General features: G+C 43.8%; 1 protein-coding gene and 1 long non-coding RNA gene across 2 annotated transcripts; one reads left to right on the top strand and one right to left on the bottom strand.

Moving 5' to 3' along the window:
• Window positions 1-15,081: 15,081 nt before the first annotated feature.
• Window positions 15,082-45,672, bottom strand: LOC140121505 (uncharacterized). Its single transcript, XR_011854115.1, has 4 exons — window positions 45,495-45,672; window positions 45,279-45,406; window positions 45,017-45,201; window positions 15,082-15,376 (listed from the first exon to the last, which is right to left on the bottom strand). It is a non-coding gene; the product is annotated as an uncharacterized lncRNA (long non-coding RNA).
• A 93-nt stretch (window positions 45,673-45,765) lies between these two features.
• On the top strand, window positions 45,766-71,590 carry SCCPDH (saccharopine dehydrogenase (putative)). The gene is made up of 12 exons (XM_072141185.1): window positions 45,766-45,964; window positions 47,458-47,564; window positions 49,776-49,856; window positions 55,141-55,270; window positions 58,426-58,475; window positions 62,101-62,231; window positions 62,662-62,779; window positions 67,192-67,311; window positions 69,711-69,767; window positions 70,118-70,229; window positions 70,409-70,490; window positions 71,274-71,590. Exons 1-12 carry the CDS (start codon window positions 45,766-45,768, stop codon window positions 71,377-71,379), a joined length of 1,293 nt encoding a protein of 430 aa, XP_071997286.1. The 3' UTR covers window positions 71,380-71,590.
• Window positions 71,591-72,089: the final 499 nt, after the last annotated feature.

The following is a 72,089-nucleotide window of genomic DNA, read 5'->3' as shown; positions in this document are numbered from 1 at the left end:
CATCTGCTTGTTTGAGAAAGGTGTTAGTATCTGAACAATTTCTTCTCAATCTGAGATATTGTCCTCGCGGTATCCCCCTCTTGAGTGGTACAGGATGGCTGCTCTCCCACCTCAAGAGAGAGTTTGTCGCTGTGGCCTTTCTAAAGACCTCCGTATGTACAATGCCGTCATGATCTTTAGAGAGCAAAACATCCAGAAAAGGTAACTTGTCGCAGCTAATGTCATATGTAAACTTCAACCCAAAGTCATTATGATTAAGACTCTCTACAAACTCTACAAAGAGAGACTTAGGTCCCTTCCAAACTACCAGTACATCATCAATATAGCGTAACCAGATCTCAATATACTGGAAGAAGGAGTTTTCTGGTGCAAAGATGACGGCATCCTCCCACCAGCCCAGGAGCAAGTTGGCATAGGTTGGCGCACACGGCCAACCCATAGCCGTGCCCCTGAGCTGGTGGTAGAATTTGCCGTCAAACAGGAAATAGTTGTGAGTCAAACAGAACAGAAGGGATCGAAGTATAAACTCATCATGCTGTCTGAATTGTGTACCTCGTGATTTTAGAAAATACGCAACTGCAGTGAGACCTTTCTCGTGGGGAATTGAGGAGTAAAGGGCTTCTACGTCAATTGACGCCAGAAGCCAATCCCTCTCCACTGATATTCCATCAAGTCTCCTCAAAAGATCTAGTGAGTCTCGAGTATATGATTGAAGAGATTCAACATGGGGTCTCAATACTCTATCTAGATAAATCCCCACATTCTGGGTGATGTTATTAATCCCAGAAACAATTGGCCTCCCCTTTAGGGGATCAAGTCCTTTATGGACTTTTGGCAGGCTGTAAAAGGTGGCCAGCATTGGGGTGACAGGTTCCATAAAGTGAAATTCTTTTTGATCAATCAGGTCTAACCTTAATGCATCATTAAGGATCATCATTAGCTCCTCTTTATATTTAGTAGTCGGATTTGTTTTCAGGACTTCATATGCCGATTTGTCCGACAACAAGTTAAGACACATCTCTTTATAGTTATCAGAATCCATTACCACAACGTTACCGCCCTTATCGGATGGTTTAATTATTAACCCTTTGTCTTTTTCTAGTTGTTCTAAGGCCTGTAGTTCTACTTTAGTACAGTTAAAGGGTACAAACGGTACTTTCATCTTTTTTATGTCGTTTGTCACATCTCTAAGAAACACGTCGATAGGGGAGATATCTGAAAGAGGCGGGAACCTCACACTTTTTCTATGTAGGTCCGTGAATGGGCCCTTGCCTACAGTCTGCGGGCTTGATTCCTCCAAACCGTATAATAATCTTACATCTTGCAAGAGATCGCAGGGAATCTGTAGTTCCCTACACATTTTTTTATCTCTCTTTGCAAACTGTTTTTTCCACCTAAGTTTCCTTGTAAATAGGTGTAGGTCTTTCACGGTCTCAAAAATGTCCGCCTTACTTGAGGGGACAAAATTCAAGCCCTTTTTCAAAAGTTGTATTTCTGCTTGAGAGAGTGTCCTTTTAGATAGATTTATGATTTGGGAGTCCCTGTCTGAGTTATCGATGGTCTGCTCCTTGCTCTGGTCTGATAGGGTTGATCTAAAAAATCAGTCCTTGCCCCTCTACCTCTTTGTGTGCCTCTTCCTCTCCCTCTACCTCTACGTGATTTAGAGTGCTTCCCCGAGGATTCAATATCAGAGTTATCAGTATCTGAGGAGGAGATGTCTGTCTCAATGTGCTTACGATTGTATATCAATGAGTATGCCTTGTTATCTCTAAAATCTTGCAAGTCACGTAAGAATTGATTATGTTTCCGCTCCTTCAAGTGGTATTGATATTTTTCAATCACCAGTTGAAGTTGGCTTTCCTTGGTTTTAAATTCAGGTTCAGATTCAAATTTCTTTGTAATTTTGATCTGTTCGTTCAATCTATTCTCCAGATTCTGGAGAATCCCCTTTTCCTCTTCCAATAAGATCTGCATTAGCCTTAAGGAACTATTTGTAGCCTCCTTTTCCCATCTCTTCATTAGACTTGGAGTTCTACATCTAGCTGCTGGTACAAGTGAGATTCTCAACCCTCTTGGAACAATAGAGTTTTTAATGTAGTTCTCAAGAGATGAGAGTTCCCACCAGGACGTGATTTTGTCTTTATATATTTTCGTTAATTCTCTGAATGCTGCATTAAAGGTTGGAGTGTATTTTTGCTGTGTGTATTCCCTATCTGAGAACACTTCCCTCGCCTCATCTAGCCAAGTCTGTGTATTTAATCCCGTTGTCAAAAAACCCGCCATATCACAAAGAGCAAGAATTATATAGGAAAAAGGCCCAATGCCCCAATTGCCGTATAGGCTATCTAGGGCTGTAGGCTGTACCTACCACCAATAGAGAATCAGTATCTTACAGTAAGGTGGGTAAAATATAACTTTTAATTAAACAATCTTAAAATGAGAAAAAATGTTCTATTACAGTATAGACGTACACTATCATTAGACGTATAAAAACACTATGTCATCAAAATTCATCAGAAGGGATACAGGACGTGAACTGGTTAATTGTCCTGAAATAATTGGGGAGCTATCTACACATCATAGGGTCACCAGGTCCAATAGGTACATACCATAGTGTTAATGACACACAAAATAGGGATACACTGCGGGTACAATGTTAGACATGGGCACATACAGTAAGGTGTATAATGATAAGTTCTTACCGTCCGCCAATCTGTATTTGCACAGGTGAAAAAAGGTATAGGGTAATCTTACCAGTTCTTGGTGATCACAGGTAGTCAGTTCCTACAATTCATGCAAAGAGCCTGTATAGCCCTAGCACTTAGATAACCCTCAAGGTGCCCAGACTCCCGTCCTAACAAGGACGGTCCACAGCTATCCCTTATCCAATACTTTGCCCTAACTAGATAGTCTCCAAAAGGTAACGGTCCCAACGCGTTTCCTCTGCAGTGATGCAGATTCATCAGGGGATAAAGATGAAGAATAAACTAATCCTTTTCTGAGAGAAGATACACTAATATAAACTAATTTTGGAGAGACAGAGCAGTGGCTCCATTCCAAATGCAAACCGGCATAGTGAATACCGGATACTCGGCTGGCGTGTGCAGAGTAAGTCTGCGCATGTCCTGCTGTTTATACAGCGTTTTACGCGCTCAAGCCGATTACTTCCGCCCTTGTCACGTGATCGCGTCACATGGCCGGTCAGCTGATCCGGTCACATGATCGGTCACCTGATTTCAAAGAGCGGAGACCTGCAATTAGGACGGGACGTCGGGAATCGTAAGTGTAAAACCCGTTGATGCTCCCCCGTCAGTAAAAACAGGACGAAGCCAAAACAGTGATTTCGCACGGAGGAGTGTTTAACCTCTCCAAAGCGACACTTGATTTTGGACTAAATAAGGTACAGAGCGTGATATTTCTGGCAGTACTCCAGCTTCCAAAAATACTTCATTTTAGGAGGCCGGGCCATTGATAATCTCTGATACAGAGCAAACCAAAGGAAATACACATTTCGAAAGAGAGGCTAACCTGCAGAACTTTATACAGAATAGTCACATACAGCAAAAAATTACAGTTCAAATTGGATTCTCAAAAAATATATATATACAAATACACTCCTCATTTAATTTACGAGGGTTAGTAGAGCAAGATGTTTAATACATTAGAAGCTATATTGTACGTTGTAGTCTTGAGGAGGACATATCATGTATCTATAAATGAGGCAAAGCTCAAAGTTTCATTAAGCCCTGCTGGGGCTACCGTCCCAAGCCTAAAAATCCACCTAGTTTCCATTTGGAGGATTTTTTTATCCCAGTTGCCTCCTCTTACGCTACGTGGTACCTGGGCAATACCATGAAACCTCAGCACAGTCGCATCACCCTGATGTTGGTCAATGACATGTTTAGCAACTGAGGTATCCCTGGAGTGTCTAATGTCGGCCAGATGTTTATATAAGGTTTATATAACCTATATGGGTGTCCAGCTCAGATGGATCATCCAATTAGCACCTCTGTACAATGTAACAATAACATTACATCTGATTAGTAAACATTCATACATTCCCTCTCAGACAGAGAATTACCAGCTGCATTACCATTTCCAGAAACTTGAGTAGTAGTAGCAGTAGTAAAGACTCATCCATCAGGGAAATCACAGCGACGGATGGGTTCACCTATCTCTACTATAAGGTCTTCTTAGAGGATCTTGCAGTGTGCATGCTTTCTTTATTCAATTCCTTCCTCAATGGGACCCACCCACATCGAGACATGTTATCCTCTCATATCTCGCTGATAGCCAAACCTGTTAAAGACCCAACTGACTATTGTAACTATCCGTCTATCGCGTTATTAAACTCTGATTTAAATATCTTTACCCACATCTTGGCGAACAGGCTTAATGCTTAGCTCCCATCGCTGATCAGTAAGGATCAGGTTGGATTCATTCCATGGCAACAGGAATGTGACAATACGAGAAAAGCGATCTTATCAATGTAGATAACATTAATCCCAATCCCATCCAGCGTTGTTTCTTAGCCTTGATGTGGAAAGGGCATTTGATAGTCTGGACTGGTCATTCATTTATTTGGGCTTAGAAACTTATGGTATAACTGATTGCTTCCCGACTGCCATCCGAGGGTTGTACAATGTTCCAGATTGGCCAATGACAGCGATCTGTGACGCTGGGGGGCTGATCTAGCTAGCCCAACACTCTCCAACAGCGCCATTTTGGTGTTGGAGTTCTTAGAGAGAGTTGTGCTAGTGATCTGTCCCTTTACTGTACCCCAAAACACTTGATTCACCCCCCCCCCATTGTACGTTTTCCCTATCCCCCACAACCGCACTTTTCAGTGCGATCTGTTAGGAGTTGGAGGAGTAGCGTATAGACAGGTACCACAACGGTAGAAACCATAAAATGTAAACCATGATAATTCATTTATTGTCTTTATTTTTCATTTTGATAGTAGGCGCTACTTTATTATTTAAATTTTGTGCTTTTGTGTATACAATAGGGGGTCTATCTGGGAGTAAATTACCTAACATCTTGACCTTTTTTATAAGGTTCCAATGTTTTTTTTAGTATTTTTTCAATATTCTGATAGATGGCACTAAAAGGTAATATAATGTTTGTTTCTGTTTTTGTAGTGACTGTTGTTTTTTTATCCTCATGACCTTTTCATAAGCTGTGACTAACAGTTCTTCCGGATAGTTTTTTATCTTAAAATCTTGTTTTAACTGTGCTAAAAAATCTTTGAATTTCAGTCAATTATCCCAAAAGGTTTAAATACAGAGATGGAGGTTTTTGGTTTTTTATGACCTTTGGTTTTCTATGATTCATGCTTTTGATGGAAGTTCTTTATGAATGCCGGAGGGGTTTGGGCTGAGTGTGGCTGTGCGTCAGGCTGTATTCCAGCACGCAGACCCCCCACTCTGCCCAACTCTCTCCGTTATTTGAAACTATGGCTCATTTGTTTGAAACTATGTCTCTTTTATTGAAAACAATACTCAAAACTACATCTAATTTCAAATATTGCATATATGACTATTTCGATGACTGTATGTTTTCAATTTTTGTCTAGTTTTGCCAGGACTCTGTACTTAGAGATATTTTATATTTGATGTTGTTTTATATATTTTTACTTTATATCATCGTAACTAATATTTAGGAAATACAAAGATGAATATCCCCATATATAAACAAAGAAATACAAGGATACATTGAAAGTAAAAAAATATATCAAAGAAAAAAATCCAATACAGGTTTTCAGTTTTGCTCAATATCCAGGTTTTTCTTCTTTCCGAAAGATAGTATAAAGTAACAAAGCAGTCATTAAGCATCAGCTATTGAGAAAGGAGCGAGAACCTCTGAAACGCATCTAGATTGGCGATTGCATTTGATTGCGATTGAATTTTATTGAGTCTTTATATAGGACACATATGTACAGACACCTAAGAACAAGTGTGTTTATTTGAACCTTACCAAGGCTAGGACGCTCCTTGTCCAACATATGTAAAGGAGATTGCTACACACGCAAAGGATATTGCTACAAACGCAAAGGAGATTGCTGCACCTGTCCAAACGAGGACAGCTTTGGTAGGAGTGGAGAACGCTCTCGGAGAGGTGTTATCATTAAAAGAAACCAACAGTTAAGGAGCCCAGGAACATTAAGCGCACATTGGTTCCCTCGCATGCGCAGTAAGTCTGATCAGAAGCTGAAGGAGACATATGCTTGCAAGCAGAGTGGAGAACTGAATGGTGCGTGAGTGTTAATGGATCTTATATTTCTCACAAACGTTCAGCGAACACCACTAAATCAAATATCATAATCTTACTTTCCTAAACTATTTGCAAGCCACATAAGAGATTACAAATATGTGTGTCATGCTGTATTCAACTAAGACGTTATAGTGGTGACAAATGTATGCTACATCTCATCCAACTACTGCGTTTAAATTGGGACACTACATATAAGAAAGTGAAAAAGAAAAGAACATTTATACTTTGATACATCTTCATTTTTGCAACAAAGAGATCATATCTTGTACTTACCTTACAACCAAGACTTTTCTGATAAATATTGCTGACCAAATAACGCAATATCTTAACAAATAACACAATACCTCAACAGTGTGAACATAACACACTTGTTTTGGGGGTTTATAAATAAACTATTTTATAAACAGTCACAGTCAGTAAGAGGCTCCCTGTAGTATGGTAAAACAAACTGTAATATGGGAGGATTTTATTGAAGATTGATGTGCAGCACAGTGCCTCAGTGGTTAGCACTACAGCTTTGCAGCACTGGTCAACATCTGCAAATCTGTATGTTCTCTCCAGGTTTGCGTGGGTTTCCTTAGGGTCCTCCGGTTTCCTCCCACAATCCAAAAACTTACTGGTAGGTGGAATAGATTGTAAGTGCCATGGGGACAGGGACTGATGTGACAAGGTCTGTGTAGCGCTGCATAATCTGTCCGCGCTATATAAAGGAATTATTATTATTATGATAGAAGATAAATATGAAAGATGATAGAGATTTCTAGATGCAGAACTAGAAAGTAGATTAAATACAGTAGATAGATATGAGAGATAAATACAGTAGAAGAGAAATAGAAGAGTGAATGAAAAATAGAGAAAAAGTGAGATAGATAACTATACAGATAGATATTTAGACAGATGATAAGAATCTTCACCCAGGAATTCAACCAAGGGGTATTTAGCCTTTCACTGCCAGACATTTCTGTATATTTTGTTGCGTTATTGGCCAGAGCAATTTTTACAATCTTGACATTTACAAACAAAATTGAAATTACACAAACAGAATTAAAGTAAATTGCAGCAAAGCACATGTTTTCTGCAAGCAGACAATTGCCCCATTTTCAAAATTGCATTAAAGAGTTTATAGACATAGACGCCTTCATGAAATTATGATTCAAACTGAAACATTTTATAAAAACTACTTAAAATTTGACTTTGATGGCCAAAAATGTGCTCCAAAACAGAAAATATTTACGTTCACATCTCCTAAATCTAATAAATGGACATGTGTAGGGTTCACAAATGCCTCATATTGATATGTTCACATAAATAAATCAACATAATATCACTAAAACTGAAATAACTAAATATCCGCTGTTCAGCTAGAAATGTTAAGACAGTCACAACCTGCCAAATATATCAATAAAACAGATTGAAAAGTAAAGGCACCCGTAAAACCTTTATAATTTTTAAAGCAGACAACCAGGTGATGCATTTCACAATTAACATTTGACCACCCGCATGTAACTTTGTGACAAACACAAATTATTAAACAAAAAGTGCACTGAAAATGCCATGATCACATCAAAGTGGAGGTTTATGCACAAATAGGGATTTAAAAATAAGAACACAAAGTGAGCAGATTTATATATACCCCAATACACAACATCAATAATTTACACTTCCAAAAATGCTAAAACAAAACCGTGACATATTTGGTTGCTGTCCACAAAAGTGTTTAAAAATATATCACACATAAAATAAAAACTCTTATTCTGTCAAAATAATTTTTTTCCAGAAATCACCATATAAACTAGAATAACTTTTCAATTCATACACACTACCACCTTCATGCAACTTTGCAGCAAACGGCAATAAAAAAATGCATGAAAATTCAATTTCCTCTAAAATATGTACAAATCCAGATACTTACAGAAAATATACTTTTCTAAAACAGCAAGATGAGAGGAGATCATACATACCCCCAGGGCCGCATCTGCCATGAGACGAGATGAAAATCTCGCTTCAGGCGGCAGAATGCGGGTCCCTGTAAAGGGCGGCGAAATTCGCCGCTCTAAAGTGGGCGATTCGGGCGTCCATTAACGCCCGAATCGCCCACCAGCTAAATAAATCGCGCCTGTCTCTTTAAGACACAGGCGCGATTTATATGCGGAGTGACGCAGCGCCTTTCCGGCAGCTGCGTCGCTCCGTTCTAAGCAGTGACACAGGCGTCAAGACGTCACGCGCCTGTGTCACTGTGCGGAGCCGCGCCGAGGGCGAGTATGATTTTTATTATTTTTCATGTATTTAATTAATTAAATGTGGCTAATAATTAATACTGGGGGGGGGCTCTATATAAATCATATGGGGCTATAATTATTTTATACTGGGGGGGGGGCGCTATATATACCGTATATACTCGTGTATAAGCCGAGTTTTTCAGCACAAAAAATGTGCTGAAAAACCTAATCTCGGCTTATACACGAGTTAATAAAAAAAAAAAAAATTAATACTCACCCTCCGGCTCCCGGTCCTCGGCGGCGGCTCCTGGTCCTCGGCGGCAGCTCCCGATCCTCTGCGGCGGCTTCTCTCTTCGATCTTCACGTGCCGGCAGTCGCGTCTATGCGACTTGCCAGCGGGCGCACAATATGATGTAGCGGTGTCGCCGCTGATGACGTCATCAGCGGCGACACCGCCACATCGCACTGTGCGCCCGCTGGCAAGTCGCATGGACGCGACTGCCGGCACGTGAAGATCGAAGAGAGAAGCCGCCACAATGGATCGGGAGCTGCCGACGAGGACCGGGAGCCCCCGCCCAGGACCAGGAGCCGCCGCCGAGGACCGGGAGGCGCCACTTCAAATCAAAGGCGAGTATCGTCGGCGGGTGAGTATTAAGTTTATTTTTTTATTATACTGAGGGCAGGCTGTATACTTTTTGGGGCAGGCTGTATACTTTTTGGGGGCAGGCTGTATACTTCATGGGGGCAGGCTGTATACTTCATGGGGGCAGGCTGTATACTTCATGGGGGCAGGCTGTATACTTCATGGGGGCAGGCTGTATACTTCATGGGGACAGGCTGTATACTTCATGGGGACAGGCTGTATACTTCATGGGGGCAGGCTGTATTCTTCATGGGGGCAGGCTGTATTCTTCATGGGGGCAGGCTGTATTCTTCATGGGGGCAGGCTGTATACTTCATGGGGGCAGGCTGATTGTATACTACTTGGGACAGGCTGTATACTACAGGGGGCTAGCTGGCTGTATACTACACCCTCGGCTTATACTCGAGTCAATAGGTTTTCCCATTTTTTTGTGGTAAAATTAGGGGCCTCGGCTTATACTCGGGTCAGCTTATACTCGAGTATATACGGTATCATATGGGGCCAGAATTATTTTATACTGGGGGGGGGGGATGATGGAATGCTATGTATTTTATTTGGGGCTATAATTATTTGATACTGGGGGGGATGCAATATATATTTATATTATTTGGGGCTATACCGTAATTATTTTATACTGGGGGGAATGCTATATATATATTATTTGGGGCTATGATTGTTATATTGTATATATTATATGGGGCCAGAATTATTTTATACTAGGGGGGGGGGGGTTCTGTATATTTTATTTGGGGATTTGGGGCTATAATTATTTTATACTGGGGGGGACGCTATATATATTATTTGGGGCTATAATTATTTTATACTGGGGGTTGCTATATATATATTATTTGGGGCTATAATTATTTTATACTGGGGTGGATGCTATATAGATATTATTTGGGGCTATAATTATTTTATACTGGGGGGACACTATAGATATTATATGGGGCTATAATTATTTTATACTGGGGGGGAATTCAGTATATATTATATGGGGCCAGAATCATTTTATACTGGGGGGTGCTGTATATATTATATATCACTATATTACTAAGCTGGGGGGCTGTATAAAGGGTACAGTATATTACTTAGCTGCAGGGGCTGTATATGGGATGCAGTATATTACTAAGCTGCAGGGGCTGTATATGGGATACAGTATATTACTAAGCTGGGGGGCTGTATATGGGATACAGTATATTACTAAGCTGGGGGGCTGTATATGGGATACAGTATATTACTAAGCTGGGGGGATGTATATGGGATACAGTATATTACTAAGCTGGGGGGCTGTATATGGGGTACAGTATATTACTAAGCTGGGGGCTGTATATGGGATACAGTATATTACTAAGCTTGGAGGGGACTGTATATGTGGGGCAAGATTTTATCGCTATATAATGAAGGGATGTGTTATATGTGGGGGCAGAGCATGGTCAGTTGTGCTGTGAGGGGTATATATTATTAAGGAGCACAGTGTTGTTTTCCAAGAGACTTCATACTGTAAGTGACTGTGGTATTTTTAGGGACGCCGGGTGGAGATGTGCTGCACGGAGCTGAAGCTATCTGCCCGTGAATTCAGCAGTGATACGTCATGGATTGGAGAACCCGGAATAAAGTCCTCCTGATGGAAGAGATTGTCATCTATAAGGTACTAGATGCCTCTTATGCCTCTCAGATCCTGTAGTCAGTCACACAGTGTCAGGGAGCTGTCTGTGGGGATGTTAATTGTTAGTAAAGTTTAAGGATTTACTTAACAGGGAGTGGGGGGGGGCAGCATTTTAATATTCGCCTCAGGCAGCAAATATGCTAGAATCGGCCCTGCATACCGCACATGTGTATATTCATCAAAATATGGAGCAAAAGGAACGTTAAATCCACGGGGGACACCAAACTATTTTTGTAGAAAATTGCACCGAGCTTCACACAGATCTATCATTGTTTGCTCCCTTACACAATGGTAACCCAAATAATAACTCTATATCCATAAACCAAGCTAATGAGATAATAAAAGTCACTTTTAGATGTGCACCATTGTATCAGCAGCACAATAACAGAACCCTCCGCGCTTCATGAGAATTTGAGTGAGAATGTCATAACATAGGTGTAAATCATAGCGCCGGCCCTGCTAGTTAGAGATCTGTATTAAACAACCCCAACATCCATTCCCAGCATTGGAGTGCCACGGTGATCACGGCACCGTGAGAGATTTACCTCAGAACGCACCAAGCTGCATACAGTCCATGCCAGGAGGGCGTCCTCATCTATACAGGCGGTCCCCTAATTAAGAACACCCGACTTACAGACAACCCCTAGTTACAAACGAACCCCTGGAATTTGGTAATTTACTGTACTTTAGTCCTAGGCTAAAATAAACAGCTGTAACAGTTATAAATGATGTCTGCAATGAAGCTTTATTGTTAATCCTGATGCTTATGGCAGTCCAACATTTTTAAAATTCAATTGTCACAGAGACCCAAAAAATATTGGCTGGGTTTACAATTATAAAGTATACAGTTCCGACTTACATACAAATTCAACTTAAGAACAAACCTACAGACCCTATCTTGTATGTAACCCGGGGACTGCCTGTAACCTCATATCCAGAAGAGAGAGTGCTGTACAAGGCTTTTCTGCTCCACTCAACACCTGTAATGGTTAAGCCAGCTTGAGTGCCATACGCCTAAGAAAACATACATCTATCACTGTACACCTTGCAATAGCGAACCCTGCCAGTAACCTCCAAGAGTACAAATATCCTAAAATTATTACCCACAGTGAGCCAAACTGTGTAGGCCCATCCATGGCAGAGTAATATAGTATTGGACTGTACCCAATGCCAGTAGCAACCTGCTATAAAATACCCCAATAAGTTTTGTCCCCATATCCAATATTAAAGAAGGTGAAGATTATATGAAAAGGGAATGTGGCCAACACTCTTAACATTTCTCTTGCAAGTCTGTACCATGAAAGGTGAAATGAATTATAGTCTTTTATCTTACAGTAAAGATCCTAGTTTATTCCAGTTATAAACAGTGTCTGAGTTGGTCATTACGACCTTGCATCACCCAAAGACGTTGTATGGGCTCATTGTGAGGGCCACAGGGCTAGCACACCACAACACCACTGGTGAAACATGTACTATAAGCTCCAGCAAGCCCTTGTACCATAAACCAAGTCCCCCTCTGGGCACCACATGTAAATCTATTACAATATAGAAAATTTATTTTTTCACTATAATTATCATACAAATGTCCATTATATACATAAAACCATAAATATAATAAAAACTATTATTGCATACAATAAAACAATTTAAAAGCGCAATTTTAATTTTTGAATAAGCTCCTCTCTGCATGGCTTCTCCACTGGAGCAATACTTACAGGAAGAATTCCCCTTGATGATTCCAGTACATCATTGCGGATGGGTTATAAAAATTAATTCAATTTTGACTCATATAATTTTTGCACAACCCATGATTACCTGGCTTTTCAATACTCCACCCTATATTTCCCTTGTTCTTCTCTGTCAATTCCTCTTGCTGTGGCTTGCCTCAGTTCTACATTGTAGTTGTGATCTAATGCTGATAGATTAGTTCGGGCAACCATTGAATCATGATTATAATGGATTCTTTTAGGCCTGTATTTTAATGTTGTACTATGAAATACTTCTAAACTTCCTGTGTGGCAGAAAAATGTAAGATTATGAATATCACACATGAGGGTTAGATTATCTACAGTACTCTTTAATCTATCATGTGGGAGTTTATTTTTAACCATTTGGGAAGTTGATCATGGTGACATTTGGGGTACAATGCATTATTAGGCCACTCATGAACATTAACCACATGGTACTTTACAGACTGCCACTGTGCAACAAGCATATTAGCATCTTTATTGCAATGTTTAACACACCAACTCTGATGATTCTTGACAAGTGCAACCCAATTTGCCAGTCGGTGGCAAAACTTTTTGACCAACAGATTTGGCAATGTGCCATATGTCGAACTGGTGCAAAATATGTAGTCTTTTCTTATTCATTTTCTTATGCCCATGTGACGATCAGTAGCCACAATCCTCACATTCACATTTTTTGATGGTAAATTCTCTAAAGTTTTTTGGAAGACAATTTTTTCATTCCACAATGTAATTGGAGGAATGATTTGTTGCACATTAAATCCAACTATTTTGTTGGATTTTGCCTCTATCGTCGTCATAGTGCAGTACTATCTTCCTGGCCATCACCCACTAGACAGATGTGACAATAGATAGGTGTATTTCTCCAGCCTTCTATTATTTTAGTTTTTTCTGTGAGCCAATGATGGTGTATGGCTGGGAAGAGAGATCTTCTTTGATATGTATAATATGTTGAATGAGATATCATCCAAATATTTATAATATTAAAAAATGGCTCACTTTTAAAAAACTTGACCCGCTTAAAAGCCAGGACAACATTGTCAATAGGAAAGCACAGTCCAGGAGAGTGAAAACGGGGAACACTTTCGCTATCTCTCCTTTACATGTTCTATCAGGGTAGACTTTACAAGGTAACCGTGACAAACACAGAAACATACAGTGGTGCACAAGACTTACCAGCATGAGGTGCTCAGTGCAACTAGACAATAAGAAGAAAAAAAGGTGTGGCACTCACCATTAAAAGCAGTTCCTTTATTTCATATTGGCAATAAATATCATCGGGCAGGACAAGGGTACAGCAGGGGGTTTTCAGCGACAGCTGTTTCACGCCGTCTGGCACTTTCTCTAGCCGGATGGCATGAAACAGCTGTCGCTGAAAACCCCCTGCTGTATCCTTGTCCTGCCCGATGATATTTATTGCCGAAATAAAATAATAGAATGACTTCTAATGGGAGTGTGCCACACCTTTTTTCTTCTTGTTGTCTAGTTGCCAATAGGAAAGCGGTTGGAACTCGGCTGGCTATGCCACAACGTCGATATATGTCCACTTGTGCAGTGAGCATCAATAATAAGCACTGAACCAACTCTTTAAAAAGCACATATGTGAGAATAGAATCCCACGATTTTGTGTACTGGCATGGAATCAGTGATAACAATTTGTGTAAACTGCTTTTAAATATAATACATTTGAGTGAGTCATAAATGATTTCCTCAAACTTGCCATCATCCTTCAAATCTTCATTATTGGATGAAAATTTTTGGGAATCTTCATCTTCTAGCTCAGAGTGTTCTAAATATGATGTATTATCTGCTTCCTCTCTGCTCTCATCAATGCCGCTGCATGAATCTGTGTCTTCGGATATGGGTGAATAATTTGAAATTTTGTGGTGACTTCTTTTTTAACTTGTAATAATGCATCTGATTTTTGTAAATTACACATGCAAGCCTTTGAAATGCCTTTCTGAGGCATTGGGGGTCATTTATTAAGGGCCCGATTCGCGTTTTCCCGACGTGTTACCCGAATATTTCCGTTTTGCGCCGCTTGTACTTAAATTGCCCCGGGATTTTGGCGCACGCGATCGGATTGTGGCGCATCGGCGCTGGCATGCGCGCGACGGAAATCGGGGGGCGTGGCCGAACGAAAACCCGACGTATTCGGAAAAACCGCCGCATTTAAAAACCGAAAATGTGTCGCATAAGGACCGCTTACCTTCACCTGGTCCAGCTCGGTGCATTCCGGCGCGATGAGTTTACTTTCAGCGCAGCAGCGCCACCTGGTGGACGGCGGAAGAACTACCTTATTAAATCCCGGCCGGACCCGAATCCAGAGCGGAGAAGCCGCCGCTGGAACGCGAATGGACCGGGTAAGTAAATTTGCCCCATTGTCTGGGTTGATGCATCCTTAACCATAAAAAGGATCTGTCCCAACATCACGGAATATTTTGTGGTGGAAAACATCCGCTTTTTAACTTTTAGAGGAGCGCTTGCGTTTTAATGGTTTTTTTTTTTTAAATTGAAAACAGCTTCATCTAATTCAGGTGACTTTTTTATTGGGAATATTGATGGCACAGCATTTGGACGCAGTCGACGTTTGGTATTTTCATGAAAATATTGGGCACCTGAAAAATGCTTCAAACAGTGCCGATATACATCATTTTCCTTATTGGCGTGGATTCTGTCAACTAGTTCTTCAAGATTATGAAATGCTCTGGTCCTTGAGAGAAAGCCAAAGTCTAATAGTGGTCTCCTCTTTGCATTTTTTATTTTCCATGTATGCCGACAGCCTTTGATTATACAGGAAGGCATTTTTGTAGACAAGTTTTAATACCTAGAATAATAATAAATCGATTGGAATTTTTAAATATAAAATGTAATCGTATTGCTAATATTGACATAGTTCAGAAATGTTAAATAAACCTTGAAAAGTGCATAATGGGACTCATTTATCAAACGTGTCTAAACGCAAAACCATCGCCATAGACAGGGATTCTTTACTGTAACAGCAGTGAAATGCAACTCTCTGCGAAAGGAGGTTGTTATGGTGGCCTTATATACTATGACACTATGAAATCTGTTCAAAGCAACCAATCAGAGCTCAGCTTTAATTTTATAAACTGATGCAAGAAAATGAAAGGTGCCTGATTGGTGCCATGGACAATGGGAATAATTTTGCTCACCGACACTTTTAACAAATCTGCGCAAAAGGGTCTGATGGTTATGATGACCTACATTTATAGAGAATATGTAAAGAGGAGAAAATAAGCACCGTATGTACTCGAGTATAAGCCGAGTTTTTCAGCACAATTTTTGTGCTGAAAATTCCCCACTCGGCTTATACTCACGTATTAAAATAACCAACCCCCAAAAAAACTCGGTACTCACCATTCCGACGGCCCGAGCAGCGGCAGGTCCGCGGCAGCTCCGTCTGCAGTGCCTCTTCTTACTTCATGCCGGCGCCAGGTCCGCGATGGCTCCTTGCACGCGACCTGACCGGCACACAACTATGCAGTGCCTCTACTTACTTCATGCCGGCGCCAGGTCCGCGACGGCTCCGTGCCCGCGACCCGACTGGCACACAACTATGATGTCTTCACGTGGCTGAAGGCAGCCGGACCCAGAATACAGAAGTGGCTGGCTTATCATAGTATATAAGGCTGGAAGGAGACGCAAGTCCATCAAGTCCAACCTTCAAGAATTAAATAAAATGTTTTATCCCCATAACCCGTGATATTTTTTCTCTCCAAAAAGTCATCCAGGCCTCTCTTGAACATGTACATAGAGTCGGCCATAACAACCTCCTGCGGCAGAGAGTTCCACAGTCTCACTGCTCTTACAGTAAAGAACCTTTGTCTATGGTGATGGTAGAATCGTCTCTCCTCTAGGCGTAGAGGATGCCCCCTTGTCCTGGTCACAGGCCTAGGTATAAAAAGATCTTTGGAGAGATCCTTGTACTGTCCGTGCAGGTATTTGTACATTGTAATGAGGTCTCCCCTCAGTCGTCTTTTTTCTAAACTGAATAATCCCAAATTTTGTAATCTGTCAGTGTACTCTAATCCCCCCATTCCCCTAATAATCCTGGTTGCTCTCCTCTGCACCCGTTCCAGCTCTATTATATCCTTTTTATACACTGGTGCCCAAAACTGTACACAATATTCCATGTGTGGTCTGACCAGGGATTTGTATAAGGGCAAAACTATGTCTTTATCATGAGAATCTATTCCTCTCTTGATACATCCCATTATTTTATTTGCTTTAGCAGCAGCCGCCTGGCTCTGGTCACTAAAATTAAGTTTACCATCCACCAATACGCCCAAGTCCTTTTCAGCTTCAGTTTTACTAAGTAATTGACCGTTTAGAACATAATTATACTTTTTGTTTCCATGGCCCAAGTGCATAACTTTACATTTATCTACATTAAACCTCATCAACCATTTCTCTGCCCATCCCTCAAGCTTCCACAAATCCCTCTGTAATGCTAAACTATCGACCTCAGTATTTATTACTTTACACAGCTTAGTATCATCTGCAAATATTGAAACTTGACTGTGTAAACCCACTACAAGGTCATTAATAAAAATATTAAAAAGAAGTGGCCCCAATACTGACCCCTGTGGCACTCCACTGGTAACATCAACCCAATCTGAGAATGTGCCATTAATGACCACCCTCTGTTTTCTATCACTAAGCCAATTACTTACCCAGATACACAGATTTTCTCCTATTCCCAGCAGTCTCATTTTATATACCAACCTTTTATGTGGCACGGTGTCAAATGCCTTTGAGAAGTCCAGATATACAACATCCACAGCGTCCCCCAGATCCAGTCTTGAACTTACCTCCTCGTAGAAACCAATCAGATTAGTCTGACAGGACCGATCTCTCAAAAACCCATGCTGACGCTGGGTTATAAGGTTGTGCACAGTGAGATACTCCAGGATAGCATCTCTAATAAACCCCTCAAATATTTTCCCCACCACAGCAGTTAGACTTACGGATCTGTAGTTTCCAGGATCGCTATTTGATCCTTTTTTGTATATTGGTACCACATTTGCTATGCGCCATTCCTGTGGAACATAACCAGTCCTCAGTGAATCTTCAAATATTAAAAATAACGGTCTGTCTATCACGGTACATAATTCATGCAGAACCCGGGGGTGTATGCCATCTGGCCCAGGTGATTTATCTATCTTAGTGGTTGCGAGGCGGCGCCGTACCTCTTCCTGGGTTAAACTGTTGACATTATGAAAAGAATTAACATTATTCCTCATTGTGTCTTCCACCAGGGGATTTTCCTGGGTAAAGACAGTTGAGAAGGCGACATTCAGTAGATTGGCCCTTTCCTCATCTCCTTCCACCATGACCCCCATGTTATTTCTAAGGGGACCCACGCTCTCTGTTTTTAGTTTCTTATCATTTATATACTTGAAAAATAATTTGGGATTATTTTTGCTCTCCCTGGCAATATTTCTCTCAGTCTCTATTTTTGCGGCCTTTATCTGCTTTTTACAGGATTTATTTTTCTCTCTATAATCCTGTAATGCCTCATCGCTACCTTCACGTTTTAGCACCTTAAACGCTTTATCTTTCTCGCTTATTGCTTTCCTTACAAGACTAGTTAGCCACATAGGGTTTTTCTTGTTCCTTTTATGCTTTTTCCCATAAGGTATGTGTTTCTCACAGGACTTTTTCAGAATATATGAGGAAAAAGTCCCATTTTTGGAGGGGGCTTTTGTCCTTGAGAGAATTATCCCAGTCTATGCCTTTAAGGTCTTCCCTTAGTTGCTGAAAATTTGCCCTCCTGAAGTTTAGAGTGTTGGCTGCCCCTTCACTAACGCTCTTAGTAAAGCGTAATACAAAATCAATGATATTATGATCACTATTCCCCAGGTTCCCCCCAACCTGTAGTTTTGATACCCTATCAGGTCTGTTGGTAAGGATAAGGTCCAGCAGTGCCCCCCTTCTTGTTGGCTCCAGGACTAGTTGCGACAGGTAATTGTCTTTTGTTGTTGACAAGAACCTGCTACCTTTGAAGGACCTGCAGGTTTCTGCCCCCCAGTCAATATCTGGGTAATTGAAGTCCCCCATGATAAGTACTTCACCATGCTTTGAAGCCGCATCCATTTCACTTATCAGCATTTCCTCTGCTGCCTCCATTATATTTGGAGCCTTATAACAAACCCCTAGTAATATTTTATTATTCTTTTTCCCTCCTCTTATCTCCACCCATAGGGACTCCACATTTGCGTTACTGATGTCATCTCGCAGGACGGGCTTGAGGCAAGAATTCACATATAAACAAACCCCTCCCCCTTTTTTATTTATACGATCCTTTCTAAAAAGACTATAACCATCTATAGTAACAGCCCAGTCATAGCTACTGTCCAGCCATGTCTCGCTGATACCCACTATATCATATTTCCGTTCCAACATCAAGAGTTCCAGTTCCTCCATTTTGTTTGTGAGGCTTCTGGCATTTGTGTACATACACTTTATATGGTTTTCCCTGTCCGTATTCCTTTTGTCCTTATTCCCCAATCTCATTCCAGCCCCCCTTCCTCCCCCATGGACTATGACTCTTCCCAGCTCTCTATGTACACTGTCTATTTGCCCTGCACAAGTGTAGTTGCCATCCCCCCAGGTCTCTAGTTTAAACACTCCTCCAACCTTCTAGCCATTTTTTCCCCTAAAACAGCGGCCCCCTCCCCATTGAGGTGCAGCCCATCCCTACTGTAGAGCCTGTAGCCCACAGAAAAGTCAGCCCAGTTCTCCATGAACCCAAACCCCTCCTTCCTACACCAACTTTTGAGCCACTTATTTACCTCCTTGATCTCCCGCTGCCTTTCTGGTGTGGCACGTGGTACAGGCAGTATTTCGGAGAAAATTACCTTTGAGGTCCTTGCCCTGAGCTTATGGCCTAAATCTCTGAAATCATTTTTAAGGACCTTCCACCTACCTGTTACTTTGTCATTAGTGCCAATGTGGACCATGACCGCTGGTTCCTCACCAGCCCCTCCCAGTAATCCGTCAACCCGATCCGCAACATGCCGAACCCGAGCACCCGGCAAACAACACACTGTTCGGTATGCACGGTCTTTGTGACAGATTGCCCTGTGTGTTCCCCTAATAATGGAATCTCCCACTACCAGCACCTGTCTGATCTTGCCTGTGCTCCCATTACCCTTCTTACTGGAGCAGACATTCCCCTGGTTGCTAGCGGCCACGTCTTTCTGCAGCATTGCTACCCCAGAGCTGATATCCCCCTCATCCACCAGCCTGGCAAACTTATTGGGGTGCACCAGATCAGGACTAGACTCTCTACAACTCTTCCCTCTACCCCGCCTTCTACATGTTACCCAACTAGCTGCCCCCTCATTCTGCACCTCCATACTTCCCTCCCCACAACCATCTTCCCCAGAGAGTTTGTGCTCCAGGAGCAGCAAACTTCGTTCCATATTATCAATTGCCCGCAGCCTTGAAACTTGCTCATTTAGATCCAGAATCTGGGCTTCCAGATGAGCAATTTTCACACACCCCACACAGCAGTATTCCCCCTCGAACGGCTGTTCAAGGAAAGCATACATGGCACAGGATGTACACCGTGTAGCAATGCCACTTATGGAGTCCATTATTCTAATGGGGATTACAATATAAATATGCACAGAAAGAAGAATTTACAGTCAAAGTAACACAAAACACAGAAGTTACCTGCTAAAGCCCTTCAAACTTAAGTCCCTTAAACCTAAGTCACACTTAAGACACTGCACACACTTGGGATCAGTGCACACTCGCCGCCAAGCTCACACACTCGCTTTGCTAATGCTTTTTTTAAAGTTATCGGCCACAGAAATCTGCAGAGCTCACTGCACAAGATCTGGCTGCAAAACACGGCCTTATGCGGCCTTGAGCACGCTATGGTCACGGTGCTTGCTATTAGGACCGGAGGACGGGCCTACAGCATGGCAGGTCTTCTGCAGGTGGTGTGTGCAAGAAAAGTGAAGGGAAAGGCTGATGGAATAAGTTTATCCGTGGAGCCACTCCTGAGGAGTATATAGGGATCCCTGGTTGATGAAGGATGGAGGGGCCCATGATGGTGAACAGCCATGATCCAGGAATCACACAGAGGCACGTTGTACAAATGAACTCACAGTTCTCTATTGGAACTACAATAGCAGGCAACGGCCTTACATCAGCAGTAGGTCCATAATAAGGGTTGCTCACAGCCTGGTAAGTTCAGGCTGGGCTGGTTAAGATGGAGCCGAGTCCAGACAGTGGACCTCTGCTCTAGCCTAGTCTCCTGACTGGCTACAGGTGTCAGGCAGATGGCTTGACACACCTCTGCTTCCTCTGCAGGAGCTGAACACTGGACCTTGTTTCTCACTCTGCTGACTAACCAGACTCTGACGCTGAACATGTGCTCCCAAGGGGTTTTTATACTCCCTTAGTGAGGTAGCACTCTCCAATCAGCTTGCTTTACAGTAAAGAACACAACGCTTATCATCGGCTAAAGACTAGATATGTTAGCTGTTGCCCTTCCAGGAAGTGGTTCCAGCTACAATTATAGAGTATTCCATTTTTGGAAACCCCCTAGAGAAGTGCTCAGTCTCCTTAGACAGCTCCTAGCATGGGGAGGACGTTATTCGCAACAACTACCCACCCTATGCATTGGGTTGTTGCACATGTTGCACAGAGACGGTTACTGATGGTCCTGGAGGCATCAGATATGGAAAATGAGATAGTCTGAGGAACAGGTAGCGTGATTTCACTGCTAAACTGTCAGCCTCTTTGACAGCCTCCTTTGAATTGCACTTCAAATTTTATTTTCCGCATGATGACAGATGGCATAAACCCCCGGGTTCTGCATGAACTACATTCACATATTCCAATATACAAAAAAGGATCAAAAAGCGATCCTGGAAACTACAGACCTGTGAGTCTAACTTCTGTGGTGGGGAAAATATTTGAGGGGTTTGTTAGAGATGCTATCCTGGAGTATCTCACTGTGCACAACCTTATAACCCAGCGTCAGCATGGGTTTATGAGAGATCGGTCCTGTCAGACTAATCTGATTGGTTTCTACGAGGAGGTAAGTTCAAGACTGTACCTGGGGTACGCTGTGGATGTTGTATATCTGGACTTTTCAAAGGTATTTGACACCGTGCCACATAAAAGGTTGGTATATAAAATGAGACTGCTGGGAATAGGGGAAAATCTGTGTAATTAGGTAAGTAATTGGCTTAGAGATAGAAAACAGAGGGTCGTCATTAATGGCACATTCTCAGATTGGGTTGAAGTTACCAGTGGAGTCCCACAGGGGTCAGTATTGGGGGCACTTCTTTTTAATATTTTTATTAATGACCTTGTAGTGGGTTTACACAGTCAAGTTTCAATATTTGCAGATGATACTAAGCTGTGTAAAGTAATAAATACTGAGGCCAATAGTTTAGCATTACAGAGGGATTTGTGGAAGCTTGAGGAGTGGGCATAGGAATGGTTGATGAGATTTAATGTAGATAAATGTTAAGTTATGCACTTGGGCAATGGAAACAAAAAGTATAATTATGTTCTAAACGGTCAATTACTTAGTAAAACTGGAGCTGAAAAGGACTTGGGGGTATTGGTGGATGGTAAACTTAATTTTAGTGACCAGAGCCAGGCGGCTGCTGCCAAAGCAAATAAAATTATGGGATGTATCAAGAGAGGAATAGATTCTCATGATAAAGACATAGTTTTGCCCTTATACAAATCCCTGGTCAGACCACACATGGAATATTGTGTACAGTTTTGGGCACCAGTGTATAAAAAGGATATAGTAGAGCTGGAACAGGTGCAGAGGATTCTACCATCAACATAGACATAGGTTCTTTACTGTAATAGTGAGACTATGATACTATGATATCTGGACCATGAAAGAAATGTAATCTATAAGGTGTTAGCGGCTTCTGAACATACTGGTGGAGGTTTATGATAATCAATTTCTGCTGACAGGTTACTTTTCGGTACAGAAGCCTATGTTTGGAATAAGAGAGGTTAGACATTCCCTGTAGTTCTTATAGCCGGGATTTTGACCAATGCCTCCCTACAAATCTTCTCCAGATGTTTCTGAGCAACATTGGCTCACATTTAACTTTGCACATTCTTTTCAATGCCAACTGCTACTGGTATTTAAGAAGCGTTTGCATTAAGGCTTTACTATACCTAACGCAACACATATATGATAGGGGGCGTTCCTGTACATCGGACTGTGCAGCACATTTATCATGCATTGACTGGCAGAATTGTGTTGCGCATTCTTTTTTAAAGGTGAACCAAAAAAAAATTGGTGCTCTATTTCAGAGAAGTGCAGGGGGCAGCAGATTTATGAAGAACGTGTGCCACAATTCATGAATCTGGCACACCCTAGGATTATACTCAAGTCAATAGTGTCACAGTTACACCCGCAAGCCTCGGTACGGATCACAGATGCACCCGTGTCCTCCTGTGTGGCGCGGTGACCCTGCTCCCCCAGCCTGTACTCACCTCTGCTGGCTCCTGATTTGACTTGGTCCCCGTCCAGGCTGCACGCCGGCTTCCACACTAGGCCGCGCACCAACTTGTCCTGATTTAAAGGGACAGTGTCCTCTTAACTGTCGCTAGCTAATCTGGCTCGCCCTTATAATCCGCCACCTACCTTCAATCACTGCCGGATCTTTAAGTCATTTGAAGTGAAAGCCCTCCTGTGTTTCCTAGTGTTCCAGCGTTCCCAGGTTTCCTCCGTGTGTCTGTGCTCCAGTGTTCCTTCAAGTTCCTGTATTCCCGTGTTCCTGTGGCTGTCCTGTGCTCCTGTGGCGGTCCTGTAATCCTGAGGTCCTGCCTTCCAGCCGAGGTCCTGGCATTCAGCCTAGGTCCTGCCATCCTGCCGTCTGTTCCTCTGTCCAGCTCCGGTGATCCGTCCCTGTGGTTCCCGTGCCATCCTGTGGTTCCTGTTGCCTGCTTCCCTACCTTGGCTGCCACCACAGGCCTAGTCGCACCCGTGGAACGACCTGGTGGCACCCCGCCGCAGCAAGACCATCCTGCTTTGCAGCGCGCTCTGGCAAAGACCAGGGGCCACTTAGACTCCAGTCCCAGGTTGCGGCTAGTACCATCATTCCCCGCGATGGTCCAGAGGGTCCACAGACTCTTTCGCCTCTTTTACCGTGACAAATAGGTTTTTCTAGTTCTTTTGTGGTAAAATAAGGTACTTCGGCTTATACTCAGGTTGGCTTAAATTCGAGTATTCGATCATTATTATGACCTATTTATGTTTGTATGTGTAATGTATGACTATACACTTGTGCATATTCTCTTTTATATAGATTTCTAATGTTAATTTTAGTGTGAAATATGGATATGAAATGGAGTATCCCTAACAGTCCCTTTCTCCCCTCCCTTTTCCCCCACTATGTGTTTCTATTAACATGTAGGATCTGAAGTATCCCTTTGTTCAAGAAATAAAAAAATTCATGCATTTCTCTACTCATTGGCACCTATCTGATTTTTTGCAGGGGGAACTTACATTCCCTGTATAATTTGAATCCATGACGGCATAGTGTGTTACTAATGTTAATCTTTCAGAGTGTGGTCATAGCTTGATGCAGGTAATTGATCATGACCTCTGAAGCAGTCAAAGGTCACATTAACGCCTCACCACGCGCCATTACCCCCCAAAATAATTGGCATGCGTAAAGTTACGCTTGGCAATTATTCCCTGTAGCGCGCAGGCTGAGTGGCCCGGCGCGCGCTGCAAAAGAGGTAAATGTCTGTAGCGCGATTACAGCGCGTGCCGGGCCGCTCAGCGGAACACGTGACACAGTGATCTGTGTCAGCAGCACTCCGGAGCGAGAGCGCAGGCCCCGGGAGACCTGTGGACAGCGGGGCTGCTGCTCTCTGTCCTGCTCCATCTCGCTACCTGCCCGCGGTTATGTGATCCCGACGGGACTTAAGAGCAAGGCCGGGTGAGTGTGCTGTGTGAGTGTAGTGTGTGCTGTGTGTGCTGTGTGAGTGTAGTCTGCCGTGTGTGCTGTGTGAGTGTAGTCTGCCGTGTGTGCTGTGTGAGTGTAGTCTGCCGTGTGTGCTGTGTGAGTGTAGTCTGCCGTGTGTGCTGTGTGAGTGTAGTGTAGTGTGTGCTGTGTGAGTGTAGTGTAGTGTGTGCTGTGTGAGTGTAGTGTAGTGTGTGCTGTGTGAGTGTAGTGTAGTGTGTGCTGTGTGAGTGTAGTGTAGTGTGTGCTGTGTGAGTGTAGTGTAGTGTGTGCTGTGTGAGTGTAGTGTAGTGTGTGCTGTGTGAGTGTAGTGTAGTGTGTGCTGTGTGAGTGTAGTGTAGTGTGTGCTGTGTGAGTGTAGTGTAGTGTGTGCTGTGTGAGTGTAGTGTATGCTGTGTGAGTGTAGTGTAGTGTAGTATGTGCTGTGTGAGTGTAGTGTAGTGTGCGCTGTGTGAGTGTAGTGTAGTGTGTGCTGTGTGAGTGTAGTGTAGTGTGTGCTGTGTGAGTGTAGTGGAGTGTGTGCTGTGTGAGTGTAGTGTAGTGTAGTGTGTGCTGTGTGAGTGTAGTGTAGTGTGTGCTGTGTGAGTGTAGTGTAGTGTGTGCTGTGTGAGTGTAGTGGAGTTTGTGCTGTTTGAGTGTAGTGGAGTGTAGTGGAGTGTGTGCTGTGTGAGTGTAGTATAGTCTGTGCTGTGTGAGTGTAGTGGAGTGTGTGCAGTGTAGTGTGTAGTGGAGTGTGTGTAGTGTAGTGGAGTGTGTGCAGTGTAGTATGTAGTGTAGTGTGTGCTGCGTGAGTGTAGTGTAGTGTGCAGTGTGTGCTGCGTGAGTGTAGTGTAGTGTGGAGTGTGTGCTGCGTGAGTGTAGTGTAGTGGAGTGTGTGCTGCGTGAGTGTAGTGGAGTGTGTGCTGTGTGAGTGTAGTGTAGTGGAGTGTGTGCTGTGTGAGTGTAGTGGAGTGTGTGCTGCGTGAGTGTAGTGGAGTGTGTGCTGTGTGAGTGTAGTGGTGTGTGCTGCGTGAGTGTAGTGTAGTGGAGTGTGTGCTGCGTGAGTGTAGTGTAGTGGAGTGTGTGCTGCGTGAGTGTAGTGTAGTGGAGTGTGTGCTGCGTGAGTGTAGTGTAGTGGAGTGTGTGCTGCGTGAGTGTAGTGTAGTAGAGTGTGTGCTGCGTGAGTGTAGTGTAGTAGAGTGTGTGCTGCGTGAGTGTAGTGTAGTAGAGTGTGTGCTGCGTGAATGTAGTGTAGTAGAGTGTGTGCTGCGTGAGTGTAGTGTAGTAGAGTGTGTGCTGCGTGAGTGTAGTGTAGTGGAGTGTGTGCTGTGTGAGTGTAGTGGAGTGGAGTGTGTGCTGTGTGAGTGTAGTGGAGTGTGTGCTGCGTGAGTGTAGTGGAGTGTGTGCTGTGTGAGTGTAGTGGTGTGTGCTGCGTGAGTGTAGTGTAGTGGAGTGTGTGCTGCGTGAGTGTAGTGTAGTGGAGTGTGTGCTGCGTGAGTGTAGTGTAGTGGAGTGTGTGCTGCGTGAGTGTAGTGTAGTGGAGTGTGTGCTGCGTGAGTGTAGTGTAGTGTAGTGTGTGCTGCGTGAGTGTAGTGTAGTAGAGTGTGTGCTGCGTGAGTGTAGTGTAGTAGAGTGTGTGCTGCGTGAGTGTAGTGTAGTAGAGTGTGTGCTGCGTGAATGTAGTGTAGTAGAGTGTGTGCTGCGTGAGTGTAGTGTAGTAGAGTGTGTGCTGCGTGAGTGTAGTGTAGTAGAGTGTGTGCTGCGTGAGTGTAGTGTAGTAGAGTGTGTGCTGCGTGAGTGTAGTGTAGTAGAGTGTGTGCTGCGTGAGTGTAGTGGAGTGTGTGCTGTGTGAGTGTAGTGTAGTGTGTGCTGTGTGAGTGTAGTGTAGTGTGTGCTGTGTGAGTGTAGTGTAGTGTAGTGTAGTGTGTGCTGTGTGAGTGTAGTGTAGTGTGTGCTGTGTGAGTGTAGTGTAGTGTTTGCTGTGTGAGTGTAGTGTATGCTGTGTGAGTGTAGTGTAGTGTAGTATGTGCTGTGTGAGTGTAGTGTAGTGTGTGCTGTGTGAGTGTAGTGTAGTGTAGTGTGTGCTGTGTGAGTGTAGTGGAGTGTGTGCTGTGTGAGTGTAGTGTAGTGTGTGCTGTGTGAGTGTAGTGTAGTGTGTGCTGTGTGAGTGTAGTGTAGTGTGTGCTGTGTGAGTGTAGTGGAGTTTGTGCTGTTTGAGTGTAGTGGAGTGTAGTGGAGTGTGTGCTGTGTGAGTGTGTGCTGTGTGAGTGTAGTATGGTCTGTGCTGTGTGAGTGTAGTGGAGTGTGTGCAGTGTAGTGTGCAGTGGAGTGTGTGTAGTGTAGTGGAGTGTGTGCAGTGTAGTATGTAGTGTAGTGTGTGCTGCGTGAGTGTAGTTTAGTGGAGTGTGTGCTGCGTGAGTGTAGTGTAGTGGAGTGTGTGCTGCGTGAGTGTAGTGGAGTGTGTGCTGTGTGAGTGTAGTGGAGTGTGTGCTGTGTGAGTGTAGTGTAGTGGAGTGTGTGCTGTGTGAGTGTAGTGGAGTGTGTGCTGTGTGAGTGTAGTGTAGTGGAGTGTGTGCTGTGTGAGTGTAGTGGAGTGTGTGCTGCGTGAGTGTAGTGTAGTAGAGTGTGTGCTGCGTGAGTGTAGTGTAGTAGAGTGTGTGCTGCGTGAGTGTAGTGTAGTAGAGTGTGTGCTGCGTGAGTGTAGTGTAGTGTGTGCTGTGTGAGTGTAGTGTAGTGTGTGCTGTGTGAGTGTAGTGTAGTGTGTGCTGTGTGAGTGTAGTGTAGTGTGTGCTGTGTGAGTGTAGTGTAGTGTTTGCTGTGTGAGTGTAGTGTAGTGTAGTATGTGCTGTGTGAGTGTATTGTAGTGTGTGCTGTGTGAGTGTAGTGGAGTTTGTGCTGTTTGAGTGTAGTGGAGTGTAGTGGAGTGTGTGCTGTGTGAGTGTGTGCTGTGTGAGTGTAGTATGGTCTGTGCTGTGTGAGTGTAGTGGAGTGTGTGCAGTGTAGTGTGCAGTGGAGTGTGTGTAGTGTAGTGGAGTGTGTGCAGTGTAGTATGTAGTGTAGTGTGTGCTGCGTGAGTGTAGTGTAGTGTGGAGTGTGTGCTGCGTGAGTGTAGTGTAGTGGAGTGTGTGCTGCGTGAGTGTAGTGTAGTGGAGTGTGTGCTGCGTGAGTGTAGTGGAGTGTGTGCTGTGTGAGTGTAGTGGAGTGTGTGCTGTGTGAGTGTAGTGGAGTGGAGTGTGTGCTGTGTGAGTGTAGTGGAGTGTGTGCTGTGTGAGTGTAGTGGAGTGTGTGCTGCGTGAGTGTAGTGGAGTGTGTGCTGTGTGAGTGTAGTATGGTCTGTGCTGTGTGAGTGTAGTGGAGTGTGTGCAGTGTAGTGTGCAGTGGAGTGTGTGTAGTGTAGTGGAGTGTGTGCAGTGTAGTATGTAGTGTAGTGTGTGCTGCGTGAGTGTAGTGTAGTGTGGAGTGTGTGCTGCGTGAGTGTAGTGTAGTGGAGTGTGTGCTGCGTGAGTGTAGTGTAGTGGAGTGTGTGCTGCGTGAGTGTAGTGGAGTGTGTGCTGTGTGAGTGTAGTGGAGTGGAGTGTGTGCTGTGTGAGTGTAGTGGAGTGTGTGCTGCGTGAGTGTAGTGGAGTGTGTGCTGCGTGAGTGTAGTGGAGTGTGTGCTGCGTGAGTGTAGTGTAGTAGAGTGTGTGCTGCGTGAGTGTAGTGTAGTAGAGTGTGTGCTGCGTGAGTGTAGTGTAGTGTGTGCTGTGTGAGTGTAGTGTAGTGTGTGCTGTGTGAGTGTAGTGTAGTAGAGTGTGTGCTGCGTGAGTGTAGTGTAGTGTGTGCTGTGTGAGTGTAGTGTAGTGTGTGCTGTGTGAGTGTAGTGTAGTGTGTGCTGTGTGAGTGTAGTGTAGTGTGTGCTGTGTGAGTGTAGTGTAGTGTGTGCTGTGTGAGTGTAGTGTAGTGTTTGCTGTGTGAGTGTAGTGTAGTGTAGTATGTGCTGTGTGAGTGTAGTGTAGTGTGTGCTGTGTGAGTGTAGTGTAGTGTGTGCTGTGTGAGTGTAGTGGAGTTTGTGCTGTTTGAGTGTAGTGGAGTGTAGTGGAGTGTGTGCTGTGTGAGTGTGTGCTGTGTGAGTGTAGTATGGTCTGTGCTGTGTGAGTGTAGTGGAGTGTGTGCAGTGTAGTGTGCAGTGGAGTGTGTGTAGTGTAGTGGAGTGTGTGCAGTGTAGTATGTAGTGTAGTGTGTGCTGCGTGAGTGTAGTGTAGTGGAGTGTGTGCTGCGTGAGTGTAGTGTAGTGGAGTGTGTGCTGCGTGAGTGTAGTGGAGTGTGTGCTGTGTGAGTGTAGTGGAGTGTGTGCTGTGTGAGTGTAGTGTAGTGGAGTGTGTGCTGTGTGAGTGTAGTGGAGTGTGTGCTGTGTGAGTGTAGTGTAGTGGAGTGTGTGCTGTGTGAGTGTAGTGGAGTGTGTGCTGCGTGAGTGTAGTGTAGTAGAGTGTGTGCTGCGTGAGTGTAGTGTAGTAGAGTGTGTGCTGCGTGAGTGTAGTGTAGTAGAGTGTGTGCTGCGTGAGTGTAGTGTAGTAGAGTGTGTGCTGCGTGAGTGTAGTGTAGTGTGTGCTGTGTGAGTGTAGTGTAGTGTGTGCTGTGTGAGTGTAGTGTAGTAGAGTGTGTGCTGCGTGAGTGTAGTGTAGTGTGTGCTGTGTGAGTGTAGTGTAGTGTGTGCTGTGTGAGTGTAGTGTAGTGTGTGCTGTGTGAGTGTAGTGTAGTGTGTGCTGTGTGAGTGTAGTGTAGTGTAGTATGTGCTGTGTGAGTGTATTGTAGTGTGTGCTGTGTGAGTGTAGTGTAGTGTGTGCTGCGTGAGTGTAGTGTAGTGTGGAGTGTGTGCTGCGTTAGTGTAGTGTAATGGAGTGTGTGCTGCGTGAGTGTAGTGTAGTGGAGTGTGTGCTGCGTGAGTGTAGTGGAGTGTGTGCTGTGTGAGTGTAGTGGAGTGGAGTGTGTGCTGTGTGAGTGTAGTGGAGTGTGTGCTGCGTGAGTGTAGTGGAGTGTGTGCTGCGTGAGTGTAGTGGAGTGTGTGCTGCGTGAGTGTAGTGTAGTAGAGTGTGTGCTGCGTGAATGTAGTGTAGTAGAGTGTGTGCTGCGTGAGTGTAGTGTAGTAGAGTGTGTGCTGCGTGAGTGTAGTGTAGTAGAGTGTGTGCTGCGTGAGTGTAGTGTAGTAGAGTGTGTGCTGCGTGAGTGTAGTGTAGTAGAGTGTGTGCTGCGTGAGTGTAGTGTAGTAGAGTGTGTGCTGCGTGAGTGTAGTGTAGTAGAGTGTGTGCTGCGTGAGTGTAGTGTAGTGTGTGCTGCGTGAGTATAGTGGAGTGTGTGCTGCATGAGTGTAGTGGAGTGTGTGCTGCGTGAGTGTAGTGGAGTGTGTGCTGCGTGAGTGTAGTGGAGTGTGTGCTGCGTGAGTGTAGTGTAGTGTGTGCTGCGTGAGTGTAGTGGAGTGTGTGCTGCGTGAGTGTAGTGGAGTGTGTGCTGCGTGAGTGTAGTGGAGTGTGTGCTGTGTGAGTGTAGTGTAGTGTGTGCTGTGTGAGTGTAGTGTAGTGTGTGCTGTGTGAGTGTAGTGTAGTGTAGTGTGTGCTGTGTGAGTGTAGTGTAGTGTGTGCTGTGTGAGTGTAGTGTAGTGTTTGCTGTGTGAGTGTAGTGTATGCTGTGTGAGTGTAGTGTAGTGTGTGCTGTGTGAGTGTAGTGTAGTGTAGTGTAGTGTGTGCTGCGTGAGTGTAGTGGAGTGTGTGCTGCGTGAGTGTAGTGGAGTGTGTGCTGCGTGAGTGTAGTAGAGTGTGTGCTGCGTGAGTGTAGTAGAGTGTGTGCTGCGTGAGTGTAGTGGAGTGGAGTGTGTGCTGCGTGAGTGTAGTGTAGTAGAGTGTGTGCAGGGGCGGACTGGGAATTTAAAATGGCCCTGGAAAAAACTATAAAAGCGGCCCCATTTTATGGGCGGAGTCAAGACAAGTGGGTGTGGTCAGACAATATGGGTGGGGTCATAACCGACAAATTGTTGGTATATATAGAATAACACATTTAATCCTGCCTACTAAAATACGTTTTCCCATATACAAGCTAACTATCTATAATCCTGCCCCCTATGTACAAATATAGAACTACCGTACTATAATACTGCCCCCTATGTACAAAAATAGAACTACCGTACTATAATACTGCCCACTATGTACAGGAATAGAACTACTATAATACTGCCCCCTATGTACAAAAATAGAACTACCGTACTATAATACTGCCCACTATGTACAGGAATAGAACTACTATAATAGTACCCCTATGTACAGGAATATAACTACTATAATACTGCCCCCTATGTACAAAAATAGAACTACCGTACTATAATACTGCCCCTTTGTAAAAGAATAGAACTACTATAATTCTGCCCCCTATGTACAAGAATAGAACTACTATAATACTGCCCCCTATGTACAAGAATAGAACTACTATAATACTGCCCCCTATGTACAAGAATATAATTACTATAATACTTCCCCTATGTACAAGAATATAACTACTATAATACTGCTCCCTATGTACAAGAATATTACTATAATACTGCCCCCTATGTACAAGAATATAACTACTATAATACTGCCCCCTATGTACAAGAATATAACTACTATAATACTGCCCCCTATGTACAAGAATATAACTACTATAATACTGCCCCCTATGTACAAGAATATAACTACTATAATACTGCCCCCTATGTACAGGAATAGAACTACTATACTACTGCCCCCTATGTACAAGAATATAACTACTATAATACTGCCCCCTGTGTACAGGAATATAACTACTATAATACTGCTCCCTATGTACATGAATATAACTACTATAATACTGCCCCCTATGTACAGGAATAGAACTACTATAATACTGCCCCCTATGTACAAGAATAGAACTACTATAATACTGCCCCCTATGTACAGTAATATAACTACTATAATACTGCCCCTTATGTACAAGAATATAACTACTATAATACTGCCCCTATGTACAAGAATATAACTACTATAATACTGCCCCCTATGTACAAGAATATAACTACTATAATATTGCCCCCTATGTACAGGAATATAACTACAATAATACTGCCCCCTATGTACAAGAATAGAACTACTATAATACTGCCCCCTATGTACAGGAATATAGCTACTATAATACTGCCCCCTATGTACAAGAATATAACTACTATAATACTGCCCCCTATGTACAAGAATAGAACTACTATAATACTGCCCCCTATGTACAAGAATAGAACTACTATAATACTACCTCCTATGTACAAGAATAGAACTACTATAATACTGCCCCCTATGTACAAGAATATAACTACTATAATACTGCCCCCTATGTACAAGAATATAACTACTATAATACTACCCCCTATGTACAAGAATATAACTACTATAATACTACCCCCTATGTACAAGAATATAACTACTATAATACTGCCCCCTATGTACAAGAATATAATTGCAAAAAAAACTGCCTCCTATGTACATAAGCACTTTACATAGAGGAGATGGCAGCAGTCCTGTGTAAGAAAACAAAGGTGGTCAGGCTGCAGCAGGCCATCGTAAAGTATGGACCTATGGGGTGCAGCAGACCAGTGTAATTTATCCACATGGCTGCTGCACCCCATGGCAGCATATTATATGCAGGAATGCTGCGCCAGGCCTCCATATTTTCCTTCCACAGGACTTCTGTTTCTACCTCGAGTAAAGCAGAAAGTGTCACACTTTGTACAGAATTGTCAGAAGTGACATTTAGCTACTCACAGGTGATGATCATCTCCATCGGGCATAAAAGTGCACTCATTCTCCAGGCCTTCACTTGTCGATAAAGAATTCACGCTCACATGTAGTCGCTTCCTTGCAGCTCCTCTGTGAGCCTAAAGACACTACAGTCACTTACACTATAGTGTCACCTGAATAACACTGTGCTCCTAAGTAATATAATATATACCCCTCACACCACAACTGACCACACTGTGCCCCACATATATCATATATACCTCTCACACCACAACTGACCACACTGTGCCCCACAAATATCATATATACCCCTCACACCACAACTGACCACACTGTGCCCCCGCATATATCATATATACCTCTCACACCACAACTGACCACACTGTGTCCCCACATATATCATATATACCCCTCACACAACTGTACACACTGTGCCCCACATATATCATATACACCCCTCACACCACAACTGACCACACTGTGCCCCACATATATCATATATACCCCTCACATCACAACTGACCACACTGTGCCCCACAAATATCATATATACCCCTCACACCACAACTGACCACACTGTACCCCCACATATATCATATATACCCCTCACACTACACTGACCACACTGTGCCCCCACATATATCATATATACCCCTCACACCACAACTGACCACACTGTACCCTCCACATATATATCATATATACCCCTCACACCACAACTGTACACACTGTACTCCACATATATCATATATACCCCTCACACCACAACTGTACACACTGTACTCCACATATATCATATATACCCCTCACACAACTGTACACACTGTGCCCCACAAATATCATATATACCCCACACACCACAACTGACCACACTGTACCCCCACATATATCATATACAGTATACCCCTCACACAACTGTACACACTGTTATTCTCGGTGTTGAACCCAGTAATGCAAGTGATCAAAGGCCGTACAGATTTCAAAAAGGTAGCAAAGAAAACATCAGCTCATCCCGCAAAAATTCACATCTTTACACAGTCCCGTACACCCAGAGGTCGCACTAAGATATTTCTAGAAGGGTAATATTACTCCTCTTACTACTTTTGAGGAGTATATTTGGCCGGGGAGGAGTATGAAATTTTCAGTAATACAAGTATATAACTCATGGCGGTATAGAATGGTGATAGACGCTATTTATATAATCATGTGTCAGTGTCTTCTGTGTTTAAATTGAGGCAGTTGTAGTGATGTTACATTATGCATTGCCCAGACTGGAGCTGACGCCACCAACCCCCCCCCAACCAGACTGCGACTGCAGTCACCGAAACCTCCCACCACCAACCTGTGGCTGCAGCCACCAAAACCTCCCACCACCAACCTGTGGCTGCAGCCACCAAAACCTCCCACCACCAACCTGTGGCTGCAGCCACCAAAACCTCCCACCACCAACCTGTGGCTGCAGCCACCAAAACCTCCCACCACCAACCTGTGGCTGCAGCCACCAAAACCTCCCACCACCAACCTGTGGCTGCAGCCACCAAAACCTCCCACCACCAACCTGTGGCTAACGCCACTGACACCAAACACCAAGACTGCAGCCGACGCCGCTGAACCCCAGTGGCCAGACTGCAGCTGATACTGCACATCCATGATGGTTGCTTTGTAAAAAGCTTTCTTTTTTTTTTTTAAAGAAATTTTATTTCATTTTTGTGTGTGTGTGTGGGTGTGGGGGGGGGCGTTTTTTCTTTATTTTATTAATTGAATTTGCATCTTTGTCATTTTTTGCCACCTGTGCACCCGCCAGACATGCAGCCCCACGTACCACACACCTCATGCCACCTGAGCACCCGCCAGACATGCAGCCCCACGTAACACACACCTCATGCCACCTGAGCACCCGCCAGACATGCAGCCCCACGTAACTCACACCTCATGCCACCTGAGCACCCGCCAGACATGCAGCCCCACGTAACACACACCTCATGCCACCTGAGCACCCGCCAGACATGCAGCCTCACTTAACACACACCTCATGCCACCTGAGCACCCGCCAGATATGCAGCCACCCGTAACACACACCTCATGCCACCTGAGCACCCGCCAGACATGCAGCCCCACGTACCACACACCTCATGCCACCTGAGCACCCGCCAGACATGCAGCCCCACGTAACACACACCTCATGCCACCTGAGCACCCGCCAGACATGCAGCCCCACGTAACTCACACCTCATGCCACCTGAGCACCCGCCAGACATGCAGCCCCACGTAACACACACCTCATGCCACCTGAGCACCCGCCAGACATGCAGCCCCACGTAACACACACCTCATGCCACCTGAGCACCCGCCAGACATGCAGCCCCACGTAACACACACCTCATGCCACCTCAGCACCCGCCAGACATGCAGCCCCACGTAACACACACCTCATGCCACCTGAGCACCCGCCAGATATGCAGCCACCCGTAACACACACCTCATGCCACCTGAGCACCCGCCAGACATGCAGCCCCACGTAACTCACACCTCATGCCACCTGAGCACCCGCCAGACATGCAGCCCCACGTAACACACACCTCATGCCACCTGAGCACCCGCCAGACATGCAGCCTCACTTAACACACACCTCATGCCACCTGAGCACCCGCCAGATATGCAGCCACCCGTAACACACACCTCATGCCACCTGAGCACCCGCCAGACATGCAGCCCCACGTAACACACACCTCATGCCACCTGAGCACCCGCCAGACATGCAGCCCCACGTAACACACACCTCATGCCACCTGAGCACCCGCCAGACATGCAGCCCCACGTAACACACACCTCATGCCACCTGAGCACCCGCCAGACATGCAGCCCCACGTAACACACACCTCATGCTACCTGAGCACCCGCCAGACATGCAGCCCCACGTAACACACACCTCATGCCACCTGAGCACCCGCCAGACATGCAGCCCCACGTAACACACACCTCATGCCACCTGAACACCCGCCAGACATGCAGCCCCACGTAACACACACCTCATGCCACCTGAGCACCCGCCAGACATGCAGCCCCACGTAACACACACCTCATGCCACCTGAGCACCCGCCAGACATGCAGCCCCACGTAACTCACACCTCATGCCACCTCAGTACTCGCCAGACATGCAGCCCCACGTAACACACACCTCATGCCACCTGAGCACCCGCCAGACATGCAGCCCCACGTAACTCACACCTCATGCCACCTGAGCACCCGCCAGACATGCAGCCCCACGTAACACACACCTCATGCCACCTGAGCACCCGCCAGACATGCAGCCCCACGTAATACACACCTCATGCCACCTGAGCACCCGCCAGATATGCAGCCCCCCGTAACACACACTTCATGCCACCTGAGCACCCGCCAGACATGCAGCCCCACGTAACACACACCTCATGCCACCTCAGCACCCGCCAGACATGCAGCCCCACGTAACACACACCTCATGCCACCTGAGCACCCGCCAGACATGCAGTCCCATGTAAGATACAGGTGTTCCCTGACCTTACTACAGCCATCCTATCTCCTCCTGTGAATCCCCCTCACCTCCATACACTTGTTTGCACACAGTCCCCCTACCAGTTCTTCTTGCAGGCAGCCATTACAGCTCCACTTCCTGCACTGAGAGGAGACTGTGTATAAAGCCACGCCCCTTTCCCGGAGGCTCCGCCCCTCCTGTGACATCACTGCTGCACGGAGCAGCTCCAGTAGGATACAGTGTGAGCTGAGCGGTGCCGGCCTGCGCGCTGTACACCATACCTGTGCGCTCCGGACCCTCAGCTCACAGGCAGCGCTGCTGCTGCACTGCCTCTGTGTGTCACTAGTACCCGCATCAGTTGTAGGATGTGGGTACTATTGATTAAAGTTGTAGGAAGTCCGAGGAGGGGGAGAGGAGACCGGCCCCAGACAGAGGAGATCGGCCCTGTCCAGCCAGAAACCGACCGGCCCACCGGGAGAATTCCCGGTGAGTACAATGGCCAGTCCGCCCCTGAGTGTGTGCTGCGTGAGTGTAGTGTAGTAGAGTGTGTGCTGCGTGAGTGTAGTGGAGTGTGTGCTGCGTGAGTGTAGTAGAGTGTGTGCTGCGTGAGTGTAGTGGAGTGTGTGCTGCGTGAGTGTAGTGGAGTGTGTGCTGCGTGAGTGTAGTGTAGTGTAGTGTGTGCTGTGTGAGTGTAGTGTAGTGTAGTGTGTGCTGTGTGAGTGTAGTGGAGTGTGTGCTGCGTGAGTGTAGTGGAGTGTGTGCTGCGTGAGTGTAGTGGAGTGTGTGCTGCGTGAGTGTAGTGGAGTGGAGTGTGTGCTGCGTGAGTGTAGTGTAGTAGAGTGTGTGCTGCGTGAGTGTAGTGTAGTAGAGTGTGTGCTGCGTGAGTGTAGTGTAGTGGAGTGTGTGCTGCGTGAGTGTAGTGGAGTGTGTGCTGCGTGAGTGTAGTGGAGTGTGTGCTGCGTGAGTGTAGTGGAGTGGAGTGTGTGCTGCGTGAGTGTAGTGTAGTAGAGTGTGTGCTGCGTGAGTGTAGTGTAGTAGAGTGTGTGCTGCGTGAGTGTAGTAGAGTGTGTGCTGCGTGAGTGTAGTGGAGTGTGTGCTGCGTGAGTGTAGTGGAGTGTGTGCTGCGTGAGTGTAGTGGAGTGTGTGCTGCGTGAGTGTAGTGGAGTGTGTGCTGCGTGAGTGTAGTGGAGTGTGTGCTGCGTGAGTGTAGTGGAGTGTGTGCTGCGTGAGTGTAGTGGAGTGTGTGCTGCGTGAGTGTAGTGGAGTGTGTGCTGCGTGAGTGTAGTGGAGTGTGTGCTGCATGAGTGTAGTGGAGTGTGTGCTGCGTGAGTGTAGTGTAGTGGAGTGTGTGCTGCGTGAGTGTAGTGTAGTGTGGAGTGTGTGCTGCGTGAGTGTAGTGTAGTGTGGAGTGTGTGCTGCGTGAGTGTAGTGTAGTGTGGAGTGTGTGCTGCGTGAGTGTAGTGTGGAGTGTGTGCTGCGTGAGTGTAGTGTAGTGTGTGCTGCGTGAGTGTAGTGTAGTGTGTGCTGCGTGAGTGTAGTGGAGTGTGTGCTGCGTGAGTGTAGTGGAGTGTGTGCTGCGTGAGTGTAGTGGAGTGTGTGCTGCGTGAGTGTAGTGGAGTGTGTGCTGCGTGAGTGTAGTGGAGTGTGTGCTGCGTGAGTGTAGTGGAGTGTGTGCTGCGTGAGTGTAGTGGAGTGTGTGCTGCGTGAGTGTAGTGGAGTGTGTGCTGCGTGAGTGTAGTGGAGTGTGTGCTGCGTGAGTGTAGTGGAGTGTGTGCTGCGTGAGTGTAGTGGAGTGTGTGCTGTGTGAGTGTAGTGTAGTGTGTGCTGTGTGAGTGTAGTGTGTGCTGTGTGAATGTAGTGTAGTGTGTGCTGTGTGAGTGTAGTGTAGTGTTTGCTGTGTGAGTGTAGTGTATGCTGTGTGAGTGTAGTGGAGTGTGTGCTGCGTGAGTGTAGTGGAGTGTGTGCTGCGTGAGTGTAGTGGAGTGTGTGCTGCGTGAGTGTAGTGGAGTGTGTGCTGCGTGAGTGTAGTGGAGTGTGTGCTGCGTGAGTGTAGTGGAGTGTGTGCTGCGTGAGTGTAGTGGAGTGTGTGCTGCGTGAGTGTAGTGGAGTGTGTGCTGCGTGAGTGTAGTGGAGTGTGTGCTGCGTGAGTGTAGTGGAGTGTGTGCTGCATGAGTGTAGTGGAGTGTGTGCTGCGTGAGTGTAGTGTAGTGGAGTGTGTGCTGCGTGAGTGTAGTGTAGTGTGGAGTGTGTGCTGCGTGAGTGTAGTGTAGTGTGGAGTGTGTGCTGCGTGAGTGTAGTGGAGTGTGTGCTGCGTGAGTGTAGTGGAGTGTGTGCTGCATGAGTGTAGTGGAGTGTGTGCTGCGTGAGTGTAGTGTAGTGGAGTGTGTGCTGCGTGAGTGTAGTGGAGTGTGTGCTGCGTGAGTGTAGTGGAGTGTGTGCTGCGTGAGTGTAGTGGAGTGGAGTGTGTGCTGCGTGAGTGTAGTGTAGTAGAGTGTGTGCTGCGTGAGTGTAGTGTAGTAGAGTGTGTGCTGCGTGAGTGTAGTAGAGTGTGTGCTGCGTGAGTGTAGTGGAGTGTGTGCTGCGTGAGTGTAGTGGAGTGTGTGCTGCGTGAGTGTAGTGGAGTGTGTGCTGCGTGAGTGTAGTGGAGTGTGTGCTGCGTGAGTGTAGTGGAGTGTGTGCTGCGTGAGTGTAGTGGAGTGTGTGCTGCGTGAGTGTAGTGGAGTGTGTGCTGCGTGAGTGTAGTGGAGTGTGTGCTGCGTGAGTGTAGTGGAGTGTGTGCTGCGTGAGTGTAGTGGAGTGTGTGCTGCATGAGTGTAGTGGAGTGTGTGCTGCGTGAGTGTAGTGTAGTGGAGTGTGTGCTGCGTGAGTGTAGTGTAGTGTGGAGTGTGTGCTGCGTGAGTGTAGTGTAGTGTGGAGTGTGTGCTGCGTGAGTGTAGTGTAGTGTGGAGTGTGTGCTGCGTGAGTGTAGTGTGGAGTGTGTGCTGCGTGAGTGTAGTGTAGTGTGTGCTGCGTGAGTGTAGTGTAGTGTGTGCTGCGTGAGTGTAGTGTAGTGTGTGCTGCGTGAGTGTAGTGGAGTGTGTGCTGCGTGAGTGTAGTGGAGTGTGTGCTGCGTGAGTGTAGTGGAGTGTGTGCTGCGTGAGTGTAGTGGAGTGTGTGCTGCGTGAGTGTAGTGGAGTGTGTGCTGCGTGAGTGTAGTGGAGTGTGTGCTGCGTGAGTGTAGTGGAGTGTGTGCTGCGTGAGTGTAGTGGAGTGTGTGCTGCGTGAGTGTAGTGGAGTGTGTGCTGCGTGAGTGTAGTGGAGTGTGTGCTGCGTGAGTGTAGTGGAGTGTGTGCTGTGTGAGTGTAGTGTAGTGTGTGCTGTGTGAGTGTAGTGTGTGCTGTGTGAGTGTAGTGTAGTGTGTGCTGTGTGAGTGTAGTGTAGTGTTTGCTGTGTGAGTGTAGTGTATGCTGTGTGAGTGTAGTGGAGTGTGTGCTGCGTGAGTGTAGTGGAGTGTGTGCTGCGTGAGTGTAGTGGAGTGTGTGCTGCGTGAGTGTAGTGGAGTGTGTGCTGCGTGAGTGTAGTGGAGTGTGTGCTGCGTGAGTGTAGTGGAGTGTGTGCTGCGTGAGTGTAGTGGAGTGTGTGCTGCGTGAGTGTAGTGGAGTGTGTGCTGTGTGAGTGTAGTGTAGTGTGTGCTGTGTGAGTGTAGTGTGTGCTGTGTGAGTGTAGTGTAGTGTGTGCTGTGTGAGTGTAGTGTAGTGTTTGCTGTGTGAGTGTAGTGTATGCTGTGTGAGTGTAGTGGAGTGTGTGCTGCGTGAGTGTAGTGGAGTGTGTGCTACGTGAGTGTAGTGTAGTGTAGTGTGTGCTGCGTGAGTGTAGTGTAGTGGAGTGTGTGCTGCGTGAATGTAGTGTAGTGGAGTGTGTGCTGCGTGAGTGTAGTGGAGTGTGTGCTGTGTGAGTGTAGTGGAGTGTGTACTGTGTAGTGTAGTGTGTGCTGTGTGAGTGTAGTGTAGTGTGTGCTGTGTGAGTGTAGTGGAGTGTGTACTGTGTAGTGTGTGTGCTGTGTGAGTGTAGTGTAGTGTGTGCTGTGTGAGTGTAGTGGAGTGTGTGCTGTGTAGTGTAGTGTGTGCTGTGTGAATGTAGTGTAGTGGTGTGTGTGCTGCGTGAGTGTAGTGTAGTGGAGTGTGTGCTGCTTGAGTGTAGTGTAGTGGAGCATGTGCTGCGTGAGTGTAGTGGAGCGTGTGCTGCGTGAGTGGAGTGTAGCGTGAGCTGTGTGAGTGTAGTGTAGCGTGAGCTGTGTGAGTGGAGTGTAGTGTGTGCTGTGTGAGTGGAGTGTAGTGTGTGCTGTGTGAGTGGAGTGTAGTGTAGTGTGTGCTGTGTGAGTGTAGTGTAGTGTGTGCTGTGTGAGTGTAGTGTAGTGTAGTGTGTGCTGTGTGAGTGTAGTGTAGTGTGTGCTGTGTGAGTGTAGTGTAGTGTAGTGTGCGCAGTGTGTGCTGAGTGGCGTGGAGTGGAGTGAGTGGAGTGTGTGCTGTGCTGTGTGGAGTGGAGTGTGAGCATAGTGTGCGCGGCGTATTACCAAAATTTTCATACCCTTCTGGAAAAATGTTAGTGCGACCTCTGGATGCAGTTATGGGTTGTTTCCAGAACTTTCCCAGAATCATCCTAACCCCCCATAAAGCAAGATCTTACATGGAGCCCCAGACAGAAGAGGATTGACAGTCATCTTGTGTTTCTTCCATTCTTAGCTCTGGTGATAGGACTGCAGGGCACAGAGGCCAATGCATTGAAATAGAAGGTCAATAACTGCATCTGGCAAGCTGCAGAGCCCTGTGTCCTGTCATTCATCTAGCATGGTATCTCTGCCATCCTCCCTCACTAGTGACTGACATGTACAATGTGAAGAACACACATCAAAATATCTTATGTATGTATGTATGTATTTTGTACACGTCACTTCATATATGTGTAAGCATATTGCATACATGTCTGTGCGTTTGTGTAAATATACTGGGGCACATTTACTAAGGGCAATTCGCCAGTTTTCTATCGGACTTTGTATGTTCTATTAGGTGTAAACTGCTTGTGCAGGTATTTAAGAAGTGTCTATGCCACATTAGTGTTGCAAGCTACTGTTTTGTGGCGCGGCTGCACTATTCTTCGGCATGACACAAATGTCTGCACTGAACGGCGCACGAGATTTATTATGCAAAGTCTGACAGAAATGTTTTGCACGCCCATGTGAAAAAAGGTGGTGCACTGCATCGAGGAAGTGCAGGTGGCACCAGATTCATGAAGAACGTGCGCCAAAAATCCTGTACTTGGTGCCCCCTGCACACTACATAGGCAACAGCACATAGTACAGACTGCACTGTTCTTAGTAAATGTGCTGCACTGACTCCAGCAACACCTTCTGCCCTGCTCCACATGGAATTCGGCAGAACCAGGTTTAAAAAAAGAAAAAGTGAGAGCCATTAGCTGACAAGGATAGGCTGCCTGCTCATGTTTACCATTGCATCAGTTATACAGGTAAAGAAAAAAGATTGTGGAACGGCACCGTGTAGAAGGCGGGTGCAGGTCTTCACATAGGGCCCGACACGGTCCTAAACTGTTAGACAAAAACTGAAGAAGATGAAGCAGCACTCCAATTAGGATGAAGAAAGTGAAGATTTATTCCACCATAAGAGCTCTTATGGTGGAATAAATCTTCACTTTCTTCATCCTAATTGGAGTGCTGCTTCATCTTCTTCAGCATCAGTTATACAGTTACAGGGTAAAGGTAATACAATTTAGGCTGCTTTTATGTATTTCAGTTGACTTGTATTTAGAAACTCAAGTCAAGTGGAATGGGGAGGGGCTTTGTGCAATCACATACGTGTTTCAGCTAAAACATGTGATCCGTAAGGGTGCGGTCACACGTACCGCTAGCACTACATTTACAAACGCAGCACTAGCGTACAGGGCCGAGCCTTGGGACAATAACATATGCGTTCCTATAGTGTGTCCTCCTTGTCGGCTAAAAATACTCCTCCAAAATGCCAAGAGGAGTATTTTTATCTTGAAAAAGTTAATGCAACCTTTGGGGGCAGGCACTGATTATATACTGGGCGCAGGCACTGGCTATATACTGAGAGGCAGGTACTGACTATATACTGGGGACATACACTGGCTATATACTGAGGGGAAGACACTGGCTATACACTGAGGGGCAGGCACTGGCTATATACTGAGGGGCAGGCACTGGCTATATACTGGGGGTAGGTGGCTACTGGTTTTATACTAGTGGGCAGGGGGTGGCTAAATACTGGGGAGACTATGACCAATGTATTTCCTACCCTCGGCTTACACTCGAGTAAATAGGTTTTCCCAGTTTTGTGTTAAAATGAGGTACCTCGGCTTATACATGGGTTATACTCGAGTATATATGAAACTTATTTGATGCAATAAAATTCTAATTAAATTCTATTTTGTCTCTCCCAGCTGAAGCATAACAGCGATAAATAACAGACTTTCAAATCTTTCTAGGTGAGAAAACAGGTGAGAGAACATTGGGGCAAATTTACTTACCCGGTCCATTCGCGTTCCAGCGGCGGCTTCTCCGCTCTGGATTCGGGTCCGGCCGGGATTTAATAAGGTAGTTCTTCCGCCGTCCACCAGGTGGCGCTGCTGCGCTGAAAGTAAACTCATCGCGCCGGAATGCACCGAGCTGGACCAGGTGAAGGTAAGCGGTCCTTATGCGACACATTTTCGGTTTTTAAATGCGGCGGTTTTTCCGAATACGTCGGGTTTTCGTTCGGCCACGCCCCCCGATTTCCGTCGCGCGCATGCCAGCGCCGATGCGCCACAATCCGATCGCGTGCGCCAAAATCCCGGGGCAATTTAAGTACAAGCGGCGCAAAACGGAAATATTCGGGTAACACGTCGGGAAAACGCGAATCGGGCCCTTAATAAATGACCCCCATTATGTTGGATTCTGCAATTATGTCATTATTAGCACTGACCGGATTTCTCATATAGCATTCAACTTTATTTATTAAACCCAGAGGTTTATGCACTCTGCACTCCATTTCTGGCCATTGACATTAGGTAACTGTTATAGGGTTTCTCATTACCAGTATATTGATTGTGTATTGCTATGGTCCTAAAATGCCTCTACTCACATGATATATATATATATATATATATATATATATAGATATATATATATATATATATATTCATTTATGTCTTGTTTACTTTTATGTAAATAAATATCACTTTCTGGCATTATAACCAAAGGAGTGCTTGGATTGATTTAATTTTTGATACAATTGAGGTGGGAACCCTAATCCCCATTAGCACCCACTGTCGATGTGCGACCGCACAAATCAGACAAGAAAACAGGCAAGATCAGCATAAGATCAAATACATTTTGGCCATTGTATCTATCCTGGGTGCCTCAACCATGTTTGCAGGTTTGGACACATGGGCCTTACAAAGCTGCAAATATCAGTGTCCACCTATTGTATCCGCACTACCCGGGCAGCTATATCAAAACACATCCGCTGTCTCATCAGGTCTCCACTCTGTGCACCTCTTTCATTAGGTGCACAGCAGTGGCACACTGTATGCACCATATTCAAATTCAGCTGAGGTGTGTGTTTTGAGGTTCTGCGGAAGCTGAGGTGTGTGTTTAGAGGTTCTGCGGAAACTGAGGTGTGTGTATTGGTTTTCATGTCAGCTGAGGTGTGTGTAGAGGTTTCTGCGTCAGCTGAAGTGTGCGTATAGAGTTTCTGCAGCAACTGAGGTGTGTGTAGAGGTTCTTCGGTAGCTGACTTGTGCATAAAGTGGCTCATTTACCAAGGGTTGCGGAATGCACTTTTGTTGGACTGTTTGCCGTTTTTGTGGATTGGACGGCTTAGACAGGTATTTAACAGGTGTCTGCGCTGGATTGTGTCACACTCAATAGTTTTTTGGTGCAGCCGCAATGGCTTACATGCGACCCAAATTGAGGGGTCTGGCGTCAGACCGCAGGATTTAACTTTCAAACTGTGTCACAAGACAATGCACTTACATGCACCACGAAGAAGGTGAACTCCGGCAGACCTGAGCGGGGTAGCAACACGTGCAGGATATCGGGCACAGAATCTTATCGTCAGACAATGCACTTTCAGTAAACTCTGCAGTTTCCTTGACAGATGAGGTGAGTTTCTGCAGAAGCTGAGGTGTGTGTATGTAGAGGTTGTGCGGAAGCTGAGGTGTGCGTGCAGAAGTTCTGCGGAAGCTAAGGTGTGTATGTAGAGGTTGTACGGCAGCTGACGTGTGTATGTAGAGGTTGTACGGCAGCTGACGTGTGTATGTAGAGGTTGTACGGCAGCTGACGTGTGTATGTAGAGGTTGTACGGCAGCTGAGGTGTTTATGTAGAGGTTGTACGGCAGCTGAGGTGTGAGTGTAGCGGTTATACGGCAGCTGAGGTGTGTGTGTGTAGCGGTTATACGGCTGCTGAGGTATGTATGCAGGGGCATTGTGGCAGCTAAGGTGTGTGTATGTAGAGGTTGTGCGGCAGCTGAGGTGTGTGTGCAGAAGTTCTGTGCAAGCTGAGGAGTGTCTGTAGAGGTTCAGAGGCAGCTGAGGTGTGTATGTAGAGGTTCTGCAGCAGTATGTGTAGAGGCTCTATTGCAGCTGCAGAGTGTATGTAGTGGTTCTGCCGTCTTCATTCCATCTATGGTGTGAGAGATATATTTCTCTACAGCCGCCATCTTGGACCAAGCAGGTGCAATTTTTGTCTAATGTGTCTTATTTTTGTCTAAGGTGCAATTTTTGTCTAAGGGGTGGGGGAGGGAGTTATGTTGACTACTATCAGCTATATTGTAAAATGTTTATTCATATCATGATTCAAACATCATTTTGAATCATCTGCTGAGCGACAGTTCTGTCCTTGACTCTTGTCATATAATTTTCCTTCAGCACCTTCTTATCTCATGTTATGGCCTCACCGAGGAGCCATCGGAGTCTTCTTCTCAGGACTTTTAGTAAACATGTTGGGACTTATTTACTAAGGTCCTGTGGCCGCATTTCCGTCAGGTTTTTCAAGGCTTTTGGGGATCGCGCCTGGGATAGTGTCGCACGTGATTGTTTTGTGTAGCCAGGTTTCACGCGATACAAATCGGGGGGGGGGGGGGGCGGGTTGTGGACCGTCGGATTTGGACTACACACAGGATTTAACAAATCAATTTGTGTCGCAAGCCAAGCACTTACATGCACCGGGAAGAAGAAGGTGAACTCCGGCGGACTTGAGCCGGGAATCAACACATGCAGGAAATCTTGCGCACGATCCTCATGAATCGCGGCAGATTGGCATTCCGGCGAACAACGCACAGCGGGGATCGTGCAGGGACCAGGTAAGTAAATGTGCCCCATTCTGTCTCTCTGGAGACAGTGCTCTGTGTGAGAAATAATATGAAAGTCAATTTATTGGGAGATATTCAAGCTGGCCTAAAACATTGCAGTATTTTATCACCTTTTCACGCCCCTATAAAGATGATTTTCTGTGTTTTCTACATGTGGCTGCGTGTTAATAAAGCTTGTGAGTCTGCATCTTCTAAGAGACTGTTGTGTCTCAATGTCTGCTCTCATCCAGGTACCGGTCTAAAAAAAGTTCGAAAGTTATCTTACAACTGACAGTTTTGAGTCCTACATAAAGATCTTATACACATGGTAAATGCGCTTTGTGTACCTGGGCCTGTGGCATTCTCTTTTCCATCAGAAGGTTAATAGGATAATAGTATCTTCTTAACTTGCCTCGTTTTACCCTTTAAAACACAAGGAACCGACAGCGTGACTTGCTCATTTCAACAATGTAATAAAGTTTGAATTAAAAAAATAAACTGTCACGCCCCCGCTGAAGCCCCGCCCCGCTGTGTGCTTATTTCCTTCACTCAGTGATCGTGGTGCGTCAGTCAGTGAAGCTGTCACATAGAAGTCCACCTGATATCAGCGCAGTCACTATGGCGACCCGAGCCTCAAATCGCCCGTACCACATTGTCATATTCGGGGCCTCCGGCTTCACGGGGCAGTTCGTGGTGGAGGAGGTGTCCCGGGTGGCTGATGGAGAAAATTCCCGGGGCCAGGAGCTGCGCTGGGCTGTAGCTGGCCGGAACAAGAAGAAGCTGGAGGAGACGCTGAGCCGGGCGGCGGACAGACTAGGTGAGTGCCAGGGGGCATCCCATAACTTCTCCCCCACACATCGTACGAGAAGGCTCAGCAGCTAACGTGCTCCATGTCACATGAGGACCTGCTGACTCTTCTGTCCTGGGATCACTCTTACGGACGAAGACCAGTTCTGCGAGCAGTGTAAAGGGGTGTGACTGCTGGACTCCAAGCCAGAACAGATGTCCCGGATCCCTTGTGTGATGGGGTGGTACCACGGGTCTGATTGCTGGACCCCAATCCAGAACAGAGGTCCTTGGGCCCTCTGTGTAATGGAGCAGTATGGGATGTAAAGAGGGGACCCCATGGATCTGACTGCTGGCCCCCTGTATTATGGGATGTAAAGGGGTAATCCCATGGCTCTGACTGCTGGCCCCCTGTGTGATTGAGTATTATGGGATGTAAAGGGGTGATCCACACTCCTCTCAAAATGCCAGGCTTTTTATTCTATTTATCAAGATCTGTTTATTTTAGAACCTTTCCCACTATTTCTGTCTTATAGAATCTTTGCAATTCATTTTAAAAATGGAGTGTAAATAAAATTTAGTTCCATGGATATGCACATTATTTAAGGCATGTTCCAGTTACAGCAAGTTCACACCTCTGTTTGCACCCCCATTTAAATCTGTCATGTGACCTAAAGGGAACCTGTTAGCAGAAAATGACCTACTAAACCATCAGTTTGTTGTCAAGTAGATAAACACCTTCTCGATCGTGTTACTGTCATTGTCTGGATGCCAGTACACATGGCAATCTACTTTGCAGTGAGATGTAAATTGGTTATATAAAGTCAGGGAGGAGGAGAGTACAGCACTGAAGTCAAGCTCTCCTTGCATGAGACTGTCCTCTTCACAGTGATGATACCCCTTCATCTAGGGCAGTGATGGCAAACCTTTTACATGCCGAGTGCCCAAACAACAACCAAAACCCATGTATTTTTCGCAAAGTGCTGATGCGACAATTTAAGCAGTAACTTATTACTACCTGCTCTGTCACAGGTTTAAGTTGTATTGGCACCTGAGTACACTAATACAGTAGAAAGAAGAAGAAGAAGTTTGGATTGTCATTGTAGCTTCATTCTAGGGTCCTTGGCTGCCTGGGATGGCAAGAGGCCTTGAGTCCTGTCTGGTGAACTCTGCACTGGGATGATGGCATAGGTGCCCATATAGAGGGCTCTGAGTGCCACCTCTGGCACCCGTGCCATAGGTTCGCCACCACTGATCTAGGGAATTCACTAACTGACTAGTACATGACGTCAGTCACCACAGAGGCGATGTCCTGAGGTGAGGGGAGTGTGACTTCAATGCTAAACTCTCTGCCTCTAAAACCAATTTACAGCTCGCTTTAAAGTTAATTTTTTTTTTTTAGATGTCTGGAAAGTGAAATTTCTTGACCTGTTGACAGGTTCCCTTTAAGTCCAAGAGCTACTGAATTGTAGAAAGTGCTGATTTTGGTACCAGTCACCACTTCTGTGTATTATGCGTTTGCAGGAATGCCGCAGCTGAGGATTGACATAATACTCGCTGATGTTGATGATGCCCCCTCCCTCGCTGACATGTGTAAGAAGGCCTCTGTTGTTCTGGACTGTGTGGGACCAGTAAGTATCAGACAGCAGTACAAAGCCAGTCACTGTGCTGCCTGTCATCTATCACACACATTCGTTACCTACCCCCTTGTTGGAGGTCAGGTGTTGAGTATATCTTCACAACAGCCTCACATGGGATTCACGTGGGATGCTGTTTGTACATGCAGGTGTAACCAGTTATGGAAGGTGAACACCTAGCTACTGTGCTTGTAACAAACTTGGCATCCTCCCTAGCTTCCCCTCCCTGCCATTCAGACACCTGGAAAACTGAGGGTGAACTGTACAAGGTTCATACTCATTACGGTCCTTATTACTTGTGTATTATGACCCTTCAATAGGAATTTGCTTCTTGCCAAGGATTGATACGATTAGAGGGCATCTAACCTAATATCACAGTGGAGGAATGACTATAGTGCAGAGCTTATAAACATGAGCTATCTTATTATAGCAGATTTTATCTGTGGTTATCTATGTGGTGCCAGGTGGAGATAATGCACCTGTGACTACTCTCCATACAACTGCCATGTCACTATTAGACAAGCAAAGTGTAGAAAAAAATCCATCACCTCTAATATAGCTGTCTTTGCATCATTGCACAGGCAGTCCCCAGGTTACGTAGAAGATAGGTTCTCTAGGTTTGTTCATGAGTTTGTATACAAGTCAGAACTGTATATTTTATAATTGTAACCCCAGCCATTTTTTTTTTTGAAAAATGTTGGATTGTCATAAGAACCAGGATTAATAATAAAGCTTACTTGCAGACACCTGTGATAACTGTTATAGCTGATTATTGTAGCGTAAGGACAAAGTACAGTAACTTAACAATATCCAGAGGTCCATTTGTAACTAGGGGTCGTCTGTAAGTCGGGTGTTCTTAAGTAGGGGACCACCTGTACTTGGTAGTCTCTAGTCACTATCCTTTGATTAGTTCCGCTAGTGGGAGAGGGACCATATTACACAGTCCGTTATGACTGAGTGTCTGGGTTCGGCTCTACACCAGTCTTCTTCCTACTTGAATTGGTGATCTTTTCCTTTTTTGCATATATTTATGCTCAGCCCATTATCTGTGATTACCTAGTTACTCCTTGGTACCCTACACTTTTGAAACCATTCACACTTTTGGACGCTAGTTTGTATACTCGCCTGCTGATTCATTGGCCAGTACCGGTTCATGACGATATCCACTGACGTGCGCAGAAGCGCTTTGGTGACGTGACTAGAGTCTTCCTATGTTATGAGGTCAGGAGGAGGTTCCCACACAGGATTTTACAAACCACTTGACACATAAATGTGTTTTTACATTGATAATCCACAGCTAAAACGGTGATATAATACAATGTACAATCGTATTTAAAGGACGCCTGCATATTGTATATGAAATGTATTTATATGAATGGTGATTAATTGCTTATCTGATGTCACTATGTTGTGCCCATATATACTGGATTGTAACACCTCACACAATGCTCAACAAAGGCTGGGATACAGCTGAAACGTTGCAGAGGATGGAATAAACACCATTTGTTTCACTTGAATGGAGTGATGCCGTTTTTCCTTTTGATATTCACCTCTAATATAGATATATCACAGTAAAAAGATACTGAGCATTTTAAGGGTTCTTAGATGTACCACCTGTATTTGTGCTGAACACAAGGCAGATAATAAAGTATAATGCTCTTGTGGTGAAGGGGATATGGCCCGAGATGAAATCTCTAGTGTTCTACTTATTTCACCCCCCCCATGATTGTCATATAGTGTAAGTACACAATACCTGTAGTGTAAGGGACAAGTTACTCCTCCACTGCAGAGATAAGATTTGTTACCTTTTATTGTTCATTTGTGGAGTTTGGTCACTATTTGTAATCTGTCATTCAGAGATGACAATGCAGGACAAAGTTCTCCAACCTATCAGATGCGCATGGTGCCAAAAGTTATTTTCTGCGTGTAATAAAGTCCTTTCTGATGGTGAAATCCTTTTACTTCTGACACATCCACATTTTTCATGCAACATATTGTGTAAAATCTAAATTACATAAGAAAGGTCAGTGTGGGCAAGAGGTCATAGCAGTCCTTCCTCAATAACCCAGGGGGTCACTGTTTTGGCAGACTGGCATGTAGTTACATTATGACCACTGTGTATATAACCAGTGGTCTACATTGCTCTCACTTGCATTTTCCCGTGTTGTTCACTTTTTATTTGCATTTGTTTTATATTTTCATTAGTATAGATTTTTTGGTGAACCTGTGGTGAAGGCTTGTGTTGAAAATGGAGCACACTTTGTTGACATCAGCGGAGAACCCCACGTAAGTTTAATCTAAGTCATCTAAGTATAATCTACTGCAAATAAAGCAACAGCTTTTCAGTGAATTGTTAAAGCGAACCCGTCACCAGGAATGCAATGTAATTCTTAGCTGGTGACAGGTTCTAATAGCCTATAATGCTTATATTAAAAATGTCTTTATCAGTATTATTCAGTACTTCATAAGTTTATCACATTACCGGGCCCCTTCCAACAGTGTGTGGTGAATCCCGAGGAAGGGGTTGGCAGTTGCACCAGGCAGTATGCCTATGCCTCCTCATGCATGTTTCCTCTACTTTATCTATACCATCGAAAGGGACGAATGCTAAATGAGTGTGGAGGAGAAGAGATTGACACAGGAACATGGGGTGCTGCAGCTGGCTGCCTAACTCCCCCCCCCCCCCCCCCCCCCCCCACCATAGACTAGCCACATGTTGCTGGCAAGGAGCCAGGTAATGTGAGTTTTATAAAGTAGTGGCAGAATCCAGAATGCTGACAAAGGCATAGCGTAGGCTATTGGAAGCTGTCACCAGCTAAAAATCACATTCCTGGTGACAATTTTGCTTTGAGAAAATTACTGAAAAATGTATCAAACTAACAAAATACCACTGAATGCTTTAAGAAGATCTATAATCCATGGCAAGTAGATTCTTACAATTAAAGCTATGAATACTGCCATTTTGTTTTCTTGTAAACCATTTAACATGTATTAAAAATAAATCAAAGAAAATTTTCAAATCTCAATTCCCTAGTGATGTTTGCATAATAAAGATAATTTTTAATCCCTCACTTTACAATTTTATGGCTGTTTTAGCTCCTATCACTTTCTAGGCTGGTTTGTGACATTCTCTAACTTTCTAAGCAGACAATTCATTCTTTTAAAGAGAACCCGTCATGCAAAATAACCCTCCTAATCTAAATATATTTTTATAAACTCACAAACTTTTAAAACATATGTGGCTCCTTTTTTCTTAAGTGTGTACACCGGTCTATGTTTCGGAGTCTCTCACACTCCTAGTATTCAACGTTCAGCAGTTACACTTTAGACCACACAAAATTCTTTTGCAAAACTGTTTTATCGTTCAATAACATATACAATGGTACATTTGGCATAAGTACTTCACCCCTCTTCGGTTGTAGTGTGCCGTAGTAGTATTGAAAAGTCCACACTCAATCTTCCATGGCTTCACTGAGACGCCGAACGCCAGGTGAGTCTAGTGACGTTTCGGAGGGGAAACCCTCCTTCCTCAGACAGGAAGGAGGGTTTCCCCTCCGAAACGTCACTAGACTCACCTGGCGTTCGGCGTCTCAGTGAAGCCATGGAAGATTGAGTGTGGACTTTTCAATACTACTACGGCATACTACAACCAAAGAGGGGTGAAGTACTTATGCCAAATGTACCATTGTATATGTTATTGAACGATAAAACAGTTTTGCAAAAGAATTTTGTGTGGTCTAAAGTGTAACTGCTGAATATTTTTATAAACTGCCATTAGAGAGCATTGCCTCTATCCCTTCATTGTCTCTCTGCATGCCTGTAAACCCAAGCAATGAGGTCCTAAAGCTGTATGCTAATGACCTGTGGAATGTCCGAGTCATTAGCATATTCAAGCTGTCCAGCTTATTCATGAGTGGGAGGCACAGTCACACCCCCAGTGCGTGACTGACAGCCTGTATAATGATGTGAGGCTGTATAATGATGTGCTTCCTGGTGCTGGTGGCCACACCCCCTGCAGCCTGTGTGTGTTTAGGAGAGATACAGCAGCTCCAGGCAGCCATGTTATAGCAGAACATGTCAGGTACTTGTGTAGCTGATGTCTGTGTCTCTGTGTATTAGGAGGATGCAGCATGTCAGCAGATACAGCACAGACACTAGCAATGCTTTACTATAAATTACACACAGACATGAGCAGGGGGAGGGGAACAGGGATGACCTCACTGCCTCTGACCATGTGACCAGCCTCATTTACATAATAAAGAAAAGATGATTTTACAATGAATAATGTATGAAATAACTAGATAAAGACTGGGATGGGATCCTTGTGAGCTGCTCCAACAGGTAGAGGTGACAGAGACCTGATGACGGGTGTCCTTTAACCCCTTAGCGCTCTGCGCCGTAGCTGTACTGCGCTGAGTCCCGCGAATAGCGCTCAGCGCAGTACAGCTACTGCGCAGAGACGATGCCGGTTCAGCGCTGTATAGCAGCCGAACCGGCATCGTTAGCCGCGGGATTTCAACGGTAATCTACCGTTGACATCCCCGGCTAACACCCGCGGTCGGAGTGGGCTCCGATCGCGGGTGTTTAACCCGTTAAATGCCGCGGTCAACGCGACCGCGGCATTTAACATGCCTTCTGGGGGTCTTTACATCGCAATCGGCCCCCCCGCACCGTTTTCGGGGGGGCCGATCGCTGTTTTGGCACCTCTGGGGTCCGATCGGGACCCCAGAGAAGCCTGGAGGGTTTACCTTTAAGATGGCGTCTGTGACGTCATCTTAAAGGCAAAGTGTCAGCCTATGCATCTGCATAGGCTGGCACTGATAATACCCTGCAATACATTAGTATTGCAGAGTATTATCAAGAACAAGCAATCAGATGATTGCTTGTTCATATCCCATGGTGGATCATGTAAAAAAATGTAAAAAAAATGTTTTTCAATAAAAAATTACTTTATAAATCACTAAAAATGCCCATAAGCCCCAAAACATATAAAGAGACATATAACACTCAAAGTCTAAATCATAACACAAACCCCACATATATAGTATCATCGCGTCCGTAACAATCCATAGAATAAAACTAAATAACTATTAAACCCATATGATGAACGCCGTAAAAAAAAAACGTTAAAAACCCGCCAAAAATTATGATTTTTACCTATTATATCCCACTAAAAATGCAATAAAAAGTGATCAACAAAACATATGTACTCCAGAATGATATTGTTGCAAAGAACAACATGTCCCGCAAAAAACAAGCCATCAACCAGCTCTGTAGCCAAAAACGTAACAATGTTATGCCACTTGGAAGACGGCGATGCAAAAATGATAGATTTTTCCCCACATTAGGGTTTTATTTGGCAAATTTAGTAAAACATAAGAAAAAATATTCATGTCTGGTATCCCCGTAATCGTATCGACCCGTAGAATAAAGATAACAGGATTATTAGGCTATACGGTGAACACAAAAAAAAAAAGTAAAAAATCCAGTACAGAATTGATGCTTTTCTACTCATGACCTCAAAAAAAGTTCCAAAATTTTCAACAATAGGTGATACCAACCCCAAAATGGTAACACTGGAAAAAGCATCTCGTCCCGCAAAAAAAATGCCGTCACATGGCCCAAATAACGGAAAAGCGAAAATGTTATAGCCTTCAAAAGGGGGCAACGAGGAAACTAAAATCCTGGCAGCTGCAGGGTGCTCCTTCCCTTCTGCGCCTCGCTGTGCCCCCATAACACAAGTAATGTCCACATGTGGGGGGTCGCTGCACTCAGGAGAAATTGTAGAACAAATTTTATGGTGTGTTTTCTCTTTTTATCTTTTGGAAATGTGTAAATTTTAGGGCTAGATGAACGTATAACCGACAAAATTTGACCATTCTAAATTTCACCGCCATTTTGATGTAATTACTATGAAGATCTCAAGGGGTTAACAATCTTTGTAAATGCTGTTTCTGATAGCTTGAGGGGTGCAGATTTGAAAATGGGTTGGCTATATAGGTGGTTTTGTTGCTAAATATGTAAAATTTGATTTCAAACAGTATTTATCCCCAAAATAGTCAATTCCGAAAATACGGAAAATCGCTATTCGATTTGTAGGCCGCGTGACGTCAAAATAAATTATCCAAACATTTCAAAAATTATGAAAATGTAAAGTAGACAAATGGGAAATGTTATTCTGCAAGTTATTTAGGTGGTAAATCTATCTGCCTGAAAACGCGGTGATTTTGAATTTCGAAAATGGCAAATTTTTCTAAAAATTCATCATTTTTTTTTCTTTTTTTTGTAAATAAACGCAAAACGTATCAGCCAAAATTTACCACTAAAATGAAGTACAACATGTGGGGAAAAAACAATATCAGAATCGCTTTGATAAGTAACAGTGTTCAAAAGTTATAACCATATAAAGAGATGCAGGTCAAATTTCAAAAAAAAGTTGCGAGCCTTAACCTGCAAACAGGCTGCGTCCTTAAGGGGTTAATGCTGTGAGCTGAAAATGTGGTTAGAGTATCAGAGTACAGGTTTATATACACTTTCATTTAGCTTCATAACATTGTACTAGTATCAGACACATAGAGAGATGAGTCAAATATGAGATGCATATTACACACACTATCCAGCTCTGCTACATCTCAGCCACACACAGTGTTGGATCAGATGTGCCTCCCTCCCCTGGATAAATACCTTATCTGCCAGTAGCTTGTTGCTTTACTCTCCTCACACTGCTGCTGCTGTTTGCTGGCAGGAAGTCGGTGTGAGCGTGTCTTGGAATGCAAGGGTGGTGGCCACTGTAGAGAGGAGTAATCCCGACCCTAAAGTCAGAAGATCAACGGTCGTATCCCAGGGCAACTAAAATTATGTACACCAGGATTGATAGAGACAGGTTGGGATTTTGTTAATAACAATGATTTAGAGAATGTGATATTTTGTTATCCTGAGTACATAGAAGAATCTTGTCTACGTAGGAATACCCCTTTAATTGTAAGATTTACAGGGAAACTTGTCATCAGATTCTCACATCTAGGCCTCATGCACACTACTGTAAATGGTGGCTGTGAGTTGGCCACAAAAACATCAGTTGCTCATGGCTGCCATTGAGGTCTGTTGTGCATTTCGTCTCGTTACTGTGACCGAGCCATGTGACTGCCAATGCAATTATGAGCCTGTATGGTCTTTTAGTCTGCGTGTCCAGCTTCTCTCCTGGCCTGAATAAAGATAGAGGGGTTTTATTGGTGAGGGCCTGGATTTTATATATTTTAAATCTACTTGCTCTAATGAAGAGTTACACTGACATAGTCGGAAGGGAGGGGTCGATGAGGCAGTTGTGTGAACTTGGCTCTGCAATGTTGGCTGGCAAGGAGCCAGGTACATTTATGTGATGGGAACAGAAGCCATCAACGTGTTACCTTTAAATTTGCAAAGCTGCATGACCATTAATAAAGAGACCATAAGAAATAGGTGTCCTTGTTGATATGCCATACATGTGAGAGGGGGGATTCTTCCTGATTGATTCTGACTATAATGATTATAATTTTAATATGTATCATATTTACTATTTACTCTTTAACAGTTTCTTGAATTGATGCATCTGAAATATGACAAGCAGGCAGCAGATAATGGGGTATATGTTGTGGGCAGCAGCGGCTTTGACTCCATTCCAGCAGATATAGGAGTTTTATTTACCAGGAACAGCATAAAAGGTAATGTCTTGTTCCATTTTTGTGGCTTGATTTATTTTCGACTACATTATTTTCAATGTTACATATATACTATAAACTTAAAAGTAAACTTGGTCACTAAGATAAGGCTTAATTTACTATTAACTATTTACTCCTTTAGCACTGCTAGCGTTATCAGAAACAAACACTGCCGTGCTGTAGACTACAAACGCCGGACCGCTCTCAAAACGGTCTGGCATATTCATGAGGGGGCGATCCAAGGCGCTGCCTCTTCCCCGGTCCGCACAGCTCACTCCATAGGCCAGCGGTGACTGCAGAGCTTCATGCAGCAGTCACCGGCCCTAATACCGCCCCCTCATGAATACGCCGGACCGCTTTGAGAGCGGTCTGGTGTTTCGAGTGTACATTGACAGGTCCTCTTTAAGTTGAAATTGTATGCATACAATTCTTTTTTTTTTTGTTCCTGCGACAGTTGAATTTCACAATTGTGTCACAAAACTTAGACACCTTACAGCTGATCATTGTATCGTGGGATTAAAGAAAAGCATCCAGAGAGCTTTACCAGAGGACAGTGAGCAGAGAGATCCTTTGTAACTAAGGCCGGCAAATTAACGCAAAACACTGGCGGCTCGTTCCCGATCGCAGGCGTTTCCATAGAAACGCCGAGGCGTTTGCAAGCGCAGACAAAAGCGCCACGTGTGGCGCCGGCCTAAGGGTCATCTGTAAGTCTGGAGTCCTTTACCCTTACAGGCCTCGGCCCTTTTTCATTTTTGTGTGTTGGGTTTTTTTTTTTTTAAGTTTAGAGGGATGTGTTGGGGCTTGTTAACTGCGGGACAAATTGTATTTATTAGTGGCGCTATATTCCATGCAATGTACTGGAAGGCTGGAATTCCAATTGCAGCCTTGAAAAAGGATCCTGAACGGGGTCTGAAACGTTGCACTTGGGCTAATAAAGCTCCCATCCGTTTTTTTTCACATTTTACCTTGGAGTGCAGTCTCATTTTTTCTTGGATATATTTGTCTGGTGTGTCAAGACCAGGATATTGAGGTTTGCACCCACAAAATTACTTGGCAATCTTGGTGCTGCTGGACTTTTCAAATGTTTATAGGTTTTAATAGATTTTTTTTTTTTTAAATGAAATCTTTTGTACATAAAATATGTGCAATTTTGCCAAATTCTGTGGCCAATAACTTTTTCACACTTCGGTGTACCTATGTTTTTTGGGGCATGTGATGGTGTATTAATTTTAAATCTGTTTGAGACCTACAGTACAGACCAAAAGTTTGTAGACACCTTCTCATTCAAAGAGTTTTCTGTATTTTTGTGACTATAAAAATTGTAGGTTCACACTGAAGGCATCAAAACAATGAATGAACGCATGTGGAATTATATACTTAACAAAATGTGTGAAACAACTGAAAAGTCTAATACAAGTTTATTCAGTAGGACTATCAGCTGTGTATCCACCTGTCCCATGTACAACACAACTGATGGTCCCAACCCATTTTATAAGGCAAGAAATCGCTTATTAAACCTGACACACCTGTGATATGAAAACCTTTTCTGGTGACTACCTCTTGAAGCTCATCAAGATAATGCCAAGAGTGTGCAAAGCAGTAATCAAAGCTACTTTGAAGAACCTGTAATTCCGCATATGTTAATTCATAGTTTTGATGCCTTCAGTGTGAATCTACAATTTTATAGTCATGAAAATACAGAAAACTCTCAATGAGAAGATGTGTCCAAACTTATGGTCTGTACTGTATATGACTAATCCCTTTTTTTTTTTTTTTTTTTTTTTTTAAATTCAAATATATACATTAGTTGCAAAAATTGGGGGGGGGGAGGGAGAGTGGCATTTCAGACATTTGGCCGCTATTTTCTATTATGGTGTTCATGGCTGGCAATAATCTTTTTTTATATTTTGAACATTCTAGGGAAAGCGAGGTGATTTGATACTTTTCAGATTTTTTTTTTTTTTTAAACAATTATTTTAGAATCTCGTGCGTACTTTAGCCCTGCAGGGTCTGATTGGTAATATTATATACTGCAATACTACTATATTGCAGAATATAGCAATTGTACTGCTGATCTCAAATAGCCAGCCATCTGATGGCTATTAGACATCATTACACATAGCAAGCATAAGTCTCAATGTAACTGTAGGCTGCCACGGCAACTGATCGCCACCCTCTAATGCTGTTATTGGGGGGGGGGGGGGGGGAGAGTGGCGGCAATCAACCATCCTAGATTGCGGCGCCCATGGTATAGTAAGTTAGGTACTGCGGTTGGGTTTGGCTGCGGCACCTAAAAGGTTAATTGTCGCAATCAGTGCCAGCACCAACCCCGGCATTAACAGGCGGGTGTCAGCTGTATTATACAGCTAACACCCGCTGTGTATGGAGAGAGCTCTGCTGGAGACTGTGGGGGTTAAAGAGAACCTATCACGCAAATTAACGCATCCGAAATAAATGCTTCATTAAAAATGTATTATTAAAAAAGCATTGCCCTTATCCCTAATGTTTCCTTTTCATGGATGCAATGTAACAAAAATAGTTTTGTAAACTTACACATTTAAAATTTGCATTGCCCTCTTTGTTGCTGATTGAATGCAACATTGAAAGAGAGCTCTGTTACAACATTGGGCACTTTTTTTCTTTTTTTCCTTTATCATTGGCCACTTGAAGTCATGTGGCCAGGATGTTGTTATCAAATATCCCGTTACATCTGCGGTGTCTACCACATGTATTTATCTGATCACATGAAATCACAGCAGCCTCCACGGAGAATGTGGAGGAGTAGAAGTCCATGAAGGCTGCTGTGATTTCATGTGATAAGATGGGGTAGACGTTGCAAATGTAACAGGACCTTAGCATGTCATATGACCAGCTTGACATTATCTGAGGCATGGCACATGGGGAGGAGTAGATGAGAGGGCCTGGGCCCCTCTGATGCAAGGTAATATAAGATGAAGTTGATTTATGGGGATGTAAGGGAAACCATTTTCATTAAAAAAAAAAAGGTATTGGTTAGTTAATGGGGCTCTGTGGGAATCTGTCATTAGCTGTGTGAAAATGTGGTGACAGGTTCCTGTTAAGCTGGGGAATGTCTGTACATTGGTCCACAGTTAGTCTAATGTGGATAAATTGAAGAAAGTATTGTCTTTGATTCTCAGGTACCTTGACATCTGTGGAAAGTTTTTTGTCATTCAAGTCTGGAACAGAGGTTAGTTTCGTAGTTGAAAACATATTAAATAAAAATCAACTAACTAATTAAAATCAACAATATTGTCATTAGAATGTCTTGTAAATCCGGAGTTTGATAACCCGTCATCATATTATGTTTCTAAAGCTGTAACTGGATGCCATCCTATAGTCTGCTCCATTCCCAGGCTTCTTTCCTCTATTCAGTTGGGACTTGGCTTAGGCCTTGGCATAGTCTCCCTTTGGGGCCAGGCCTTTGGTTTGTCCATATTGTTTCAGAACACTCTTGTTTGTTTGCCCCAGCGAACTGTGCTGGAACCTTGGGACCTGAACTTGTCCTGAAGGCTCTTCAGACTTCATAGTTTGAACCTCAGAGGGACATTTTGCGGCATATGCTTTCTTGAAACGATACCTTTTTGGGCCTAGTTGCCTTCTTGCGCTCCTGAACATCCCTGGTTCTTCACGGTCTTCCACCCTGTGTCACCTTATCAAGCACATTATCCTTCCCTCTTTCTACCCGGCTCCCCCTCAACTGTTAGAGGTTTCCTTATATAAGCTTGATGTGGTCCTTTTTTCTAAACCATCTTCACCATCACTGAGCCACTTGTTTATTGTGAATTCCTGTTCCTGAACCCTGAAATAAGTGCGTAGCAGAGCCATTTGGAGCCTACTGGCTAGTAGGGTTGCACTATGTATCGAATCGTTGGTACTTTTTCAAAACATTCGCCCTGCAAGTGGTTCAATACCAGGATTTCCATGGCTGCGATACAAAAAAAAAGTACTGTGCTATATGCGGCCGACTCGAAGCTGCTGGGACTGCAGGACTTTACCCACTCTGTTGTGGCTCACTCTAGCTGACCCTCCCCACACAGTGTAGAAAGCGGAGTTTCCGTGCACAGAGGCCTCTGCTACACGTGGGGCATGTGACTGTCCTGTCCGCGGCTCATTACACGGGGATTGAAGATGGCGGAGCCGCTGCTGTTCCTCTGCTACTGTTGATAGGAGCTGATAAAGATCTCCGGACAGCCTGAAGCAGGAATCCCGGACAGAGCTGCCAGCATTGCTACAGGTAACCCCTTCTGCAGGAGAAAGATGGCATCAATCCTGCAGTTAAGCCCTTCTGCAGGACAGAGCTGGAATCATTCTTAAAATATTACATTTTTAAAATGTGACTAGATAAATGGTGGCATAAAGTTAGTGGGTGTCCATTTTCAGCAAATAACTGATATGGTTTGTGTAATGAAAAGTTGTACAACTTTCCAATATACTTTGTGTATGAATTCCTGATGGTTTCCTAGATCTCTGCTTGCTTTCCTTCTATATAAAACTTCTGTTTACTTCTGATGGATAGAAATCTAAGAGTCTCTGACCTCTAAGTGAATATGGGCACAAACTCCGCCAGTTCCGATCTGTAGACCAGGTTAGGACTAGTGAAGTCTTTTGCTGTAGTCTCTAGAAGTTTCCTGTCAGAGACTATAGTAAACTTGGCAGGCCAGGCATGCATGTCTTCCGCCCGGCCCCTATCCCTGCCACGGGAGAGGGAGGTTTATATGGTTTCTCTGCCAGAAAACTGGTGGAGAAGCCATAGTAAATCTGGGCCACTGTTTTGAAACACAATTGAAGGACCTCTACCACCGGCATCATGTGCTTGTAAACCTAGCACACTGAAATAGTGGTGTGTGTGTGCCACCACTGGCAGTATCTACTTTTTTTTTTTTTATTATACAAAAAAAGGTGTCTACTTACCTTGGTTGGAGCCCTCTAAGACCTTACCCTTGAAACGCCACCCCACTATTGGCCCTACATTGTTGATCTGCCAGCCTAAGTCAGTCAGAGAGAAACTGCTGCCACTGAAATCTCTGCTCACCCCGATTCTTGGCAACCCTTATTTCTTACCTGGTTGCAAAGAACTGGCTTTCCAGTAGTGGAGGTGGTCTGGGACGTTCAGGGCAGAACATTTTATTAAGGATGTGGCTTGGATCACGACCCAGGAACGGACTACACAATCCGACCCCTGTCCTCTGGGAATGTGGAGAGCAGGACAGCTAAGACACTACCTGGCATCTTTGTCCCCTTATGAACAGTAGGTGACAGAGAACCTCCTTTGAGTGTCTATGTGGCAATACAACTGGCCTGAGACGCACATTGTCTTCATCTTGCTCATGCTTACTGTCAATCCCAAATGTCCCAGACCCTCTTTACCTCCGATATTGGGAGGAAGACCTAGACATCTCACTGACGTCCTAACAAAAGGACAGGATCTACAAACTCTGCCACTACGCAACGATCAGCTCTTGCTACCAGGAAGCAGGTTAAAGTTATTGGCAAGATGGTACAGGGTCCCCACTAGGTTACACACAATTTTTCCTCAAGTCTGACACTTGCTGGAGATGTGGCGAGGAGGAGGACCTCCTCCTACATATGTCCTGGTCCTGCAGAGTTTTATCACAGTTCTGGCTTGACCTGGGTAATGTAATATCCCACCCGTGCGGAGAGTCATTCAAATTGGACCCAGCCCTCTTCCTCCTCCACCATTGTGATATGTCTGCACAGCGATACAAGAAATCTCTCGTTCGTTTCCTCATCATTGCTGCGAGGGCCTGCATCCCACTTCTGTGGAAGCAAACTGTACCACAGACTATGGCTATGTGGACGGCGAAGGTGAACGACCTGATGTATATGGAAGCTCTTACTTCCTCTGCTCATGGCACACATGAGAAGTTCCTCAAAACATGGCAATCCTGGATCCAATTTAAGCTATCTCCTGAATACAGGGAGCTATTGTAAAGTATTGAGTGACCCTCGTTCCTCCTGGCTGAGACGTGCCCCACTCCCTTTCCCCTCACTTCCCTTTCCATTACTCCCCCCCACCCCCACACACACACACTCTTACTCGGTACTCCTCTTGCACCCTTGCTGCCCCTTCTTGACAAACTCTTATCTCTCTCCTTTTTTTCTTTTCCTTTCCTGCTCTTTATTTTTCGTGCCCCTGACAGGCCACTATGAGACCACGGGGGCCTACTGCTTTAGCCCTTTTCCCGCTGGAGAAAAATAGACGGCTTGGTCGTGATTGCTCAATTTCCAATCTCAAACTTTATAATGTATTGTGAAAACCATCTTCAGTAATATATCCCATGGACATTACTTTTCTCTTGTCACTTAGCTCTGGGACTTTGCACCAATTGAGAGTTTCTGCTCTGTAAATACTTTTGTGAACTTGCATCTCTGTAATCTGTTCTGCTGTCTGTCATTAATAAAGGAAATTATAAAAAAGTGTCGAGAATTTTGCAAATGAGCTACATGTTACTTTACAACTTTGGAGCCTGGAGCCCCTCACGTTCATTTGCATAATTTTAAAAGCCTTTTTTCTTAAAAATAAGGGCATAAGAAGCGTAAAGAACAACAGATCCTTTATCCCGGTGATGTGGTTTCCTGGGTGCTCCGGATATGCTGGTTCTGATTTAATGTCATGTGTAAATAGGAAACCAATTTTGCGGCAAGTACACAAATATAAATTTAATTATATAAACTGTATTAGGTCATCACTGAAAATATTGAAATGAAGAGAACCAAATGCTACCCACCTGTGACGTCTCAGTGGTAGTGACCCAGTCTTATGTTCTACCCTCTGTTTTGTTGCTGTACAGGGTACTACTATTCATGATGGGACCTGGCAGTCTGCTATTCATGGGGCTGCAGATCAAGGAAATCTAAAGAGCTTTAGAAGAAAATTGGCCCTTAAGCCACTTCCAGTTGTTGGTAAAAAGTTAAAAAGAAGGTAATACTTTTGTGTATTTAGGCCATTTACTTTTTTTTTTCCAGCAGAAAGGCTCAAACTGTTGACAAGTGCCAATTGTCTGTACAGTTTTTTTTAAAACGTGTTATAAAATCCTTCTATACTGACAAAATGCTTGATCTGCACAACTCCTTCCAGAAGGATTTCAGATATGAATGGATTATTGTGCTTTCTAAACAAAGCTTTCTAATCTGAACTGTCTAACATTTTACCAATGTAATCTATTGCCCAGGATAGCACAATACTCATACAAAGTATTCGGTACTATCTACACCTGAGCAAATTGGACGGCCACATTTACTGTATAAAAATATGGAGTCTAGAACTCTAGATGCTGCTGAGGTATTGCTGTGATTTTGTACTTTTGATACAATTTTTCCATTGATTTAAGATTCCGCTTGTCCATTTGCAGGGGTGCAGTATTTTACAGTAATGAGGTGCAGCAGTATGCCTTTCCTTTTCTTGGTTCAGATGCTTCGGTTGTCAAGAGGACCCAACGTTATCTCCATGAGAATCTGCGGGAGACTCCTGTGAGTTAGTCTACAACTATACCGGGTACCCAAAAGTCCAAGTAAATTATAGTATCACCATAACCTGTACACAAATTAACGAATATGATGCAAAGACGTTCAGTCTCCCGGCCAAACAGCTGCACCGGAAATGTAATAACTATTACATCATGGTGAGCTGACCTTACTGGGTATTTACCTGGCTGACCACTTCCTTGGCAGCCCTAGTGTCCTATGAAGGACCTCAGGGCTGCCTTCACTTGATGGCTGTTAGATTGTGCAGAATGCATAGGCTGCCTGAGGTAATCTGAACAAATTGAACAAATGATCACTTGTTCAAGATTCACACTGGTTAAAAATAAAACATTTTTTTTTTTTTTTTTTTCATTTATTAAGATCCCCTAATTCTCCATCAGATCTAAAATTCTACTTTCACATTAAAAAAGTACAATCTCAAAACGCTACATATTGGGTATCGCCAAGTCCCTTACAAACCATAAAATAAAATTGTTGGTGAACTCGTACGGTGATCACTGTTAAACTTTTTTTTTTTTTTTTAAACTCACAAATATTACTATATTTTCATATCCAAATTTTTTTTAAAGGATAAAAAGTGATCAAAGTAAAATTTACCCCAACATGATACCAATACAAAGTACAGCTTGTCTCACTAACAACAAGCCCTTAGACATCTCGGTATACAAAAAAATGTTATGCCTCTTAGAAAATGCCAAAACATGCAAATTTCTCACCAAATGAGTTGTATTCTGAAAAACAAGTCAACCATAAAAAAAAAAAGCTATATAAATGGAATATCGTAGTCGTGGTGACCCATAGAATAAAGATAACTTTTTTTTTTTTTTTTTTTTGGTGTTGGCCGTTTACCATACGATAAAAATAAAGCTAAGAACCCTAAACCAGAATTAAGATTTTATTAACTCTTTCTTGGTGGGGATAAGAAAAAACATTATCAATTGGCTATTTTAAATATACTAAATGATGTACCTGAAAAGTGGATCTCATACCAGAAAAAATGGGCCCCTGTATGTCCACATTACAAAAAATATAAACATTTTATAGCCAGTAAAATGTGACTATTCAAATTTGCTCTGAATGGTGCTCCTTTTATTCTTTCCTTTTATCCGTCTGTGTATTCATATAGCAGTTTACCACCACATATGGGGTATCTGCATACTTGGGAGAAATTGGGTATTAAACTTTTAGGAGCTTTTTGTTATTTAGTGAACGTATGTTTGATTATTTTTTTTTTTTTTGCCAAAGTTAATGTATTTTTGTGTATGGGATAAAAGAGCATTTTAGGTACTTGTGTAACTGTCTGTGTCTCTCACATGTGTATAGGAGAACAAAACATGTAAGGTACTTGTGTAACTAATGTCAATGTCTCTTACATGTGTATAGGAGAAGAGAGTATGTCAGGTACTTGTATAACTGATGTCTGTGTCTCTCACATGTGTATAGGAGAAGAGAGCATGTCATGTACTTGTGTAGCTGATGTCTGTATCTCTCACATGTGTATAGGAGAAGAGAGCATGTCAGGTACACATGTAGTTGATGTCTGTGTCTCTCACATGTGTATAGGAGAAGAGAGCATGTCATGTACTTGGGTAGCTGATGTCTGTGTCTCTCACATGTGTATAGGAGAAGAGAGCATGTCAGGTACTTGTGTAGCTGATGTCTGTGTCTCTCACATGTGTATAGGAGAAGAGAGCATGTCAGGTACACATGTAGTTGCTCTCTTCTCCTATACACATGTGAGAGACAGACATCATGTCAGGTACACATGTAGTTGATGTCTGTGTCTCACATGTGTATAGGAGAAGAAAGCATGTCAGGTACACATGTAGCTGATGTCTGTGTCTCTCACATGTGTATAGGAGAAGAAAGCATGTCAGGTACACATGTAGCTGATGTCTGTGTCTCTCACATGTGTATAGGAGAAGAAAGCATGTCAGGTACACATGTAGCTGATGTCTGTGTCTCTCACATGTGTATAGGAGAAGAGAGCATGTCAGGTACACATGTAGCTGATGTCTGTGTCTCTCACATGTGTATAGGAGAAGAGAGCATGTCAGGTACTTGTGTAGATGATGTCGGTGAGCGCAAGCACTAGCAATGTTTAACTATACATTACACACATTTTTTTTTTTTTTTTGCCAAAGTTGATGTATTTTTGTGTATGGGATAAAAGAGCATGTTAGGTACTTGTGTAACTGTCTGTGTCTCTCACATGTGTATAGGAGAACAAAACATGTAAGGTACTTGTGTAACTAATGTCAATGTCTCTTACATGTGTATAGGAGAAGAGAGTATGTCAGGTACTTGTATAACTGATGTCTGTGTCTCTCACATGTGTATAGGAGAAGAGAGCATGTCATGTACTTGTGTAGCTGATGTCTGTATCTCTCACATGTGTATAGGAGAAGAGAGCATGTCAGGTACACATGTAGTTGATGTCTGTGTCTCTCACATGTGTATAGGAGAAGAGAGCATGCCATGTACTTGGGTAGCTGATGTCTGTGTCTCTCACATGTGTATAGGAGAAGAGAGCATGTCATGTACTTGTGTAGCTGATGTCTGTATCTCTCACATGTGTATAGGAGAAGAGAGCATGTCATGTACTTGTGTAGTTGATGTCTGTGTCTCTCACATGTGTATAGGAGAAGAAAGCATGTCATGTACTTGGGTAGCTGATGTCTGTGTCTCTCACATGTGTATAGGAGAAGAGAGCATGTCATGTACTTGGGTAGCTGATGTCTGTATCTCTCACATGTGTATAGGAGAAGAGAGCATGTCATGTACTTGGGTAGCTGATGTCTGTGTCTCTCACATGTGTATAGGAGAAGAGAGCATGTCAGGTACACATGTAGTTGCTCTCTTCTCCTATACACATGTGAGAGACAGACATCATGTCAGGTACACATGTAGTTGATGTCTGTGTCTCTCACATGTGTATAGGAGAAGAAAGCATGTCAGGTACACATGTAGCTGATGTCTGTGTCTCTCACATGTGTATAGGAGAAGAAAGCATGTCAGGTACACATGTAGCTGATGTCTGTGTCTCTCACATGTGTATAGGAGAAGAGAGCATGTCATGTACTTGGGTAGCTGTCTGTGTCTCTCACATGTGTATAGGAGAAGAAAGCATGTCAGGTACACATGTAGCTGATGTCTGTGTCTCTCACATGTGTATAGGAGAAGAGAGCATGTCATGTACTTGGGTAGCTGATGTCTGTGTCTCTCACATGTGTATAGGAGAAGAGAGCATGTCAGGTACTTGTGTAACTGATGTCTGTGTCTCTCACATGTGTATAGGAGAAGAGAGCATGTCAGGTACTTGTGTAGATGATGTCGGTGAGCGCAAGCACTAGCAATGTTTAACTATACATTACACACATTTTTTTTTTTTTTTTGCCAAAGTTAATGTATTTTTGTGTATGGGATAAAAGAGCATGTTAGGTACTTGTGTAACTGTCTGTGTCTCTCACATATGTATAGGAGAACAAAACATGTAAGGTACTTGTGTAACTAATGTCAATGTCTCTTACATGTGTATAGGAGAAGAGAGTATGTCAGGTACTTGTATAACTGATGTCTGTCTCTCACATGTGTATAGGAGAAGAGAGTATGTCAGGTACTTGTATAACTGATGTCTGTGTCTCTCACATGTGTATAGGAGAAGAGAGCATGTCATGTACACATGTAGCTGATGTCTGTATCTCTCACATGTGTATAGGAGAAGAGAGCATGTCATGTACTTGGGTAGCTGATGTCTGTGTCTCTCACATGTGTATAGGAGAAGAGAGCATGTCAGGTACACATGTAGTTGCTCTCTTCTCCTATACACATGTGAGAGACAGACATCATGTCAGGTACACATGTAGTTGATGTCTGTGTCTCTCACATGTGTATAGGAGAAGAAAGCATGTCAGGTACACATGTAGTTGATGTCTGTGTCTCTCACATGTGTATAGGAGAAGAGAGCATGTCAGGTACTTGTGTAACTGATGTCTGTGTCTCTCACATGTGTATAGGAGAAGAGAGCATGTCAGGTACTTGTGTAGATGATGTCGGTGAGCGCAAGCACTAGCAGTGTTTAACTATACATTACACACAGACCTGAGCAGGGGGAGGAGAGTGGAGGGGTAACGGGTGACATCACTTTCTCTCGGCATGTGCCCAGAATCCTTTACATAATAAAGAAATGTTGATTCTAGAATGATTAAATGTATAGATCTGCTAGATAAAGGCTGGGATGGAATCCTTGTGAGCTGTTCCAACAGGTAGTGGTGACAGAGACCTGATGACAGGTGTCCTTTGTAAAGCTTTATGAAATCTGTGATTTAATAATTTCGGTGATGAATCTGTTTTGATGTTCCTGGACATCGGAATAATATTGGTGTTTATTCTACTAGGTGCAATACGCTGCTTACGTAGCAGTGGGTGGTATCGCATCTGTTATCAAATTGATGTTTGCAGGATTCTTTTTTCTACTTTTCACCAAATGCAGCTGTGGTCGGAAACTTCTCATAAAAGTAAGTGTGTTTCTCCCCCTCCCATGAATTTCTTGTAAAAAACTTGATATTGTTAATTGCTATGCTGATCTGTGCATTTTTTTTTTCTTGTATTTATTGGTAAAGTTATTTTAGCCTCTTTTATAAAGATGAATAAAAAAAAGTCTACCCTTTGTGTCAGGCGGTTGGCATCTATGGCTATATGCATCAGGACTGTCCCGTTCATCTGTTACTAAATCTGAGTAAGATGCCCTCTATCCTCTTGCACTTCTCCCATGCAGTCACATGAACGTGCACCCGCTATGCCGTAGCACGCCGGGAACGGGAGAGGAGGAGGAAGGGCTGAGCGCTGCCACCCTTGCCCCTCTCCATAGAGATACATGGCACACGGCAATGTAATATGGGGCAAAATCGGACAGTCCTATCTTTTCCATGGGTATGGAGCGGTACCATATCGTTCCATGTGCCCATTAAAGCCCGGTCATGCAGAACTTAATCCCTTTTACCTACAACGCATCACTTTCCAATGAACTGAGAAGAGCAACTTTTGTTTTTAAATCAACAATAAAACTTTATTAATGGGAATTTGGAGATGCAATGCACATGATTAATACAGCACATAAATGGTGGTCTCGCAGGATGAGAAGAGTAACTTTTATAGACTACTTTCCAAAGTTTTCAGTGATCTCCTCACCACTAAATTCAAAAGTGACTAATAAACACTGCTTCAAGATCCAAAAGAATGAGGAGAGAATACTGTGGACCATGAGTTCCTCCTCAGGAGGCTTTGCTACATTGGTCTAGAGGGCCTTTTCCCTCTATACTGCCCCCATTGGACAAATCAGCAGATTTGGTTTTCAGTTAGATCTTTATGCTGATGATACCCAGCTACATACTTCTGCATGTAGCATCACCCCTGCCCTACTTCAGAGCACTAGTCAGTCTCTCTGCCATCTCTAACATCATATTCACTCTCCTTGAAACTTGTTCTTTCCACCATCTGACCTGACCCTGACCTCTACATTTCTGTCTGTGGTGTCACCATAACCTCAGGGTTGTGCTGGACCCTCACCTTTGCACCGTATATTCAATCACTTTCACACTCTCTTGCCGGATGCATCTGAAAAACATGTTTAGAATCCGCTTATTTCTTACAATTGAAACCTCTAAATGGCCAGTTGTCTCTGATTCACACTCTCTTCTAGAAGACTACTGTAACTCTACTTATCAGTCTTCCACTCTCTAAAATCTCTCCTTTACAGTCTATTCTTAATGCAGCAGCCAGGCTTGTCTTTCAGACCAGACACTACACCGATGCCACCGATCTGTGCCAGTCACTATACTGTATGCCTGTGACTGGCACAGACTGGAGACATCCGAGTACAGTTCAAAATAATCACCCTTATCCACAAAGTCCTGCATTTCCCTTCATCTTCTCTCATATCTGTCTGCAAGTGATATTAGATTATTCTCTTCCTTAATTTGAACCTCACTTGAGTCTCCAGGACTTCTCCTGAGCTGCACGAAGTCTCTGGAATCTCCTTCTCCGGATTATAAGACTAATACCCAACCACCAAAGCTTCAAATGTACTCTTAAAGCCCATCTCTTTAGTAAAACCTATCACATTTCCTTACTGCATGAAATGTCATTTGCTGCTGTGTAGTCCTCCAGTCTGTTATCCGGTAAGCACAGGACTGCACAGAAGACTGTAGCTTGGTATTCTATTGACCATGGACTCCATTAAATAAATTAAAAATGCTGCTGCTTGAACCATCAGATGCCATATTAGATATCATTTTAATTTGTTCCACTATAAAGAATGGTTGGACCATTATAAAAGCTTTTATGCCTCTCAGACTCTTGTGTGCAGGGCCCTTACTCACTCCTATTGTTTCATGAAACTGTTTTTTCACTGTATTTGTCTTATTTTATTTGTACATGTCAACCCATTTTTTTTGTAAATCACAATGGGATATAATGGGGCTATATAAATTTATTATTATCACTGGAGTGTGAGGGTCATTTCACCTGCATATATGTCCTTCTAGTAGCTAGCTAGCTCTACAATTCTGGGGTTTGTAAAGATGAGAACCTCTGCTGTACCAGAGTTCCTTTTATTAAATAATTAATAATACTGATGTCTGTCTTCTGAGGTCAGACTTCTAAATATCTGAATTATGTATTATGGCTCCATATATTTGTACTCTGGAGTGTGATATTCTGACTGTAGAGAGCGAATGCATCTCTTCCACATTTAAGTCTCTCCTCTTACTACAGCAAATCCATTTTACCAGAATCTTTAATGTTAACAGTTTAAGTGTTTATCTTGTGTATAATGATTAGATCTGCATGGAAGTCTTTTTTTTTTATTTGCAAACGTTGCCGTAACAATCTTAAATTTCTTGCTTTTTCTTGACAGTACCCCAAATTCTTCTCATTTGGCTATTTCACCAAAGAAGGACCAACACAGAAACAGGTAAAGTGGCATTTTTATTACTTAGCAGAACTTCCTGCGACGTCCTGCCTGTTTTTGGCGGATGAACTAGGTTGTGCACCCATTACGGTATCGGTGGTTTAACTTGCTGTATATGGGAGTGGTTATTTTTTTTTTTTTTTAATGTTAACCAGTCAACATATTTGTATGTTGACTGGCTGTGAAAGGTAAACATGTAAACTTGGTTAACAAGTAGGTTATTTAAGGGTGACAACTTCCCTTAAGGAGACACCTTGGAGAAATCACTTAATATGTAATTTAAGAGAAAACATTCACATTTTATTGCTTATATTATGTCCAATTAAATCTTTTTTTTTTTTTTGTATTAACAGATGGATGAATCTTCATTCTCAATGACATTCTTTGGGGAGGGTTACAGTCAGGGCCTAGACCCATCTCACGGAAAACCTAACGTAAAGATCTGTACACAAGTTTCAGGACCTGGCAAGTTTCCCTTTTTCCTCTTTGTTAAAATGTTAACGTTCTAGTTTGAAGCCACTTATAAGAAGCAATTGTTATGTGTATAAAGATAAACAATAAGTGGCAAACATTTAGATCAATAAGTAAGAACTGCTAATAAAGTGTACATATATTATGATTTTATAAATATTTTTCCTTTACAGAAGTTGCATACATTGCCACTCCAATAGCGATGGTTCAAGCTGGATTGACTCTTCTAAGAGAACCAGAATCTCTTCCAAAAGAGTATGTACAAACCTGCAACAGATACAAATCTGTAAAAAAAAAAAAAAAAATTCTGATCTCTAATGCAGAGAATTTTGTTTAACAAATGTTTGTTAGGGACTTGGCAGTTATGACTTTTTACAAATATCAGGTAACACCAAAATATAGAGGAAGGGGGAGGGAATGAAACCTGAACTTGGGACATTGGTCATTCAGGTTTCATTACGGAGAAATTAACATATGGCCAGGTGAAAGCTCCTTCATGTGCTGGCTGTCTGGGTTGAATACTTCCTTGTCCACTGACTGGATGCTAGAACAGTCACTCAGACTGATTGCTGGAGCCTGCGGGTGGTGTTAGCCCAGGGGAGGACTGTGGTGCGGTATGTTCAGTGCAGAGACCCCTAAGAACATTACATAAAGCGAGCGAGAGATGGCCATAGAAACATAAGTGTTCTCCCCGTCCTCAATAAAGCAGTGTCACGACTGGTCAGATCTGCTGATGGCGACTTTGAAGGAAGTCATAATGTATTTAGCAGAATTTAATGGATACTTAAATATCTTTCCTTTCTCCATATATTTACATAAATTTTCTATATTGCTGTAGTGATCGTACATAGACGTGATCACGTCCTATCGGTTTAGGTAGAAGGCATTCCTGCTGTTAAATCCAGAATTAATATGCACTTTGTTCCAAAATTTTAAAACTTAGTTTTTACTGTACAGATCTTGCAGATTGTTCCCATAAACTAAAGTTTCTCTTAATCTTGCAGTGTTGCTGACTATTTTTGCTTTTTTTTTGTCTAGTGGAGGAGTATACACACCCGGAGCGGCTTTTTCCAAAACCAAATTGATTGAACGACTTAATGAAAATGGAATTCGATTTACTGTTCTTAGCAAAATTGACACCTAGTAATACATTCCACTCTAGCTACCTGCATGGATAACTGGGATAGTAGAGCACTAAGGAAACAAGTAACGCATTACATTCTGAATTAATAAGTTGAAGATTGACTGCATTAATAAAAATGAGAAACGATACAATGTTTTCCATTTACAACTAATATAATAAAGTTAAGATTGATCAGTCCAATAAAGTCATTTATTTGGTTTTGTCATTGTAATTTTTGCTTGCTTTGTGTGCTTATATGTACTGTATACAACTTAAACGACACTTTTTGTTTGTTTTTTGTTTTTAAAAGAAAATGGGGTGCGCCAGATTCATAAAATGTGGTGCCCCCCTGCACTGATCCAGCAGAGGGCACAAACTTTCTTTGGTGCACCTATAACATAGAGCATGCAACACAATTATGTCTAGTTACGGTAATAAATGTAGCGCACTGTCTGTCTGTGCACCGAAACAATCCTTTATGCGCAGAAATATGTGTTGCAGGCATAGTGTAGGTGTCGCGGACACTTCTTAAATGTGCAAGGATATTGCAATAGAGATTTTTTTTTTTATTTACCATATTTTTCGGCCTATAAGGTGCACCAAAAATCCTTTAATTTTCTCAGAAATCAAAGGTGCACCTTATAGGCCAGTTGTACAGAAATGTACTACAGACAAGATGTACTGTACATTTACCAGTGTTTACCCAGAAATTTCCTGCACCTTCCCACACA

The sequence above is a fragment of the Engystomops pustulosus genome, chromosome 3 (assembly GCF_040894005.1).
Source record: "Engystomops pustulosus chromosome 3, aEngPut4.maternal, whole genome shotgun sequence".
NCBI classification, from domain to species: Eukaryota; Metazoa; Chordata; class Amphibia; order Anura; family Leptodactylidae; genus Engystomops; species Engystomops pustulosus.
Note: the sequence above shows the minus strand (reverse complement) of the source record. Positions and strands in the feature narration are given on the sequence as shown.

What these genes read in the sequence shown, in the direction of transcription:
- SCCPDH (XM_072141185.1), top strand. Translation starts at nt 45,766, where the DNA reads ATGGCGACCCGAGCCTCAAATCGCCCGTACCACATTGTCATATTCGGG. An exon ending in CATTCAAGTCTGGAACAGAG is followed by an intron (nt 58,476 to 62,100) that starts GTTAGTTTCGTA and finishes GTTGCTGTACAG; the next exon opens with GGTACTACTATTCATGATGG. An exon ending in GTCGGAAACTTCTCATAAAA is followed by an intron (nt 67,312 to 69,710) that starts GTAAGTGTGTTT and finishes TTTTCTTGACAG; the next exon opens with TACCCCAAATTCTTCTCATT.